Source organism: Sinohyriopsis cumingii, chromosome 14 (genome assembly GCF_028554795.1).
Source record: "Sinohyriopsis cumingii isolate HCF-2022 chromosome 14, ASM2855479v2, whole genome shotgun sequence".
NCBI classification, from domain to species: domain Eukaryota; kingdom Metazoa; phylum Mollusca; class Bivalvia; order Unionida; family Unionidae; genus Sinohyriopsis; species Sinohyriopsis cumingii.
Genome location: NC_142974.1, coordinates 26,070,660 through 26,142,748, shown reverse-complemented (window position 1 = coordinate 26,142,748; position 72,089 = coordinate 26,070,660). Strand labels below are relative to the sequence as shown.

At 35.1% G+C, this 72,089-nt stretch overlaps 2 protein-coding genes across 2 annotated transcripts; both read right to left on the bottom strand.

Annotated features, from left to right (window-relative positions):
• Positions 1-33,736: 33,736 nt before the first annotated feature.
• LOC149783457 (uncharacterized) lies at positions 33,737-47,325 on the bottom strand. The gene is made up of 2 exons (XM_089933121.1): positions 46,731-47,325; positions 33,737-36,229 (listed from the first exon to the last, which is right to left on the bottom strand). Exons 1-2 carry the CDS (start codon positions 47,284-47,286, stop codon positions 35,814-35,816), a joined length of 972 nt encoding a protein of 323 aa, XP_089789247.1. The 5' UTR covers positions 47,287-47,325; the 3' UTR covers positions 33,737-35,813.
• A 7,910-nt stretch (positions 47,326-55,235) lies between these two features.
• LOC149783456 (uncharacterized) lies at positions 55,236-57,612 on the bottom strand. The gene is made up of 2 exons (XM_089933120.1): positions 57,259-57,612; positions 55,236-56,852 (listed from the first exon to the last, which is right to left on the bottom strand). The coding sequence occupies exons 1-2, from the start codon at positions 57,331-57,333 to the stop codon at positions 56,604-56,606; spliced, it is 324 nt and encodes a 107-aa protein (XP_089789246.1). The 5' UTR covers positions 57,334-57,612; the 3' UTR covers positions 55,236-56,603.
• Positions 57,613-72,089: the final 14,477 nt, after the last annotated feature.

Sequence of the window (72,089 nt, the reverse complement as noted above, 5' to 3'; positions counted from 1 at the left end):
TCCGTCTCTCTCTCTCTCTCTCTCTCTCTCTTTAATACTATATTTAAGCTCCACAGGATTTTCACATTGTCCTGCTGGGCAGCTAAAACGTTTTGTGATCATCAACCAGCCCCCAACGTGCTAGAAAAGCCATCCTTCCTCTTTAGCAAACTAACATTCCCTATCTTTAACCTTCTTTATCAAACACAAATATATTTGCTTCATTCCATGGAATTGGTGATCTAAATATTATCCTTATGATTTATGTGTACAATTGCGATTATTAAAGTCTGCTAACATGTAAACTATTTTGATTTTGTTGTTGATGTTGTTTTGGGGTTTGCTACCATTTCTCAGGGCAAAGTAAGGCTATTTATGGCGGCCGGTTAACATGTGGTAAAGGAACATGGGAAAGCCCCGGTAAAATCTACCGACTCACAGGAAACTACCGATACCTTTCTTTTATACACACACTGGCCATGCACAAGTCTCAAACCCACATGGATAGAGGTGAGATGTCAGTGATCACTGAAATAGTGAAGAGTGGAAATAGTTTATAGCTGCAAGCAACCTACTTATGATTATACTGCATATGAGTTGCCGCATGGTAAATCCATCAATAAAGTAAGAATCATTCTAGCAGGTACACTAATATACTTTCAAAAGACAAACACATAACTGCAGACTTTAAAAATAATTCTCAGTTACGTTTTCAACTCTGATAAAATATCATATTGGATACTATATTTGATATACATGTAAATGTAATCAAATCAGATGTATATAACTCCAAGATGGATACATACATTATTAATATTTAGCTGTCTTATTTATATACATGCAGTACATGCAGGAAATATATTTGAGAACTCTCTCTGTATCTATCTATCTATCGATCTATCTATCTATCTATCATTCTCTCCCTATATATATATATATATATATATATATATATATATATATATATATATATATATATATATATATATCTGTGTGTGTGTGTGTGTGAGTGTGTGTTTGTTTGTGTGTGTGGTTATCATATTGGCATCTTTCCAATTTTAAGGACTATGACATCTGAAGAAGTCTTGTGTTGAAAAAAGTGAGATAACAAGTCCTTCAAATTGGTTAATGTTCTGACCAGATAAAAAGTCAGATTGGCACCATCTTCATTCTACAACCAACCAGAATTCATAGTCTTTCAGTGACAACCCTATGCTGATGTGATAATGCATTCAGTAGAGGTGATAGGATTTTCGTGATTGCCACTGTAGTCAACTAGAATTAACTAAACTTTGTAAGAAGTCTTCTGGTAAAACCACAATGGCAATATGTGCTTCCATTCAGAAGGAGTAACCATAACGAGATGTATGGGATGCTGCTGTGGCAGACATACTGAAATTAAGATCAGGGATATTATCTTTGGAACCAACTGGACATCATAAGATCACTTATAGTGGAAAATTCATTCTGTTAGGATTATCCATTCAGGAGAAATTCCTACTAGACCATGGAGTGCTTGTATTTGTAAACTTTTATATCAGTAGTCTAAATAGTTTAAGACAAGTAGTAATAAAAGACTAGAGTTAACAGATGACAAGGCAATATAAACCTTTACTCCCACGTAACAAATTACTGTTGATGGACGGATAGGGACATTTATCCAGGTACCCGGCAAGGTCAAGTTTCTCCATTCACATGTTGTTCTGTTTCCCCCCCCCCCCCATATTTCTGTCTCTCCCCTATGTTCGTCAATCATAAAATTATTTTATTATTTATTTTTTAAAATATTTTATTGCAGCAGGAGTATAAGGGAGTGACCCAGTAACATATTTTTTTGTCTTAAAAATCAGCCGGGCATGTCCTTGTGCATAGTTCAAAACCTGGTCCGTACCTGACCATTGTTCCAATTACCATATAGCTGTTACAGATTACTTCAATGAAATTGTTTATAATAGGCGTACACTCTTTATATCTTATATTTAGACAACTAATATACTTTGTTCCTTTCCAAGGATTTACATTTCCCAATCCAATCCCTATGATCTAGGCCGGAAACATTAATTATTATTTAATTGTTCGGACAGTAATTGCAACAAAAGACTGTAATATGATACAATCACAACTAACAGACGAAAAGAGAGCTTAGAAATGTTTACGAACTTGCTGCTGGAATACTTATTATGTTTCACAGTGATGAAATTAATAATAATAATAATAATAATAATAATAATAATAATTTCTATTTTAGCTAGTTTTGTCGTACATATTTAATGCCAACAAAGAGATCATATATTTAAGAATAAAAAAATTATGTGACCATGTTTAACAACAAAAAGTGCTTCTGCCAGTTGTGTTAACATGGATTTCATCCAAAAAGTCCCAAGTCCCAAAGATAAACAACCAAGTCCAAAAAGTTTAAACTGCTATGAAAAGAACCCTTAATCCGTTTATTTCTTTATAACCATGATTGCATGTCCAAAGTTATATGGTTGTAGTTTATTTAGCAAGCGTCTGTGCCATTTCGATAAAACGAATTTAAGATGGACATAAAACAAACACACATAATGACAAAGACACATACTGATGGACATAGGCAACTGTCCATGTATAGATGTAACAGTAAATAAAAACAAACGTGAAATTGGAATAATCACGAAATCCTAACCCTTGTTTCTAATCATGTGGATAACTAGTTAGTTATGACAGTATGCAAAGCAATAATATAGTGATGTCTAGTATTGTTACCTTCATATAAGAAAACATTATTTTATTCCTTTCTTGCTCTTTCTTTCTCTCTTTCTCTCTCTCTCTCTCTCTCTCTCTCTCTCACACACACACTTCTGTTTAAATGGATTGATCAGATATTAAATAATTCATAAAGGCCACATCGATTGCTAGCCAATTGCTGTGCACCTGTGTTTACCACCATCACCAACTTACTCAGCAAGCCAAATATGGACTTGGAACCCCCAAATCATAATTTGGGGATGGAGGTAAACATGTAGTGGTAATCTATATGTTTAACAGATGGAGGTCAAGTCAGATCTGGAAGTGAAATCGATGGGGGAAAGTGCTCCTCCTTTCTTTTATGTACGGGCGCCCATAGTATGGTCTCAAAATTACCAAATGACTCAGTAGGGACTGTAAGAACTGCGGCCAGACGATTCCAGTAACAGTAACAGTATGGCGCGTACTCTTCAACTTCAATCTATAATCGACTAATACATTTGCTCCGTCCTACAAATTTATGGTTTAATTATTTTAGTACATTGGAACAGATTATCATTGCCTACAACGATGGCTTAGAAGTGCCTATTTTGTTACTACTGGAAAACACTTTGCTGCAAATAGATGAAATAAAATGAAACTGTTAGGAAATGTCAGGAGGGACTCGCTAATAGAGGTACGACTATTAGCAATCAAAAGTGTAACGTTAACAAAATAGGCATACAAGCAGGTTAATGACGGTTGTTTTATCTGGTAATCTAAAGAGTATATTTACCTATAAATAAAGTGCATATCATCGTATGATTCGTAATTGAATAGTTTTGTTTTGTCATTGTGCTAAAATAAATTTGGAATGGGTATACATATGTGCAGATATAAGGACAGAGAAATGTTAAGAGAGATACCAGCAAAACAAAAAGGCCCTTTCTGCTATCGCAGTGGTGGCATAAAAAAAATAATATAAAACAATTGTATATTTCAACATTAATAATATTCATGCTTTCCCACAGTGTCCTGTTTGAATTCTTGGAAAATTCGCATAAATCAACTTTCACTAAAAAAAAAAAAACCCCATTTGACATTTTCTAATTTTGGATAATACACATATTGAGATCCTCATATTATGACAATATTTATTATTCAATATTAGTTATTTGATATAAATTAGATATTATATGATCAGTAAAGTGTAATTCCAACTGTTAACTGCCATATATTTGGTTGCATGATTTCATGCAGATAAAGTTATTTATACATGGGGCAGATATATATTTGTCTGTACTAGCAATGATTTTAATATCATTTTAATGTCTTGTTTATTAGTATTGTAAACCCATCTGGAAATATGTTATAATCATTGTGCTACTATTTTCTTTAAAGTACAGTGGTGTCATTAAGTAAAATTGATTTGATACACTAAATGAACCTAGTTGGTAGAGTGTAGGACTCCAAATAATCATAATTTTTTTCCGGTTTGATATCCGCCTGTGCTAGTCTAGGTCATTTATCTGCTCGTGTCACAGGACAACGCACTCAGCCCCAATTTTGTCAGCATGATATAGCAAATAATGTGTTGGAAGTTATAAAATATGATACTGAGAAATGTGAAAAAGTCTATTGGAATAATGTGTGCTGGGACATCTCTCTCTCTCTCTCTCTCTCTCTCACTCTCTCTCTCTCTCTCTCTCTCTCTTTCTCTCTCTCTCTCTCTCTCTGGGACATGGTCATATACATATATATATATACATATATATACATATATATACATATACATATGCATATATATACATATATAGACATATATATACATACATATATAGACATATATATATATATATACATATATATATACATATATATATATATATATAGATATATATACACATATATATATACATATATATATATATATAGATATATATACACATATATACATACATATATATACACATATATATATATATATATATATATATATATATATATATATATATATATATATATATATATATATATACATATATATACACATATATATATATATACATATATATATACATATATGTATATATATATATATATATATATATATATATATATATATATATATATATATATATATATATATATATATATATATATATATATATATATATATATATATTCATTCTTATCATAAGTATAATGCTGTCACAACTTCCTTTCTCCATCACCACTTGTTGGGAGAAAGAAGGTCTGAGTTATGAGGCATTAGCTTAAAAGGATATGTTTTGGAAAATCACACATGTCGAGAATACAGATCTTTCTGTTAGATATCACAGAAACATTTCCAAACGTCCATTATATAATGAAATCGAGGGAGGCACTGTAGCTCGTATCACTTTATGTGTCACTGAGAACGGCGTATAGCTCCCATTCTAGCAGGATTATGTTACATTGTTATTTTTGGGAAATCAGCCGCTTTAAATCTCTGTGTTATGGTGCAAGATGGATTATCTCTAATTTAAACTTCAAACAAGTTTATAATACACCTAGATTAACTGCGGATGGAGCTCTTAAGTTAAAATTATTTTACAACTTTTATAGAAAATGTGGTTTAAACGTTACAATGCTGTTATAGTCATAATTAATAGTTACATTTGCTGGACTATGGATTAGCTCACTTACCTGAACGAACAAACAATATGTCGGATCTATACAGATTAAGTCTCATAAGATCATATTTTTCATCTTCTCTGTTCTCGTAGGGTATGTAATTTTACTGACCTGTATTATCCGTGATGGAACAACTATCCATTTGATAAGGATATTGACAAGGTTAAATGAGTTACTCCCCTTAATCTAACTAAATTCTTATCGTGGTGGGGGATATTAAATATGATTTATAAATCATCACACACAAATTAGAAAGGGAACGAACAGAAATCAAATAATAATTGAAAAACAATATAAAACACTAATGCAAAGTTTTAACTTCTAAAACGAAAACAAGTATAGAATGGTAATACGTTTATAACAATAATCGACATATGCTTAGTTTACTATCTAAAATACACTGTAGTATTTTATATATTTGTTCATTTTAGCAGGAACCAAGAAACGAAAATAAAATTTAAAGAACATGTTCGCTGTCAGAACGAAGCAAATGTATATAGTTGAACCAAAAACCGATTTGGGAAACAATTTATCAACTGAGGACTTGGAGGAAACTTGCCTGTCGATTTGTTAAAGAGGAGCAATTATGTCAATAGTGCTTACAAACCGAGGTCTGAGGTGCAAAACAATCAGCTCTTCAGAAATAAATTCCGCTGACAAATACAATGCCATATCATACGTTATAGCATCTTTTAATGAGTTTTTGACAAAGGAGTTATATTTTGGAGTCTTTAGAAACAGTTACATCAGACGTCACTTGTAATTTGATTGGTACTTCTTAGGACGACCACGTTTCGACTCTACATTAGTGATAAAGTTAGGACTTTAAAATTTAGACAGTGGATCGGAAAGTTCATATGGATATCTTGAGCACGAAAAAATGGGATTATCCTCAGCATTACTGTCTGATTTTCCATGAATATAAAATGTTATGCAATCATGAAATTTTACCGAAACTGCTCGAATGATGACGTATTAACCGTTAGCTACTTTGATTGTTCACCACTATCAAAGCAATTAAACCTGCAAGTCTGCTTTCTAAATTGATAAACTCGGTACTTGCCATTGTCCGATTTTGACTACTTCATAGCCTAATATGTGATTCATTATTTCATGAAAAAAGATTTTGAATTTTAAAATACACATCTTCATTCATTTTTGTAAGCTTATGAGACTTTCGCATCATCTTTATGGATATTTTTCAACACAAAATGTATGTAAATAAAAACTTTGACGTTAATGTAATATTACTTACGTCTTTGGTTTTATGGCGAGATATTAACAAAGTACATACATACATACATACATACATACATACATACATACATACATACTACTAACACACAGACGTACATAAAAAACTCGGAAGAAATAGCAATATTAAGTTCTTTATCCCGTTTGCAGTTACAAGTTTAATTTGTCCGATCTCCATGTACAAGCTTAACATGTTTGTCAGATTTCTGCATTATCCGAATGAAAAAGATATGATTATATTGCTGCAATTTGCAGCTAAAGCTTCTTTACCTAAAATTAAATTAGTTCGTTAAGGAAGACAAACAGCCACCTTAAAATACCTCAGATGTTATGAATTTAAATAAAGTAGAATACTTTGCTTCGGATACATCCTTTTTTCTTGTTATGTTATCTAAGCTATGTTTTTTGCATCACAGGGTTGATGATTTAATAGTGCGTTACTTATTATGTCGGTATTCAAATTTCACGTAATCAACCGTTAGAGGCCATATCAGCCAATCTTTAGAGAAAGAACACAGCTGACAAAATCCCAAACTGATAGATCTCCTTTCCATTGCGTATACAACATCATGGTCGTCAGACGATATATATTGCAACCGGTAAAACTCGATTCTAAGTTAAATTATAAACGTTCTGACATGAACATTTGTTTGTTTTTAGTTTCTGTTATTGGTGTACTTGCTCTCGTTATTACACATCCTGCATCCCCAAGGCCATAACAGTGAAACTGACAAGTATGGAGAACGTCTAAATGAAAGACTTTCTCGAATAGAGGACGACGAAAAAAGTAATTCAGTTCTCGTTGAAATGTAAACCTGGCCCCGAAAAAAAAAACCGCAAGACACGAGAAAACTGGCAGATAATGAAAAACAATGGAGGAATGATTTAGGGTAAATGCGATGGCTTTTCATCGACGAACCACGATACAAAACCCATACATCATTTAGGGAGCAATGGTTTTATAAAGTAACCTCATGTTAATCAAGATTCCCTACTGAATACCATTTTATGATGAAAAAGTGGAACATGAAAACAAACACTTATGCAACATTACTTTATTCATTTATCAAGGTTGTGCATAAAATATCTGTATATCTCTAAAACTGTAATGCTAAAATTTAAATGAAGAAAATACAACCGATGATATAAAATTACTTTATGAATTCAGCAGAAACAGAAAAATATAGCAAGGTTTAGCAGAAAATATTTAAAGTATAATACTTATTGTTTGACACATATTTTCAAATAACCAAATGAAAATGCTGCTTTGTATACATTTTCATGTCAGGTAATGTCATTTCTTGACCAGTTATTTTAGGATCACTGGCATATATTTCACACTTAATAAATATATACTTGCTGTATGTTTCACATCCATTCAGATATTGTAGATTTACTGGAAATAAACGCGCATTACAACAGACAACATGTTTACTGGTGATAACTATATATTATCTGATTTTAATTTAATTGCCTTAGCGCTGATCAGCATTAGCGTAATGTAACTCAATAACGAAGAAATATATAGATAACTTTAGATAATCGACTAATTTTACTTATATATGGATAACTATTTCAAGGTAATAGATGGATAAACCCCATAGTATTGACGATAACTAAATTTAATCTGAATTAACTTGAATTCTGCCCATGCCTTAACTAGCATTATATAATTTATATCAGTCACTTCATAGACACCCGCACATGTTTCCTAACTGAACCTGATTCAACACAACCACGAACGTACTATGTCACATAAATTGTAGGTTTATCTAGAGTACTTATTATTTAAATTGGTAAAGTATTCTACATCTTTGATTTAGTAAGGCTTTCTTTGAATACATCAGAGTAACAACGTTTTATAAGCTATTTTGGAGCCGGATATTTTTCAAGATACAAACAGCATTCTTTTTCTTTTAAGGACATACAAGGAGAGACGGGCATGCCATATCCTGATATATGACAAAATATTCAGCATTAACATAACTCCAGGAGTTTTTCAATGAATGAAAAACAACTGGAACAAGATATAATTTGTCTCAATATGTTTAATTCTGCAATGTAAACAACAAATAAAAGCCATAATTGTATAACTTGTAAAATGGGTCCGATAATCCAAATCTCGGTAACACTTTATGTCTCAATTTCTTTTAAAAGAGAGTAATGTTGTGTTATCCATACAATGCTTGTGGAGAGTTTAGCTGAAGCAAACTTTCGTATAGCAAGAGTTAATATCTTACATTTTATATAAATCAACAAATCATGTGACATTAATTTTGAAGTTTATGATTTCATGAAGAGGAGGCATCCAGAGAAACAAAATATAACTGTTGGCATTGATTTCTCCCTATCCTACATCCATATGTATCCATACCTCCTTTCCCTGGTTGAGCTCTAAAACCTCGCTGTCAGATGTAAAAACCTCGCAACATCCAAGGTCGGGATAAACAGATTGTATCAAAGAGCCGTCTTTTACAAGTTCGAGGTATTCCGATTTTCTTTCACATGACATGGCTCCAAGGTTAAACACATACGGGAGTGAGGAATACCCCAATGTTATTATGATAAGCCACATCAATGTTAGTTACAACACGATCAAAGACAAGTGGATGATGTATGCCAAGATTCTTATTGTCCCTCAGCTACACTGTGCTGTAAAAACCATCTTTTGTTTCTTATATAGTGCTGCACTAATGATTTATATTGTGTGATATTCCATGTAAAGTTCAAACGTTAATTAAAAGGCTCTGCGTAATTCTAGATTAGGTGCTATCTAGCTACTCTTCAAAAACATCAAACACTTTATTAAAGTAAAATGTTGTAAAATATGACGCCAATCCAATGTTATGTATATTGACAAGTTGGCCGGTGTTGCAAGCAGACGTCGCCTCAAAGCGATATATAAATAGGGGGGGACCTTTGCTTTTAAATGACGTAGAAAATGTTTGTTGCAACGATACAATTATGTATATAAATTTCACGATGGCAATCAACACTGTTTGGAATGTGATCTGAACACAACATTACAGTAACGATTACATAGTAATATAGTTGCATTTATACTGCTGCAAGTTATATTAATAAATGACTTGTTGAAATATTACATGGAACTTATACCTGGAGTTAGATAAGCGATCTGGGTATATCCTTTGTCCTAATTATTACATATCACGGATACTCAGAGTTATATATTGGCTAAGAAGTATTTCAAAACACGGGATATTACTTTAGAAGAGCAAGGACAGTGTCAGTATACATATAATTATGAATGCATGTATTTTATGTGAAATAAGATAGAAAGTAAATATGGTGTGTAACCTTTTAAAATTAACAATTATTATACTTTTGCCTAAATAAGTGGTGTTCAGTATTTGCTTAGCCAAGACGATAGAGAAGCAATATTCACTCAAGTATAGGTATTTAGTGAATGAATTAATCTTGATTCACTATAACCAATTAATTAATAAAGCTAAAAAGGACATCATAAATTATCTTTGGCATCCAGCACGGAATCGCATAGAAAATGTTTAGACCTATATAGGTTTCAACATAATATTATATTTAATCACGCTGCCATTCGTACACTAAATTGTAACAGCTACTGTGACAGTTTAATTAATGGAATGTTGTTTATAGCTTAGGGCAAAATGAAGTTACAATTATGTTTCAAACGATGTGAAACAAACATTACACTATTTAGCGACGGAGGATGTAGGTTAACACTCATACTTCAGCGCAATTATCTGGCTTTTGTTGCTAATTAAAATATGAAAATATCAATAAATTCACTCCGAAATGTATATATTTAATATTAATGCTTCACTGCATTAAGTGTAAAAATCAATTATTACAACCATGCACAAATTGTAGTTTAGTGTACATATATTAGCGGACATTATTGCATCTTCTTATATTGTAAAGTCCTTTGATCTACTTTTAGTCCAATTCCAAGCTCACAGTAAATTGTGGGAGCACATTTTTCATTCGATTGAATATCTGACAGCGATCGCTTAGGGTTCATATTCAGAAAACATATGTTTATACCACACTTCATAATTTTATAAGCCAGTCAGGTGTGCTCTATATCTTGACATATGGGAGACTGAGCAATATGGCTGAAGAGCATTAATGTGCACCCATCGATTTGATTCACTTTCAAATATCTGAAGGCAGCATTTTCATTGGCTAATGCAAGAGTCACCAGAACATGACCTCTAAGAGGTCGCTGTCAGGTCTTCGCGTAGAACACTAGAGAACTGATTTTATTCAGATTGACGCGACTTACATAAAGTTTCCAAAGGTTTAGTACTCCTTCTCCTTCTTGTTTATACGAGTGTACACTCACAAATGTAGGGAGGACTTTGATGAATGCATCCGTTAAATGGAGGTAATAGTTGTATCGAGTTGCCTGCATGCATACGACTGTACTATAGATGCGGCATTTCCATTGACTAATTAAAAAGTCACCAAATATGACTCCTAAGAGGTCGCTGTCAGGAGAGTACAGATGTGACTTTTTTCAGATTGACATGTCTTACAAAGCCGTTTCCCAAGTTTTCGACCTCCTCCCTCTTGTATGTACGGGTGTACAATCACGCATGAATACGTCATTAATATCAAATGCGTTTTAAATTTACTTTTGCAGTATATTTATTGGGTTAATAAATTCGTTTAATGCAGTTTATGTATTATTGAATGTATACAGTAATTTATTATCAGCATTTGAATGTTAACCATTTTATCATAATAATTATATTAGATATAAATACCTAATAATTTTAGGTTGTCTGGTGGAATCATCGTTCCATAAATGATTGCTGTTTTTTGTATCTTGGTTCGGCGATGAAAATTTCCGGTATTTGTCTCCAATCCGCCCTCCATTGTTTTTCTACATCTGCCCGTTATACTGATTAGTCCGGTTTGTTTTGAAATGCTTTTGAACGAAATATTCTATTGGGTTTTCATCCTTTACAGTAGACATACTATTATCTAATGGTCCCTTACAAAATCGCTCTAGTGCAACATTATCACGTCGTAGATTTTTGATTTCGAATGTTAATTGTTTGATGGTAGAGGCTTGGCTCTCTACTACATCTCATAATTCTTTGTCTTTTTTCCTTCATATGCTTAATATGCTTAATATCTTGCACAATAGTATCAAGCCTTTCAAATATCATCGGCAAGCATAATGGCTTCTATTCGAGAAAGTCGCTTGTGTAGACTTCAGCGGTGCTTGTCACTTTTGCCGTCATAGCCTTTGTGCTTGTGTGTAGCATCTGCAAGAGTAATGCCAAGTGCACACAATATAGAAACTATAACTAACAACCGAATCATATCCTAATAACTCCACAAGGCGTACACATTTGATTCGAGAAATACCGGCGGTAATATATTTCGTCTGCATTCGATACAAATGTTATCGTTCAAACTTGACTTTTGACAGCTTGGTTATTACTATAAGACAATTAAGGATAGGCTGATGTGAGCTATGACTAATGATTAAATACCGATATGCTACGTGAAATTCCCCAAATGTATGATCAGAAGATCTTACGACTTTGTGAGAACAGAGAAAAGAAAATGCTTTTATCCGTTTATTGATATATGTCATTTGTTTGTTACTTACTGATTCATGTTTTACTCTCTGCTTTATTTTGAGGTGGCGCTCTGTCATACTTTATAGATCAATTATCTTTTAATGGACGCGGCGATAACTGCACATTTAGCTAACATAATTAGAATGCATGCAATCGAATCAGTGAGTTTCTGATGAAATATTACACATTTGTATAGTATATATAAAAAAGGTTAATGCTTTAGAAGAAAGATTCAACTAAAATGTTTAAGAAATATTTATAAGCTAGTAAAATATATTCCTTTGCAGTGCATTCATTTCTGAGGATACCTATTTCTTTTAATAAAACACGTATTCAGGTACCAATCTGCGACAGGTACATCTGAAAAACATGTAATTTTTGGAGACAGAAAGAAAATAAAATTTAGCAACAAAACTGCGAACGAAATAAGTACAAGGTGAAGTGATAAAATGGATCGCTGGAGTGCTATACAATTGGAGACTGGAAAAGTTGAGACATCATTTGCTCGACTTGTTAATATTTAACATGATTGCAAAAACACGTGCTTTTGTTTAGGCGTCTATGGTTTTCAGCAGTGTAAATAGTCCTTTTTTATAAACTTGCTTTGTTTCTACCAGCTTTAAAAAAAAATGTTAGATTGAATATAAATACCGAAATCAACTACGCCACAAAGAATTTAATAATATATTTACTTGAAGAATGTAGACTGTTTTCAGATAAAGTGCCTTCCGTATCTTATTATGTTGTGTTTAAATCACCTTTGGATGTTATTTTACTACAATCCTTCTTGAACTTTTCGTTGTTTCCATATAGTGTTCGCAATCGTTTGTTTAAATTGAAAATAAACACGACTGGTTAGATCAACATAATAATTTTGATATATATTGGTTCTGATGCGATATCACTGTGATGCAAAATTTAATTTATGTCACTGTGATGCAAAATTTAATTTTTACTTCTCTTTTATTCGTTGATGTCGGGTGTAGTAATGTTAATGTCGCTTTTCTATAAATCCTTATCTTTGTTTAGCAAGTTGTTCTATCGGCTAAACATTGATATAATGGCGGGCGCGATTTTTATCATGCATCAAAATACCCATTTTACAAGGAAAGTACGATAAAGAATTAATAATACCGCATCGTAATATCCTTTACTTTTTAATAATGTACAAAATTAAGAAATCGAAACTGCTCAACCAATTCGGCGAACTAAGCAGACAAATGCAAAGAATTAAACGGGGTGTAAACATACATGAAACAAAATTTGAATGAATCAAGTTAAAACTTCAGGAACGAACGTTAATTCCAAGAACCAGATAAAAATTAAAAAGATACCTGTGTACAGCAGTATAGACAGGATATGTATTAAGAATGCATGAAAGAAAATATACTGGTATAACTCAATGTGTTAAATTTATGTCGTTTTATCAGAGAAATAGAAATGCAAACAATTATGACAAATGAACAATGAAATCGGAAAATAAGTGAAGGGAACACTTCTAATGATTAATGAAAAGTAATTCAAAGTGAAGAATTTCCATCTAAAAAACAAAACAAAAGAAAATAATGTAAATAATGCAATAGTTATAAAATATACAATATTGTCTATCAACGATGGTTTTGAGGGAGCAAACGAAAAAGCCACCAGCAAAACACAATGCTATATGTCACGAGCGTTCGGAAAATATTTAAAGTAAACGATCATAATTAGCATTTTTACACATCTGCCGTGTACATCTGTAGAAAATATTTAATCAGTTTAAGGAAGTAGAATAATTACCATTATATGAAAGATTGTAGAGATTTATAGAAGAAATTTATAGAGATTAAGAGATGATAGTTTTAGCAATTATTGCATATATCGTGACAATATTTATGCCACAGCACTTGATCTACATGTAACAGGTGTGGTAAATTGTGTTATTCCCCAGCTAGTATCAACCTGGTCCTACTCAACTTCCCTTCTCGCTTCGTTTGCCTGTTCTATTTCATGTGAATCATTTTTACATGAGCAGATTTAACGGGTTCTTGTTTCATTTAGCCAATGATTTAGTACCACAATTTCCTGGTCATATAATAGACTTGATTATTACTTCAATTGTAAATGTTGGCTCTTAATTTGCTGATAAAATAGTTGTGCCTGTTTTTACCTTTGCAGTTGGTTTTGATAACAGGTGTGGAAACGTTAAATAAAAAAATAGAAATTTATTACATTAAAGACTTTTTACAAGCTCTTAAAATTATTCATTTAAATTCTTCTGTGCTTCCTTCATGACTGTTCTCTTTAAAATTGTATGCACTAATATAAATAATGTGACCCTTATCTATATAGGTGTTAATAATGTTTCTTACTTTTTTGTTTCTGGAAGACTTACTACATGTCGCTTATGAACTGAATGATTCATCTGTGTTACTGCTTCCTTATCTATATTAGTGCTCAACTCTAGCATAAGACTAACAAATTTTGTTTCTATTATAATGATTGCAAATGCATGCATATCAATATGTAAATAAAGTACACCTTTTTAATAATCGCATTAGGTAATTTAAGTTTTGATTCTGAAACATTACTGAAATATTGTTGTAATGATTCCATCTCAGACAATATCACAAACTGTGCAATAAATAGTTTGTTTTGATGTTACCACCTAAAGACTAAACACGAACAATCGGATGCTTTTATTTAACCTTGTATTTATTTCTTAAAAATGTTCTATCTTCCAGAAACTAAACAAACAATGGTTCCTATTTTTCATCACATATCATCATTGGTTTCATTCGTAACATAATACATTTATTCCATTATTCACGACTACCCGATAGGTTATTATAACAAGTTTTCTGAAGGATTTATGAATCCTTTATCCTTATATAAGAATGTCGAACATTAGGTTAGTAGTTTTTGTCATTTGAACTTAGATGTCAAACCTATATATAAATTTTGCTAACTGTAGTATACGTTCATCTGGATCATATCAATGGGAAATTGTACATGAAGTTATTCCTATCCATGCACCCTAGTTAATTTGATTCTGCCAAACCTTCATGTTCTACAGTGATTATCTGATAACATAAATTTCAATAGAAAATATTAATCATCGGTTATCAAACAGATATATTGATTTCTATGCGACATAATTTATCCGATGTTGTATATTTGTATCTCTAAAAATAATTTTTCAATATCTTTGTGAACTGTAGAGTTAAACTGAGTTGTAAGTGAAAGGCTAGGTGTTGTACTGATTCATTTGATACATCTGAAATCTATTATTCAATTGCCACAATTGTGTTTTATTCAATTATTCCCAATTAATTAATCCAATTCATCTGATTTATTCGATGTTTAAAATATAGTTACTAAATATAAGCTCATGGTTTATTTGGAAACAAAAACAAAATCAATCGCTGTATGCGAAACGTCAGATACAGTACTGTTTATTACCTCAAACATATATCAACCCGAATAAGGCACACCTTATGCCCTAGACATTTGATTCATCGTTGAGGTTTGATATCAGTCTGTGTTCATTTCAATGTTTATGCTTTCAGCTGACAAACACTCTGCTACTAATATACAGTGGAACGCGCCGGTATTTGTGACGGCTACACTTTGCAGTTGGTCTAGTTTGCAATTGCTTTTGCAACTGTTGGGGTCACATGTTTCAGATTCTGCATTTGTAAATAATAGTCCCACCTTTGGCGGCGGCTGGCTTTCAATACAGTTCTCTTGAACAATGTCGTGCCCCAACCATTATACTGTTGATATGAAATAAGAGAATGAAGCCAGTGTGAGCACCAGAAAGCCATGTCCCGAATCACCCGGTCTGGCTGAACTATCAAACATATGTTTCTTTCGGAATGCAGTTATATTACTCGTATATGGTTTTTGGTTATGCTACGCTCGGTGATTGACAATATTAGCAAAGACATATTTGTAGGATGATGACAATGGCAAACTTACACTGAAACCATATTCACCTGTTGCCCCTAATTGGCGTCGATGTTTCTGTGGAACAAGGACTACAGAGAACCACCTGTGCTAATTCAAGAATGACGGTATTATGGCTGCCTTACAAAGGAGTTCTCTATTTCTCACGGACATGATACCTGTCACTGTTAGATTCCATATTCTTGGTAACATAAATCCTGCATCAAGTGTTAATTTCGCAGTAACGACGTTTGACTTAGGTTTGCGTTTATATTTTATTTCGTTTTCTTTGGATCATAATTTTTTGTTCCTTTATTTGAAACTCCCTTATTCTAAATGTAAAGTAGACTCCTTGTTGTTAAATGAGAACTAGTTGCGTCATTCAGTTTTAGTTCTAGTGATTGTCTTTGTCAAAACCAATATTGGGCTAATCAATGCAAGCATTTTAAGAAACTCCAAACCGGAAAAACAGACATTTGGTATTATTCTGCATGTTTTAAGCATTTGGAAGCGGGATAAACAAACATTACATTATATGTCAACCAGAGTAACTGTTGGCTTGACCAATCAGTGGAATATTCATAAAATGCATAGTCCACTCGCTTAAAAGGTAGAGTGTTTGTTTAATGAATGCATAGTACTAGAGAAGAATCATTATCACCCCAGTTTATATAGTTATTTATTTTTCTTTTAAAATACCTGAAGATTTGAAGTCTGCTAGATAGAGATCTGAAAGTCATTTGTGTCATCTTCAAAATCAGCTGAAGAACATATGCATTGAACTTATGCTTCCACTTTCTGGTCTAGCACACGCATGGTCCACTGGGTCATACTTTTGTAAAATGCTGAGGCACTCATCTATTAATAATCTATATTGGTTTGAAAGACATGACACAAAATTAGACATACTGGTATATCTGATACATACCATGGGTCATGACCCTTATGCTATGGATTTGCCCCTGTGTCTTATCGTTGATTCAAAGACACAATAATAAATCATACACAATTAGTTGTTTTTCTTTTGGGTCATCATTTGGAAATTTGTCAGATCCCCATGCTATCGATATAGCGTTGATAGTGTTGATGGGCATGTATATACAAAACCAGATGCATGTATACAGCATAGACCCTGAGTTTTGGCCCAACACATGGCAACTGGACTATGGCTCATAACTTGGAAACAGTACAGATTATATTCAGAGATGTCTATCTATCTATCTATCTATCTATCTATCTATCTATCTATATATATATATATATATATATATATATATATATATATATATATATATATATATATATATATATATATATATATATATATATATATATATAATTTTTGGGAACAAGAGCTTATATACTAGAGCTTATATACATCTGCACATCCAGCTTATATACTGGGTTATATCCCCAGAGTAGGAAACTTGCCCTTGTCTCAATACCCGGAAACTGTCGATTCCCAGCAAATGAACTACATACGGGCATACACTGATAGATATCGAAAGAGAAACATTTAAGGTAATTGAACTATGCCTAGTCATAAGGATTGAAGTCTACATGGTATGCGATATCGTGTCATTTACCTACAATAGGTGTTTTGCTGCAAATAACATTCGATTACTCTGAATTTTACGCCCAATTCCTGTGTAAACATTTGATTAGTATCCCAGCCCACATACGTCTTGTAGTAAATGGTGAATGACTGTATTTGTATACTCGTATAATGTTTTACCAAATCTTCTTCTGCTTGGAATATTTACTGAAGCTAACCTATTTGTTTTAAGATGTTTTGAATATTATATCAAAATATGAGAGTGTAGTGTTTGTTCTTCAAGATAAAGGTTACATAGTAGGTTTACAAGTAATTCAAGCTTGCTGTTTGTAACTCTAGAGTTTATGGAATTAATGATATGAAAACATGTACATTTGTCACTTGAATTGTTCTAGTTTGGGCCATAATGGTGGACATTACTATATCTGATTTCTCATGTAACTTTGAAAGGTTTGAATGCAGTAATTGACATACTACTTGGTATAGCAGTATTCTGACGTATTAAAATCTGCATTAGGACACTTTTGCCATCTGGCGAAATACATTTGTAATTGGCCAGTTTCATCCAAGAGGCATCTTAGGAAAATATCATTGAAGGGTCCTATATTAGCATGAACATATATTACAAAAGTGATTTCGTTGTTTTGTTTTGTTGTGTGTTTCTAAATTTCTCTATATCCGCGATGCTAATCCATCAGAATTTGAAAGAAATGTAATCCATCGAGTATATATATATATATATATATATATATATATATATATATATATATATATATATATATATATATATATATATATATTCTATGAACCGAATCGAACTCGAAAGCCAGGGTCGTGGGTCCGAACCCCGGCCAAGTCTTACCAAGACTTTAAAAAAATTGTACTAACAGCTGTCTCGTTAGGCGCCCAGCATTAACGTGTTAGTGTTAGATTGGTCGGCCTGGTGTCAGGATAATGTGTCTGGGTGGGACATCATGATACATGTCTGCGGCATGATGCTCCAGTCCTAGACATCACTACTACAGACTGCCACACTGTAGACATCGTAGCGAAATGACAGAAATATTGTTAAGCTACGTTAAATGTCCTAATCACTAATCACACTGAGAGAAAGGTAGAGAGTTAACACTTACATAATATTTATTATCTATATGTTCTACATAGATTTGAATAAATTAGCTATAAAAACAATATATTGAACCTAATAGTTAACGTATGGTATTACTGGAAATTTATTTTTCTTTTTCCCTGAGTTTTACTTTCGGACAGGTATATATTAGCAATATATTTGTAATTTACTCTTTACAGTGCACAGGAAGTGTATGGAACTTTCACGTACACAAAACGTTTTCTAACTGTATTCATCTCACGAGGAGAAATGTTTTATTTAGAATAAATAATTAAATTCATGCGTTTTTGTTTTTGTTTTGAAGCATTCGGATGGGAGACGGATGTTTTACTTTTCCTCCGGCGCTGTCAGTGAAGACTTTTACATGAAGGGTTTGCAGTTAGGTCCATTTCTCAGAAACTGTAGAATATGGGGTAATTAAAATTTAGGCTCCAATATGCTACTTTTCGAAATAGGGGCAAGAGGAAACGTGTAGTGACAGCTATGGGAAGACGCTCTTTCACGTAATGCTGAAATACTGCTATAGTATTCGCACACGCTCCCGTTTGATTGAGCCGCCAACACCACACACTGAATTATAAAACGATAAGCTTCAATGATATACAACACTTAGTCATTTCTTTCATTAATTCATACTTTCTAACCAAACAGACTACAATGGGTCCCTTCACTGTCGAATTTGTGGAGTTTGAAAGCAAACAGAAGCTCCCGTTATCAACAAACCAACAGACTGCAAACTATCCATTTCTGGGTTCTAGAATCATATCTAAGTAAAAATGCTGTCGTTAGAGTCCAATATTTGCAATGTCTAGTAATAATGCTTATAAAAAGAATTGATCAAATAAATAGGAACTTCTTTATTTACAACTGTTCAAGGAGTTGTAACTTCAAGACTTACGACGTTATCTTTGATCGGCAAAGCAGGTGAACTACATCACTTATGTTAAACATAGTTTGGCCCAAGCAAATATAGCGACCGTGTTGCTAAACACACGCTCCTTCGATTTCAAATGCCAACAGGATGACAGAGCAAAGTAGAGTCTGTATAGGTTACTGCACTTTTATGCGAAAACATGACCGAGTTTTTCGAAATGGAAATACTGCTATATCCATCCGAAAAAAAAACAGGTTCATATTTTCCCATACAAATGCAGTAACCATTTTATTATATGCTTATTTTTTTAATTCTACCTAATGCTTAATTATATTAACAAAATACACCATAAGAAACAAAGTAACTGATTGTATGCTGTATTCCAAACTAAATACACAAGCGCACATTCATCATTAGACAGCAACAACATTATTACTGCACACAAAACTCCGCCGAGATAAATTTGAATTTAGTCGCGCTCGACGTAACTTTCGAATTAAAATGACGTGTCTAGATAACATTTAAATTTGGAGTCATATTGTGAATGAATGCGCATTGCAACAACTTTTGCATTTGATCTGGAATCAATATCTTTTGGTATTGTGTTCAATTATACGAATATTCGTGATTATGGACTGGATTTATATGTGACAATTCCACATAAAATACATCGGATTGAAGAAGCGAGGGAGAGGGTCTTGACATCTGCAAATGTGTTTCTGTTTCTGTCATTGAATGTTTGAAATCATAATGTGGGGAAAATATGACGTCTTTCAATTGCACGTATCAAATAGACGCTATGGAATTTAATGCTTATTTCATTCTGAGTGCAGTAGCGATGATGTAATTGCACTTATATTCGAAATTACAGAACAATTTCGAAATGTGTACTCAAGACTGAGAAACTATGTCATGGCTATGTAATTCGGATTTGTAGAACTAAGAAAGTGAATTTTGAGGAACTTCAGGATGTAAAATTCTAAGTCTATTTTGTTGCCATTCGTAGCACCAGCTAAAGAAGACAGTTTATGCCTTGTTACTGGTATGTTCTTGGTAAGCACCTTTCGTGCGTCTGTTGTATAACTAGCCCTAATCCGAAGCATTGTATCAAAAACGTTAACGCGTAATGTGCCAAAGCAGCTGATATGTGTCAGTCCACGAAACAACTGCTTTACTTCCTTCAGAAACAAATTTAAACAACCACAATGTATAGCGCCTACTACGCGAGTGTACATGATTTGTTTACAAATCAAAAGTGTTAGCGTCTGCAGCATTTGTTCGTTTACAATATAAAGTAGTTCTTTTATGCACGTGAATGCAATATGTGTATCTACACGCGAATTCAGTATCGGATAATATTGCACGATCCTGACAATGTAAAGTTAACGGAGACAAAATGAGCATATAATAAATATAGGTTACTGCATTTATATGGGAAAATATGAAGTAGCTTTTTCGGATGGAAATACTGCACGACATTGGGAGTGCAGTATATCCATACGACAAAACGATTTCATATTTTCCAATACAAATGCATTAAACGTTTTATTATATGCTCATTTTCTTATTATACCTAAGGTTTGATTATGTAAACAAAAATACACTGCACGAAACAAAGTAACTGAATGTTTGCCGTATTCCAAACTAAAGATACTATCGCAGATTCATCATTACACAACATCATTATTAATGCGCACATAACTCCGACCAGATAAATTTGAACTTAGTCGCGCTCTAAACATAACTTTCGAAAACATATGGAGTCGTTTTCTACTTAAAGTTGAAATTTGGAGTCATATTGTCAATGAATGCGCTTTGCAACTTTTCCATTTGATCTAGAATGAATAGAGGTTGGTATTTTTGTAGATTCAACGAAATCTTCTGATTTTGGGCTGGATTTATCTGTGCCAATTTTACATGAAATATATCGAATTGCAGTAGCGATGGAGAAGCGTGTTGACATCTACAAGTATGTTCATGTTATGTTATTTAATATTTGAAATCCTAATGTGGGGAAAATATGAAGTCTTTCAATTGCAATTATCAAAAAGACGCTATGGTATTTAAAATTTATTTCGTTATCAGTGCAACAAGGAGGTTGTAATTGCACTTGGAATATAGTTGAAATTACATTAGAGTTTCAAAATATGTAATCAAGCTTGTGAACCATAACATGGCTCAGGTAATTCGGATTTGCAGAACTAAGAATGTACATTTTTAATAAATTCAGCATGTAAAACGTTCAATATAGTTTTGCCACTCTTATTACCAACTACAGAAAACATTTTAAGCCTTGTCACTTGCATGCTACTTGTAAGCACCCTGTCTGGCGTCTATAGCTAGCCTAAATCCACAACATAATATCAAAAACGTTAACGCAGAATGTGACAAAGCAACTGGTATGTGGCAGTCAAAGAAACAGCTCGTTTAGTTCATTCAAAAACAAATGTAATCAACCAAATGGTAAAGCGTCCACTACGAGCGTGTACATGATTTGTTTACAAACTAGTTCCTAATATAACATTGGCACACGTGAGTTCAGTGGGAAGTTGCGCGCGAGTGCAATTTCGTAAAATACTGAAAGATTCTCACAATGTAAAGCTAATGGGAACAAATGAGCATATATTAGGCTTGATATTGTCACTTGGACCTTCTATGGACTTATCTGTATGAACAGGTCTTGAGGCGCAGGTCAGTATAACATTTTTTGAGTAGATTATGGGATTACATGTTTCCCCTCTCTGACATCATACATTGACTGAGTTTTGAATTTGAAGTTTGTTTTATTTTACTTAGGACCGTAATTCAATTGACATTGAAACTCGATTAAATAAATGTATGCCCTACTCATAACATCGAATATGTCATTTGCTTCTCTTGACAATTTAATAAATGATATATTCCTGTGTGAATGCGCTTTTTCCCATATTTTCAAAAATAGCGAAGTGAAACTGTTTTCATTCATGCACCATGTTATAAAGTCGAGTCACTTAACACATTTGTATGATCCAGTTTTACCGATCAACGTCATTTGTCATGGTTGCCATATAGCTCAGAAGATGTTCACCTAATGAAAACTAAATATGATTGATGTTGTGTCTTCTACAATTATCACGATATATTATCTCTAAACGTTAAGCACACCATCGTCTCAAGGCTGAATACTAAAGATGTCATCGCTGATATTGTAACCTATTACAAGTAGAAATATGAAACATTGTACACATTTGCACCTTGACGTTTTGAGAACAGTTTTAGCCAGAACGATATCTGTCATAAGCTACCATGAATATATTTCAAGGCAAGTCTTGAATGAAAAACCCATATTAAGGTCGACGAAACTAATTGCTGCTCATATACTACTCTCATGGTTCCATATAAATATTACGGTACCCATTCTTGTGTCCCTGTTGTAGCTCTTAACAGTTTAAGCTATTAAGAACAATGATTATATAGTGTTATAGAAAGTTTCTTGCCTGCCTTATTTAATGTCATTTCCCAAGGATAATGTCTAGGAAGAGCATTTGTACTGTCACATTAAATTATGACGATTGATGCATTGATAAATTGGGACAACTTATGTTGACACTTTATGTCCTTCTATCAATAAAACTGTGCTTATCCAAGCCATAATTAAGTGGCATGAGGAAATATTTCATGACATGTTGCGTATGTAGAAATCGTGACTAAATGGTATGTAGCATGGCATATGCCAGCCCTTACGATCATGTGAAGTTTACAGCAAGGTATATGAAAATTTAGCGTTTTATTGTTTACATTTTCTAGGAGATAACGTTTTAACTAATGAAGATATGTTATAGAGACGTGATCCAGTTATATATCATAATAAGTAGATACCATAATAATGATTTCCTTCTCAAGGTTAGGGACACAGCCAAGGGATATGTAAATTAATATATATCCATGTGCATGTATAACTTATGAACCCATGAAGGTATTTTCATGCAAGTTTAGCCTGCTGTATATCTGAACTTGGTAGTGCATAGATTATTCATAGTCAAGCCACTGCTCCAAAGGCTAAGACATAAAAAAGAAGTCTTTAGAATGTTTCTTTATCTACGCTAACTGTTACGTTTTAACTACGTAATATATTTTGATGAAACTGTATTTGGCTCCAAACCTTGTTGTGTAGCTGGCAGGTTTTTAGCTCTAAGGTCAATACAGTTGGTAGGTACGGGACATTTAATGTGTTTGTAGTATTCTTGTTCTTTAACATCCTGGATATTGCCTAACATATCACTCCCCAAACTCAAAATCAAGACATTATACACAGTTATAATGATATTTTGCATACTGTTTCAATAACCCATGTATCACTGACGTGAAACCTGTCCATTGTATCAACCTATATAGTGGAGTGTTCGATTGTTTTCTGTACATACAGCTATTTTGGTATGGTATTAGTAATGAATAAACTGGAAGAGCATGCAGACGTGCTGATTCTCTGACGACTTAGTTTTGAACGTAATTTTCCATAGTTTCAGTCTGACACAAAATATAGTTCTAAAGAATTCTTCATAACTAAATATTTTGAATAGTATAAAAGTGTTCATCTTGCTGGGAGCTTCATAGGTATCAATATATAAGACGCACAATGTCAAAGGTTATTCATGTATTTTATGTCCTGCATGAACTTTTGAAGTAAGAGAAACTTGACAAGAGTATTACAAGTTCTGCAATAGCTTTATGTGGATACGAATAAATTTCAAAGAGTCAAAATGACATTTTTAGCAAAGGGGGTTGGTGTATCTTCGCTTTTCTATCACACCAGAACTATTTTTGTACTACAATCATTTTTCAAGCTATTTGAACGTTAGCACGTTGAACACTTTGGGGTCATAACCATTGCTCTTTATCTTCATTCTGAAAATTAAATTAAGTCACTGAAATTAATGAAACAAACGTAAACATACCTTAATGCAATTTAACACTGAACTTACTATTATTTTTCTTTATTTTTATTTTTATTTTAATATTATGCTTGTAAGCCATGTTTGATTGTTTAAAATTACGTTTCATTAAGCTCAGCCAAATTCATGTCTTGAAAACTAAACAATAATTGCAACCTATCTCAGTATTGTCCATCAATGTTTATTTGTCCACCTGTGTTCCATGTCTATTCTGAAACTTTTATTCAGCTTCAGTAGTTTTTTCACAGTTTCACTATGAGTGAGATTGGGGTAAGTATATGTGCTGCGTGCATATATACGGATCATTAACTTAGTTTGCGTGAGAGAAAGATATGAGATGGACCCAATGCTTCTTTCCATAATAAATTATTTGCATTATGGACTGCGTTAAAACTGTGTATACGACCTGCTGATTTCAGAAATGACACATTGTTATGTATTAAAACTCTCTCATTACATGGGCGACACCAATAAATAGTCTTGTATTATCATATTAGTTAATGTGAAAACATAAATAACCTGTCATGCAGATTTGTTACGTGGTCATACACAATCTCAATGTTTAGATTAGGAAAGCGTTCCTTTGAGAGTCCTGAATGTGCATAGATCTAGCGAACAATAACGCACTAGATATAAACTGAACATTACTAAATGTATGCGCGTCAAGACTTTTATCATCTCCTTGTGTTTCGTTTAAGAGAAGCAGATACGATTATTTTGGCAAATTTCAATTAACTTATTCCCATCATAATTGAATTTTTTGTCTTGCCGAGCTTCTCTTTATGCCAACAAGTATTTTTCTAGATGCAGATATAGTATTAAAAAAGACATGCAGTTACTCATCATAATGAATATGACGAGAGGGAAAATCATCAATTTCTACATAGTTGTGATTTTGGTGTGTTCTAGATTTAAAATCGCCTATTAAGAAATAGGCTCTATACGGGTGTCGTATACAGTCATTTTGTATAGTATTCAGAACAAAATAATGACTAAATATTTTACTAAAGAATTCGGTGTTGAAAGCTAAGCTTGTTCAATGACTTTATGCGTTTGCTTGAGAAATTGGAAGAAGGTAACCTAAACCTGATTCAATTAAATCATGTATTTAACAGCTTTTGCACAGATCTGGCTAAATAGTCATTTAATTTCGTGTGTAAGGTATATTACAATTTACCAAAACCCGACTAATTTCGTTTTGAAAAGTTTCAAATTACTTTAACTTTGTTATTTGTAAGACAACCCCTGAATTTATGACTATATTTATAATGTTACTGTTTTAGATCTTCTTTAATAATTGTCATACCCATTGCATCATTGTTTAACTCCAATTGTCTGTTATATATATATATATATATATATATATATATATATATATATATATATATATATATATATATATATCGTTTCATCTTGATTACAAACTTTAATTTGAGTAAGTTGTATACAATACTGGAACTGTCTGTCTCACGGTGTAGGTGGAAACCTTCGTTCTCAGTGTTAAGGAAGCGTATCATGATAAGTTTAGGAGACAAACGAACGTTTGGGGACTGAGTCAGGACTCTCTTGTTTTTGTGACAATATTGGAGGACATTGATTCAGGTTCGCTGATGTAGTCATCAAAAGAGATTGCATGGACTTGAGCTAACACTGTCCCTCGTATGTGTGTGCTAGTGAGTGATGCGATACGGCACGATTTTGCCGCTAACTTTAAAATAGTTTCTAACGGGAACTGTTTCATCTTGACTGCAAAACAAATCGTTTGACTATATTCATCATACAGCAGGTCCCCCAATCAGGGAGAACATCTTAGAGTCAGAGTCAGAGTATTCATTCAATTTTCAGACGATCAAGACGACGGAATAAGTCAACTCAGGTCGACCTGCTTCTCACTGATTTGTTAAGAGCCAAATGCTAAAGTGTCAACAAAACTTACTCCTCTAGTCGATGATTTGCTGAGATTCATACGAGAGTTTATAAATGCGGATGAAGTTTGCAATATCTGCAATGTTAATAAACATCTGTCTTCGACATTCCCACTTAGTCAAAGTGTCACGGAATTAAACTCTTTTATTTATTGAATACATGTACCCGGGTTTCGTTTGTTTGTGTACAACGATACCCGAGAATGATTTTTGCATATTGTGTCGTATTTCCAAACACTGAGTTAGGTTCATCCCATGCCGCACGTGCGAAGTGCTCTCGATGGGACGAACCGAATGCCTACATTGCACAGACTGTCTGTATATAAATACCTCGCCGTATGTACATTTCTTTACAATACGAGATAGTATTGTCAGTGAGCAGTCTGCATCAAGGACTTGCACATCTTCAGCTGTAGTGGTATGTAAGTTTATTAATTTCTAGTCTATAAGTTATAACTACCACGTTAAGTTTTGAAAGTTTGCTACGTAGCTTTGGTTTACGCGGTATAATGCACATATTTCTATTCTCGTTTTCGACTTAGCAAGGGATTTATATTTGTAATGTAACATACATTTTTAAGAACTGTTTAATATAGTAGGATTCTTTTCGAGCAAGATTAGGTTTATTTTTGAGCCTGTCATTTTGTAATTATTGTGTTGATAATGTAATCTATATAACTTACCTTGTATAATGTAATTACGTTATTATGTCCGTGTCATGTATAGTACACGGCATTGGATATATTTTCAGCTGTGCCCGGAGGGTCTACTGTCTGTGATTGGAGGATCTAATGCCTGTGACCAGCTGTAGATCTGTCTGTGACAGGAGGGTCTAATGTCTGTGACCAGAGTGTCTGTGTCTGGAATGACCAGAGTGTCTAATGTCCAGTGTTCGGGGTGCCTGAATGTCTAGCCTTGAATGTCCGGAGTGTCCGGATGGTCTAATGCCGGGGTGTCCGGATTGTCTACTGTCTAATATCCGGAGTGTCCGGAGGGTCTAATGTTCGGAGTGTTCCGAGTGTTTCGAAGTGTTCCGTCTGTAGTGACCAGAAGGGCTTGATGTCCGGGCTGTCCGGAGGGTCTAATGTTCGAAGCGTTTCGAGTGTTCGAAGTATTCCGAGTGTCCGGAGTCTGTAGCTGCCGTGGAGCTGAAACAGTGTACTGATGACAGAGAGCATATCCGTACATGTAATTTGTTAGCCGTGGGCTAATTTTGGGGTTCCTAAAACCCAGTGTATCTTTCGGGACTGTAAAGATAAGTTGTATACCTGTCCCTCTCTTTTATCACCTTAATTTCGCTACCTTAGTGAGCTCATGTTAATACACGAGTAAACTTTAACATCGTTTACTACCCGAGTAAACTATATCCATCTTTGCATTGTCAAATCATTGTGAACCATTCACCCATTGTCTTTATTTTTACTAAATTTATTTGTATTTTTCATCAATAAGTCTGTGCGTTCTTATGTTAATCAAATCTAATATTTGGATTATATATACACGCACATTTTCCTAATTAGTTGCTCATTCAAGTCATCCATAATTAAACATTGTATTTATATCATCGTCAAAAGTGTTCTATTGTGAATCCGAAAATCCCACCCGGTTATCTTCTTACACCAAGAAACAGACAAAACTCAAAATATCGTTGTCAGGAGAAAGGGCACTAGGCTTTAGAGTACATTATGAAAAAAGAGAAAAAGCACAAACAAGAGGAGAAAGGAGACAGGGGTTCAGACGAGGAAGAATGTCTGCTACTGAAGAGATGGGAATATAATAATCGACAGTTTGAGTCGATGAATCGGTTCTGGTGTGATGTCAAATTTTATTGTAGCGTCTACAAGTGAATATTCCAGAAAGAAAGCGTAAGTGCCTCTTGGTCTTGAATTTTTAAAATAAGGATGGCGTGTTTTGTTCATATTGCCACTGTGTGAATAAGTGCTCTTCACCTCTCTTTATCGTTCTGAGTCATGTCTTGTTTACATTGTTTCCTTCACGTACGTGCTTTAGGCATGCAAGCGGGGAAAATATGCATGTCTGTTCATCCATCATGTGTTTTGTCTTATAGATTATAAAAATACAATGGATAGATACTTTTTGAATAGTGCGTGTGAAAGGGGTGTATGATGGTACTGGGATGTGGGTTTGTATAGTGGAGTGATAGACAGTATTTTTGTGGTGTAAGGGATACTATATTTTGTTTGCATTCTCATCCTTCTCTTGCACTCTAAGCTAACACAATGGATAATGTATGGGGTTACGGATGGAATAGCTGGTTAGATGGTTAGTATTTTATGGTGTTAAGTATAGTATATTTTGTGAGATTTCATCTGCTTATCTTACACTCTAAGCTAACACGGGACGCTTGTATGATAGTGTGTTTAAGGGGTATTGAATGGTATAGTATTGTTCTGGTGTAAGGGATAGTATATTTTGTGTAATATTATCTGCTACTCTTACATTATAAGCTAAGATCGGACGATTTTTGGGTACTGTGTGGGGTGGTAGATCGTATAGATGGTGTAATGGATAGCATTTTATATGATGATAGTATGTTTTGTTTGCTTGCATCTCCTTATCTTCCACACTAAGCGAGCACACGAGGATTTGGGGATAGTTTATGTGGATGTAATTGATGGTGCAAAGGATACTGTTTTTATGGCGTGATGGATGGTCTATAAGATATCGCCGAAAATACATTGTTTGATGTCATCCCGGTCTCTTTCACGGTACGTTAACACAAGGTGTTGTGTGTACGGGGTGTGGGCTGCTATAGATGTTGTGATAAATAGCATGTTCGTAAGAGTTTGACTCCTTCTTCTGCACAATACCCACTCTTCCGATATTTGGTTTGGGAGTTTAGACAATACAAAAAGTATGCTTGAATTAGATGTCTGGGTTGTTGGATAATATATTTATATTTGTTACTATATTTGTTACATTTCATCTTCTTTGTTTACATTATAGCATAACATAGGAATTTTGGAGTGTGTGTGTTTTTGTGCGTCTATGGTTTGTGTTTTGGTTGATCGTTTTTTTTTTTTTTGTGTGTATGTCAAGATTGTATTTGTCCCTACGAAACTCTCTTTGTCCCTATCAATCCATTTCTCGTACTTACCTTCCTATACAGTAGCACTTATTCAAATCAACTCGAAGACTTTTACTAAGTGTTCCGCTTGACTGAGTTCAGACACTTGCAACACTGTTAAGAATTGCCCGCCTGATTAAGATTAGCCACTTACAACATTGTTGCTAATTTTTCCCCTTTTTAATTTCCCATTGATTGTAGATGGTGTTACTGTTAATTTCTCGTTTGGGTCTCAATCGGCCCGCCATGTTAATTTCTCGCTTGACGCTAGAAATGTTTCCGCAAACCAATTCGACTCTCAATCGTCTCCTGATACTTATGAGGTACACAAAGGTCGTGAATGAGAAATGGTAAGCAAATAGCAGCATATGCACATATCTGATGATAATAATAATAATAATAATAATAATAATAGTTATTGCTATTGCTATTATTAGTATTATTTTCCTGTAACGCGAATAGCATGTACTGCAGTTATGTACTCGGGTCAAAATGATGAGATTATATATTTAAACTTCATTCCCTGCGTCAATTGTTAGTAATGTTAACGTAATCTGTTCCTCTACCATTAATCATCAGTATCATTGTTGGCTTACTATGCAAGTCCAGATTTTGACAGGTACGTTATAGGTCAGAGAGTTAAATTTTCGCAAGGAAAAAACTTGATTTTTCTGAAATTTTATTTTTCTGCATATTATGCAGTAGAGCTCTTTGAAAGACAAACCGGGTTTTAGTGGTATTTATTTTCTGATAGTGATGAAATATCAGTAGCTGTTGAGTACCAGTGACAGTTCCTATTACAAATGATATATCCAATATGCATTACAAATAGTATTCGAGCTAACATATTACCAGGATGACATGACTGTACAATTTAAGAATAACATTTTAATACAAAATGTGCTGAAGCGCTGCTTTTATTTTTCATTGACAAGGTTGATAAAATCACAAGCATACATTCATGACGAAATAAGTTTGAAATTTGCTCAGCTTCATTATCATTCATCGCTGACCATTTGGGAAACATTTGTAATCCTTTTTAACATTGGACCGTCCCCGTTATAGTTAATCATTTTGACTGATAACATGTGCAGTCAAGTCTTGAATCAATGTTATACATTTATTAATGATATTGTAGATAGTTATATAAATATTATGAGATGGATGTACTTGCATTTCAAGAATCTGCATGGATTATCAATTTACAAGTGCCTAACAGACTGATTAAACCCAGAGTTATACCTTATGTTATATGTTGCAATTTTAATTTCTTTGGGAATATGTATATATTTAACATGCATACCATTAGGTAAATGATATCGGTTTGGCTGAAATAAAAATATACTGCAAACAGAACAAAAGGATATATAGATTTTATGATTTTTATGCGCTTGGTGCTGTTCGTTGCAGAATAAAAAAAGAGCTCTCTCAGCTTGATTTTCTAGAGAATGTGGACATTGATAGTGAGTCTCAAAATTATTTTGATGTTGATAAACATATATTCAATAATGAAGTTGATGGCAATATAAATTTAAGAACTGATGCCGATGATGAGATATTCGATTAGCAGACATCTCAGGCAGAATGAGACGTACATGTAGTATAAGTCAATGAAGACATGTATGCACATATCAGAGCCTCGTTTGGGACAATTAATAAAATGACTTCAAATGAAAAATTAAATCAACACTTGATGTTAGTGATCTTCACGATACTAGGCACGCTCTTTCTGATTTGGCGATAATGAAAATATGATTTCCCTGATGGTTGATTTGTGGATCACTTACCTCGATATGATAGTACTCGTGTGACAGTTGTCGGAACATATTGATATTATATTTGATATTATATACCATATCATTATAGGAGAGAACAATTACACTGGTATGTAAGCGTGCATAACTAAATGGGCACTGAAGCATAATTATCAACCTTGGCCATCACAGCATTTGACTACTCTTCACAATGACTTCATACCCCTTATTCCACAATGATGTCAATGTTGACACAGGTGAAAATATTGATAGAATGGGCAAACTTTTTGTGAAAAGAACAATGATGAATGAAATGTTTGAAGGAAAAATATCATGCCTGGAAAGGTCGCTCGGTGTCACGCCTGGAAAAGTAGCTCGGAGACATCGCTGGAGAGAAAAAATGTCATGCAGAGATTAACAACACATGTACTTGAAAAAATTAAGACACTTCAAGAAGCTAACTCTCAGATAGAGCAAATTAAACTAAAAGAGGAAAACCAAGGAACTATAACAGGGGAATGTATATTCAGATGTAGACTATGGCAATTCGAAAACTTGCTAAAAGGAATCCTTATACACGTGCATCAACATCTGGTTGTGATCCTGAAAAGTATAAAACATGTGGGAAAAGGTAGACATAATTTGTACAATACACAACCTTTCCCACAATAAGACTAATCGGAAGAAACATAGACTTGCACCTGAAAGGAATGGATGAATTATAATTGTGAAAGGAGAGCAGCTTTGATAGATCTCCTGCTATTGAAAATGAACTATATGTTTAGACAGAGATACAAAACATACCTTCTGTAGTTCTTGCAGGAACTCAGTATACTTACATCGCAGGATAAAGTCACTGAATGATCTGATTAACAAGACAGCAAATGTGAGTCAAAAGCAGCAAACTTAAGACGCATCTAAAAATGCAACAGAGAGTAAAGCAAGTGAAAATCATCCAAACATGTTATTTTTAAAGGAAAAACTACAATAAACGTAGTGGAGACAGACGAAATGTATGAGAAATATAATCAGCAGTTCCAGTGAACACAGGGCTTGTAATTGCGTCCTGGTTATAACAATGATAAGCATTTCAACATGGAATGTACGTGTTGTAATGCAAACCCCACACAAAGTATTTCAAGTCTTACCATACACTTGGTTGGTCTCTTATTACTGACCATTGGCTTAGTATAGAAAATCTTACATAATTAGACGAACTACATAATTTTAAATTATTATCTCCTTCTACTGAATACATAGCACAACGCTATAGAGGTAGTGGTGTGGTTGCCTTATTTATAGGTCATCACTATACACAGTAAACACAATTTCAACTGATTTGTCTAATAGTATGACGGTGAAATTCATAATGAGATAAACTTCATTTTGATTACATCTTCCTTTCATTCGACAACCAGAACTGAACATGCATGCAACATATGTTGTGATAATAGGTTTGATATGTATGATAAATATTCTATTGATAATACTTGCAAAATTAATATGATATATAAATACAGATTTTGTTTGCAAAAATCCATCTATAAGAGATCTGGTTCTCCGAAACAGAATTGAACCGTGAAACATGCTTGTTAAATGAGCCGCAAATTCGATTGTTTACTTGACGGTCTTGTTTTCTTCGGCCCTCAGTGTGAATGTGGTTGGGACATGTAATGTTACTTATGTCATTCGATGCACATGTCAAATTAAATTTTGGGGTCCCAAATAATCTTTCGCAGGTTTGGGTCTATCGTATGCCATAAACACATTATTTATTCGGAATAGTTTATACTCTTGCTGGATAGCGTATAATAACTTCCATGGATAGTACTTTCCAAAGATTAAATATAGGTCAATGGCAGTTTTACATTTCATATTTATCAAGATATAGTGAACAATACTGTATTATTCCTATCAAATCGAAGATGTTTGTGATATACAAAAAAAGGTTTTAATCAGTTAAACTGGATCAATATAAATACAACAATATAACTAGGAACGTGATACAACTTGGCTATCATTGGTCAGATATCGGTTGACATAAGAAAGAAAACGATATATTGAAGTGAGTCCCGGAAGCACACGTATGGAATTATAAGTGAGGTTTTCCAAAGGTTAATAAAAATGCATCAGAGAACAGTATATGAAAACTGTTGGAGATCGTCCATTACTTGTTTATTATGAAAAACCGTGCTAACATTCCTGTTTCCAGCCAAGACTTAATAAAATTATTTTTATTTTTAAACAATTACATCTAATATAAATATTAAATTGTGATATACTACTAAATATGTTATGTTATCGTTTTGAACAAATATATCAAATGACAACCGATACTAAATCAATTCCAGTGTGCAATACATATGTTTCAAAATAAAAGAATAAAGATGAGTAAACCCTTAAAAATTTATGTCGATCTGACATCCAATATGGCCTAAATAGCATCACGTAAACTTTGTTTTCGCTACTTTTTATTTACAGAAAAATATTTGCATAATTATTTCACCGGTCAACATTGTATGGTATCTAGTTGATATTAACTTAAAACGGTGCCGATCTGACATCTAATATGGTCGACACTGTTGTCATCTGAAACATCTTTTTATCGCTATTTCTCCTAAATGGAAATTAATATTGACATTGTGATTTCACCAGAAGACTTCAAATGAAGTCTGACTGGTTTATAAATCTAAATAATGCCGGAACAGTCAATATGGTATACATATTAAAATCTTTATACTGCTGATCCTATTTGAATAGATCGCCATATCGACAAGATAAACGACTTGTACATCTTGTCATCACGAATAATCAAACTGACATCGGACGTTTACCAAATGAGTTTTATTGATGTCAAGCTGGACCTAATGAAAATCATGCCGATGTGCAAGGCAGTATTGACAACACTGCGGCCAGTTTGAAAATCTTCTTGCCGCTTAAGAACGTGAAAAATAGTTTCCTCATTTAAGCTGCAAAATGATGAAACCGTCTTATGCATACCGGAAGTTTGTTCAAATACTAGAAGTTCAGTCCCTTCACTGAACTCTTGCTCATTTGTCAACCAAATATAAATATTTTTTGTTTTGCACATGTTGCCATGTCTGTGTGCGCGTGTAGGTATCGTTTTAATATGAACGAAATAGTTGAGTGTTTCTTAATATGCTGATTATTAGTTAGGAATACCTTATTGTATCTAGCAATTTGATTAAGGCAGACAGAAATAGATGCAAACATGTGCGATATCCGATTTAAACTGTCATAGCTCTTCTTCCTAATCCAACTCCTCTCATTATCTGTATTATTTTAGGAATGTCAACTGTTGTGCTTAAAGAGGTATGGAAACGAACCCTTTCTTATTATCTGGATAAAATGCATCATACACAAAATGTATTTTAGGGACTCAAGTTCTGAACTAACTCTCATAATCAATAACAAAATTGCGGATTTGTGATCTGATTACCTTTAGTTGTAAACAGAATTCTTTACCAGGTATTTTAGGTATAACTGGCAGCTATGTCACACGTTATTAATATCAACACGCCGCATGTTTGACATACATTCAGATAAATGTATACCTACCTGGAATTAATCATGCATTAGTGTCAGGTAATGTATAGATACTTGCAACATACACAATGTTTATTTCAGAAATATGTATTATCTTGTTTTCATTCTAATTTCCCTAGCACTGATGAGCATTAGCATCATATCATTCAATATCGAAGCAATATAAGGATAACTTTAGATTCTCTGCTAATTTTACATACATGTAGATAACTATTTCCTGGTAACAGGCGGATAAGCCCCAGATTACCAACGGTATCTAAATTACACCTGAATTTGCTGGAATTTTCTCTTGTGTCTTAATTAGCATTAAATAATTTATCCAAGATACTACAATGAAACCTGCACATGGCTTTCAACTTAACCTGATCAACACGATCACCAACGTAAGGATTCAAATAAATAGTATGTTTATCCAGGTTATATATTATGTAAACTGGTAACGTATTCCGCATACTGGATTTAGAACTGTTTTCGTTTGTGAATCAGAGTAACAACTGTTTTATTAAGCTAATGGAGAGATAAATGTTAATTTTAAGATAGATTTCCGAATTCTAACTCGATGTTGACGAAATTCATATTACATAGGGCATAGATGGACATGGACATGGTTGGATAGAAATAATGACGGGCATGACATATCACGGTATATGAGAAAATATTCAGAATTATTATAACTCCAGTGGTTTTTCAGTGGATGAAGAACAACTGGAACAATAAATAATTTAAATCAAAATGCTTAATTTTGCAATCTAAATAACGGATAAATGTCATAATGTTCACAGGACCATAACTGCATAATGTGTCCGAGAAATCCAAATCAACAAATCATTTGACTTTAAATTTGAAGCTTATTATTTCATGAACAGGAGCCATCCAGAGAAAAAAGTGAAGCTGTTGCCATGGATTTCGCCCACTCCTCCAGCCGAACGTACCCATACTTCATTTCCTTGGTTGAGCTCTAAAACCGCTACAAGACTGTCCGATGTACAAATATCATAAACTCCGGAGTCCGGATAAACGCTTTGAATCCAAGAACCGTCTTTTACAAGTTCGAGGTATTCGGATTTCCTTCCACATGACATGGCTCCAAGGTTAAACACGTACACTCCACTTACAGGAGTGATGAATATCCCTATGCTGGCATGATATGCCCCACCAATGTTAGTTATCACACGATCGAAGACAATTGTCTGATGTATACCAAGATTCGTAATGTCCGACACAGATACTGTGCTGTAAAAAGCAACTTGTTCCACCGAAGATTGTTCTGCAAATGAAGAGGGAACAAATATTTTCCAATATGGATAAACTCAGTTATTGAGATATCTCATGCAAAATACGTTACATTTTTATTTTCATATATAAAGTGCTGCTGACTTTTAAAAGACAAAGAAACAAAGCGCCACCTATTGTTAACGTCCAGTTGAAGAGACCTTTACCATATTCTTACTTAATATAGGTATCTCAGAGTGACATTAATCGTACTGAATGAAGCTATTATTTAGGGTTGATAATTCCAGTCTGTGAGGAATGTAAAGCTAAGACATGAATTATGTAATGCGTCAGATGAATTGTCAGCATCTCTCTCTCTCTCTCTCTCTCTCTCTCTCTCTGCCGTAATGATTTATTTTGTGGGATTTCCAACTAAATTACGAAAGTTATTTGAATAAAGATTCTTAATTCAAGATCATGTGATATCTGGTTACTCTACAAGCAAATCAAAACCAATATCAGAATTATTTGGTTGCGAAATATGACGTCAATGCAATGTAATGCATTATATTAACATGTCAGTTGGTGTTGCAAGCAGACTGTCTCAAAGTGAAATATAAATAGGAGAATCCCTTGCTTTTATGTGAGGTAGGCAATGTTTGTGGCAAACATACAAATATACTGTATTGACAATATCTGTGAAAATTGATGATAAGCCCATGAAGACAGGATTGTAAATGTATTAGTTTGAATTAGTTTTATAAAATTCAGTATAATAATATGCCATAAAGCCCAGCATACCTGATTGTTTCATTTATAGGTTAAAGTAGATTTCGTTCTTACGACTGGAGATACGAGATAGACCATAAACTGGTTCAAGTGGCAAATTATCTGAATACATCACTGGTTAGATTATTACACAGAATACTTACTTTGAGTTACACAAGCGATTTGGAATATCCTTTTCCTTATAATTACATATCACAGATACTGAGAGTGATATAGTAGATAAGAAGAATTTCACACAACAAGAGGATACCATTAGAAGAACAAAGACAGTGACAGCGTACATATAATTATAAATGCATGTCAATAGTAACGTAGGGAACTAAAGGGACAATGATACTTTAATGTTAAAACAGGGATTTGCACTATAGCGACAATGGAGATGTAACTTGGTAGGCCTGTCTACAAGGGATTTGAACAGGGGTGACGTTACGGTACTGTACAATGGGGAAAAAAAGCAACAATGTTGAAAGTAGCCGACCTCAGTCGTGCAGTAAATTCGTAACAGTGTTGCAAGTGACTGACATGAAGGCTACTTTGGTTTGTAGGGACAAACAAAACATAGACATGTACATACACATACATATACACAAACAAACATAATCATTGACATGCATAAATGAACTAAATATTGCATCAGAGTAAAATCTTTTCGAGATATATGAGTGGCCCTGAAAAGGGTCGTTGGTTTTTGTCTACATAATTGAGTTAACATACGGAGCATATCACTGTTCTTATTCTTTTCCTCAAAATCTCTCTGCCATAAGGACCGTATATGAAGACTCTCTTCACACAGGCTTCACTCTCAAAATAAATCCTTCGTTTCCAAATAGCCGTATATGTAATCTTGGTGATAGCCCGTAATCATTTCACCTACATATTATAGTCCGGCTGAACAGCATCGCCGATATGAGGGTAGACGAATCTGTTAGTCAACATCTTCTCATGAGACCAGTTGAACTCAATGCGGTAAATTATGCCTATTTATAGTTTAAGAGCGTATAAAAACGGATTAATGTGCATTATAACATTTCAGCACAGCGTAAAATCTCTCTTCCAACCTGTTTAGAGCTGTGTGACGTCACATTCCCCATATAGGTGCGCCAGCGTCTGTGTGTAGTGAATCGATGCGAAAGAGTTTTAAAATGACTGAAACTAAGAAGGCAATGTATTGGGTTTCGCCTGCGGTGGGATGCCGGAGTGATGGTATGACAGCTACCAAAGTAACCACAGTCATACCCCAAAAGGTGAATGATGATAATTTGGATTTAGTCGATTTTCTCAGCTTTTCTCAAGAATATTTACCATTACCAGCACCTTCACCGTCTTCTCCTTCCTTACCTCCAGTAGAAGATTGTAGGCCAATGTAGAAGAAGAAAAATTAGATAAATATTTGCAATATCAGAAATAAGCAAAACAAGTTTTTATCATTCAGCATCAACAACGACAACAAGAAGAAAGAAGCGAACGAGATGAAGAAGATGCAGAGAAGAAAAACATGCCAAAGAGAGAAGAAGGACCGTGAAAGTCAAACGATAACGGTAATATTAGACATTTGGTCAGAGTTCGGGAGTTTGAGACAAATGCATCAGACTTCTTTAACTCAACCCAAAAGAAAAGGACCTTCGTGAGCAAACCATTACATCCCAGTCACAACTCCTTCTACGCTGACTACTCCTTAGATATCGGCATCAGTATCCATCACTACAAAATTGACAACGGTATTAGGTGAAGAAATATGACTTGGCCGTGGCAAAGGTATAAGGCAGTTGAAGCCCATTGCCTCCAGATCGTGAGTTTGTTTTAACAAAACAAAACAAAAAAACAACCAAAGACCCTTTTCAGGGCTACCCACCTCTCTAGAAAAGAGTGACTACTACAAGTTTGCCAGATCAAGTAAAACGTAAATGTCTTCTGTCACATGATTAGTGAAACAATGTTGTACGTGTGTGACTGTGTGAGTATTAGGTTCAGGTGAAAGTGAAGATGAAATGTCCCAAATTATACTATCCCTTACAACACAAAATATACTCTTCATCACACCACTATACCATCCAACATCACAATGCCATTACACCCCCTTACACATGCAACGCATTGTGTTAGTTTAGACTGTAAGATAAGGATATGAAAGCAAACACAAAATACTCTCACACACCTTATATACCATCCAACACCCCATACAAACACCAACCATCACCTCCACACACGCTATCCAGAAACCTTCCTGTGTTAGCTAAGAGTCTAAGAGAAGCAGATGAAATCTCATGTAATAAACTTTCCCTTTCACCACAACAATAATTTCCTTCACACTAGCTGTACAATCCAGCATCCATTACTATCCATTACACCATTATACTATATAACATCTCAATAGCATCCAACGCGCTAACACTTACAATCCATGACGCCATCTATACTGGCCATCACCTAATACACTATCCCAAACCATGACATGTGTCAGCTTAAGGTGTAAGAGAAGGAGCTGAAAGCAACAAAAAAAAAAAAAAAACATACCCTCACTCACCTTATATACCATCAAGAACCACATAAAATATTTTCCATTACATCATCTATACCATCCATTACTCCACACACTCTCCGAAAAATGTCTAATGTTAGCTTAGATTGAAAAAGAAGGAGATAAACGCAAACAAAACATACTCTCACATGCCTCATATAGCATCCAGAACCACATAAAATATTATCCATTGCAACATCTATACCATCCATTACCCTGCACAATCTGCATAATCGTTCTGTGTTTGCTTAGAGTGTAAGGGAAGGAGAAGACAGCAAACAAAACATACTCTCACATACCTTATATAGCATTCAACACCCAATAAACATACCATCCACTACACCCACAAACTATTCACAGAACGCTATGTGTTAGCCTAGAGTTAAAGATAAGGAGATGAAAGGGAACAAACCATAGCATGACACACCTTATATACCATCCAACATCCCGTTAAATAATATCCCTTACCCCATCTACACCATCTATCACCCCACAAATTATTAAAACAAGTCCTGCGCTAGTTTGGAGTGTAATATAAGCAGATTCAATCTCACAAAATATAATACCCCTTGCACCATAAAAATTGCCATCCATCACACTACCTATATCATAATACAGCCCAATACCATCGAACGCTGCATATACACACTGTAACAAGCATCCTGTGTTAGCTTATATGTAAGAAAAGCAGATGAAATCTCACAAAATATACTATCTTTCAAACCACAAGCTGTACCATCCAACATATCAGAATCAATATAGAAAATTCATTGATTTAGCTTGAAATTGAAGACAAGGAGACGCAATCTCACAAAATATACTCTCCCTTACACCACAAAAATACTATCCATAAAACTGCTTACACTATGAAACATACCAATACCATCCAACGTTAAATATACACAAGCGTCCTGTATTAGCTTACATGTAAGAGGATCAGATGAAATCTCACAAATGTACCATTCAACACCCTTTAAGCTTTACAGTAAAATGTTTGCAACATCGGAAAGAAGCAGAACAAGCGTTTATCATTCAACATCAACAGCGAGAACAAGAGAAAAGAAGCAAACTAGATACATAATAGGCAGAGAAGAGAAAATGACAGAGAGAGAGAAGGACGGTGAAAGTCAAACGATAACGGTAATATTAGACATTTTGTCAGACTTCAGGAGTTTGAGACAAATCTTCGTGAGCCAAACATTCCATTTCAGTCACTACTCCCTCTACGCTGATTATTCCTTGGATACCAGCATCAGCAGCAGTATATATCGCTACCAAACCATCAACGTTATCAGGTGAAGAAGTAAGCCATGGCAAAGGTATAAGGGAGTAGATTTTATAATTTCCCGTTATTCTAATAGGACGTACACAGCCCAGTTGGACTCATAGAGTGAGCTTGGTTCTCGCATCACTCACTCCAACATAACACAGTGCATTTGTTTTTTGTTTTTCTATTTCATCTATTTCTTGAGGACCTCTATGCCTGGTACATTTTCATATTCTGATATTATTTATATTCTGTAAAAAAAAATTTTTTTTAGGAAACTATTTTCTTGAAGTTCATTCTGGTAACTGTAAATAGAACATTCAACATTACTTCCCTACTCAACTAGAGGAGGCACGTTCGGGTAGAGTCATATATGCTTTCAAGACAACTGGGCGCTAAGTACTGCATTTCTCGGGAATCTCAGAAAAAATAACGATCTAGGCCAGAGGAGGTGCGCCAACATTTAGGAGCACAAGGAACGAATGTCGCCGACATTATAGGACTCCAAAATAGGGGAAAGGAACTATACCTGCCTTTTGGAAAAGGGTACATTGTCCTTTATAAAAATGGCACCTATATGGATGTCAAGCGGCACAAAGTATAAGTATATGCCCCTGATCCTTTATCGAATGCTCTATATACCTCTGAACTTCCGCACAGGTGAATATTGAAGAGTTGAAAATTAAAATAGAGATGAAATTTGGAGTCATGATTCAACGGAGCCAGATGGCTACATACTGGGGCTATCCTTCTGTCTACATTGAAGTTAAAATCCTTATAATGAGAGAAGAGGACGCCAAGAAAATACCGCCTTTCACATATGTGTTAGGTTTCAAAGTAAATTCGTGGAATCAGTGTTGCCAATACCAACTAGAACATGCAACCTGTGTGGCCAGGTGGAGTATTTGCCAGGAGAATGCGGGGGCTCTATTCCCCAGAAGACATTCGCTGCCGCCATAAACAAAATGAGCGAGGCAATCACGGCTGCCTCTATGAGGTCCTGGAACCGGGAGAGAGTATATAGGATTACCTCAAACCCAAATCAATATGGAACCTACAGACACCCAGTCTACAGTAGCATTAGAAACTCTGGTAATTCCAGACGCTCAGTTTGAGATAGTAGTAGAGGCTGACAAGACATCCCAGAACGACTCGCTATAGAGGGGAGTTCAACAACAAAAACAATTTCTGTGGAAAATGGGCAAGAAATGGGAAACATAATCAAAAAAAGAGATTCAAAAAGCAACAAATGAAACTAGTAAAGAAAATAACTGCTCCCTTCTTTGTGTTTGTTGAGCGTCGTTTAGGAGAAGAAATACAATTAGCAAAGAAACTAGAAAGTGAAAGTGAGGTAGAAAATCCCCAAAACAAGAAAGGGGAACCGATCAGCGGGGATGAGTCGGCCCAACTTCAGAACATATAAACTCCGTCATCAAGCCTCGTGAAATTGAAGAGCTGTTGAACCAAGAAGTAAACGCTAGCTCATAAACACAAACATATACACCAAAAATACCCGTAAAGAGGAAGCGTAATACACCGATACTTTCTACCTCGACCGATCAAGAAACGATAACATATATTAATACTCAAGCATAGCACCAAAAAAATCTAATTAGAACTATTTAACTACATATAGATTAACAAACACAATAAATGAAGTACTACCATTTTGTATAGATAAGAAAGAGGTATTAAACTTAAAATCTGACTGAATAATAATGATATAACTTCAAAAAAGTAAATGAATTAATCAAAATAGCAATAAGAAAGGATGTAATATTATACAGAAAACTCATGGTTTACCATAATGGTTATTACAAAAAATTAGAAGAAGAGCTAGATGGCTTAGCTTTATAAGTAATCACTCCGGTGAAATTAATTATGGCGTAGCAATAATATTGAACACTTCTGCTAATCGAGGTGAAAAAACCTCCCATATAAATGCAGAAGAGATTTCCATACATAGTCCTAAAAACAATGGGAAGAGATATAAAGTTTATGTACCATCTGGAGGGTTTTGTATCAAGAAAACTAACGTTTTCTCCAATTAATACAATATCTACAGGAATTTTTTCTAGAACCATGCGTCAAAGGGGGGATTTTATATGGATTGTAAATGAATTTGATAGAAGTGTGGGATGTTTAGAATGTGATAAAAGTATAAGCCACCTTGTGCCGACATTTCTAGACACGAATAACATGATTGATACTTTTAGATGTATACATGGAAACAATACACATGATACCTATAAATAAGCGAACAATAAAGAAGACAGACCAGACAAATTTTATTTATTGAAGCCTATGCAAGGAATATAAAAAATTGCAGTATATTACATGAACCAATCTCAGATCATAGACCGGTCAAAATTGAAATTGCAATCATTAACATAACAAGGTGGGACAAGACACACGGGATTTGAATAAATCTTTCCTGAGCGAGCATGATTAAGTTAACAATATCAGTCTCAGATGAGACGAATTGAATGACAAACCTGATAATGCCCTGATGTAAATGTGGGAGTGTATGAAGCACGAAATCAAGAAGGTAACTAAGCACTATAGTATAGTTAAAAGATTAAAAAAGTATGGGTTACAACGAAATATAAGGAAATTCAAAATAAATAGGGAAACAAAACAGAAGAGAATAAGGAAATATAAAAACTACTTAAACATTTAGAGAACTATATAACTCAAGGGGTTAAGATAAGGGCGGGACAAGTGTTTGTCCTAAATTCGAAGATATACAAGATATTATAAATTAAACGGGGAAAGACAAGCATACAGTTAGATTTATGATCAACAATACTTTATTTACAGAAAGGAAAGGAATACTAAAAGATACAAGGAAATACTCTAGAGATATGTATGCCTCACAAAATATTGATCCAGACGCAATCAGTAGTTACATGTCTAAGACTAACTATAACAAGATATAAGATCATATAAGAGAACAATGTCATAAATTTATTACAGTAGATGAAATCATGAAAGCAATCAACATATTAAAAATGTAAATCCTCGGGGATCGGATGGATTAACCACCGACTTCTATATAAATTACAAACTAATCTAGTAGATGTCTCAGAACTATTATACAATACTATTTTATTATAAACTGAAATGATTAAATCTATGTGAGGGGGCATTTTTACGTTAATATATAAATAAAAATGGGATAGGAAGGATATATTAAAAACTGGTGCACAATAACTTTATTATCCTGGTTATAACATACTTAGTAAAATAATTACCAATAGGATTAGAACACGTATTGACGCTATACTTGCATGACGTATGGCTAACAAAGGAAATTGCTTTTAAAAAGCATAGCATGCCTTTAATCCCACCATGCCATTCATGTGGGAATTTCATCGACTCAAAAAACCATATTGTATTAGGTTGCCCTAAAACTGCATAGGATTATAAATCACATAAGGGGATAGTGCATGTGATTGTTTACTAGTGAATTACAGATAGTGAAATATATAATGAGTTAATAGATTTCATAATCTCAATTATGATCTATTTTAAGGCATAGAGGTCACTTTAGAATTAGATATATTGGACAGCCTCACTTACCTGGGGGACAAGGGAGCTCTGAGGACTTGTGTGGACATACCTTACAAAGTTGACAAGGAACGGGATAGAGGGCTCAAAGGCAGTAGTAGAATCTATCTTATAACGTATTAACTAACTATCTCGTAGTAACTAATAACAATACCAGTTGTACAACGAACATACATATGGGACATGAATTTTAGCGAAGTGATTATGGAGCGAATGATGGTGTGATGCCTATGCTACGCGTGGTAGTACGAGTTATACCTGAACTCCCCAAAGGGCGGTCATCATATAAAGATCAGTGCGAAAACACGGGGGTATTTAAATACAATCTAGCAACTACGAGATACTGTAAATAAACACAGTACACGCATACATGAAACAGAAATACTTCAAGCTGAGATTTTTATTTTTATTAGATAGAATCTCAAAAGATTAAAGACAAAATGGAAATATGATCTGACCTAAAATCTAGAACACACACAAAAACATTGATAATAAATAGTACAATTTAGCCATACACATATAGCACACATTGGCAAATATAGATCCCTGGCAAGGATCACTTATCAAAGTAAATACTCGCAAGCAGCCAGGGTTCACGGGCTTATTATACAGTAGGTTAGAGTGGTGTACAAAACTCTACCTCAAGACTATGTAATAAAAATTCAAACTTCTTTATGGAGATTTTACAAAACACACAATAATAGACTATCAGATAATATAAAACACATAAAGCCTCTTAATCTTTCGGAACTAGGGGTTCCAACCTATTTTGTGTCTGAGAAGGACCACACTAATAAACGAATGATGTACAGCCTGGACTAGCCAATGTATGTGAAATCATCATGGACTATCAACAAAAGTACATATACGGCTATTCGGAAACGAGCCATTTTTGTGGATAGGCAAGACTATCTGAATAGAGTCTTCCATTTTTCCCCAGTGTCCAGGACCGTGACGTCAGCCCTTTTCAATTCCCCTTTTCTCAAGACAGGCATACAATTTTAAATTCCCACTGTCGCTATATCGTAACCCCACAGTTTTAACATTAACGTCCCGTCGTCCCTCTAGTGCCCTGCATTACTACTCCAATCTTTGATGCAAAGTAATAGATAAAGAGAAAATATTCAACCTCTTCAAACGAATATTATTGTAATTTAACCTACAGATTTGATGTACAATGACTGCTTAGCCAGTAAGGTGGATAATAATTACTCACTCAATCAAATATATGAAGTCATTGAAGCACTCTTCGTTTACTTTAATCAATTAATTACTAAAACGAAGATGTGATGTCATACATTATAAATGACATCAAACACGGAGTTGCATAGGAATTGTATATACCTATTTATGTTTCAAAATAATATTCAATTTAATCACGCTTGAATCATTACACCGTATTGTAAAAGTGCATCTGGCCTGCCGCTTTTGTTAAATTTGAGCTTATGATAGTGTAGTTGGTAGAATATGGAATGTTAAATTTGAGGAAAAATCAAGTTATAATTATGCAACAAATGGTATGAAACAAACATTTAAACAAATAACTACGAAGGATAAAGGTTATTGCATACTGCAGCGCATTGATCCGGTTTTTGCTGATCAAAATATAAATTTGTTTATACATTCACTCCGAAGTGTATACAATAAATATTAATTTATCATTTCATTCATTGTAAACTTCAGTTAATACTAACATGCACAATTTGTGCTTTATATCTTTTAGTGTATGTATATTAGCTCACATCATTGTATCTTCTTATATCGTGAGTTCCATTGAACTACCTCTAGTCCATTGCCAATATCAAAGTAAGTAATGTCTCCATATATTTCATTCGATTGAATATCTGACAGCGACCGCTTCAGGCTTATGTTGTTAACACAAGTCCTAATCTTATGAGGCAATTATATGAACTTTATATCTTGACGTTTGCGAGACTGAATAGAATGGTTGAAGAGCATCAATATGCACCGATCGATTTGATTCACTTTCAAATTTCTGAAAGCTGCATTTCTATTCGGTAATTCAAAATTCACCTGAACATGACCTTACGCTTTCGCTGTCCGATCTTCGCGTAGGACAGTAGAGATCCGATTTTATTCAGATGGAGATGTCTTACAAGTCAATCCATACGGTTTATATATCATTTTCTTGTTTGAGCTGGTGTACGCTCGCATATGGAGAGAGGGTTTTGATACACGTAAATGGAGGGAATAGTTATATCGAGTTGCACTCATAAATAAGTAATATCACAAGCGTTTTTCATTATACTTTTGCAGTATATTTATTGAGTTAATAAATGCTTTTTGCGCAAAATCGTTTATATGTTATGCTGAATTTATACAGTAATTTGGTAGCAGTATTTGAATATTCACCATTTTATCATAATAATCATACTAGAAGGAAATACTTACTAATGTAAGGATGTCGGATGACATCATGGTCCCATAAATGATTGCTGTTTTTTGTATCTTGGTTCGGCGATAAAAACTTTTTGAATTTTCCTAAATTCTTCCCTGCATTATTTTTCATCATCTGGCCGTTATACTGAGTCGTCTGGTTTGTTTCCAGATGCTTTAGAATGAAATCTTGTTTTGGACTTTCATCGTTCACTGTTGATAAAATATGAGCTGGTGTTCCGTTACAAAATCGATTTAGTGCGATATTATCACTTCGAAGCTTTTTTATCTGGAATTTTAATTGTTTGAGGATAGATGCTTGACGTTCCACTATTTCTCGAAGTAATTTGTTTTCTTCCCCCACATGCTTAATTTCTTTCTCAAGGGCACCGAGCCTATTACTCAAGCTATCATCGGCAAACACGATGTCTTCTATTCGAGAAAGTCGTTCATGTAGACTTCCACGGTACATATCAGTTTCGCTGTCAACACCTTTTGGCTTGAGTGCAGAATCTGCAAGAGTAATTCCAAGTGCATAGAAAAGAGAAAATATAGCCAACAACATTTTCATCTGAATTTAAATCCACGAGGCGTCTAAGTTGGATTCGTTAAATTGTTGCTGTAATATATTTATTCTGCAATCGATGCAAAGGTTATCATTCGTCTGGAATTGTGTCAGCTGGGTTCTTATTCTAGGTAAATTAAGGATAGGCTGATATGAGGTATGATTGGTTTATAACCTACAATTTGAATGCCGAAATAATAGGTGACGCCATACAAATTCAACAAATGTGTGATGTTAAGATCTCGCGGCTTTGTGAGGACAATGCAACGAAAATGTTTTTATCCGTTTAATGATATTTTATATCACATACTGATTCTCTTTGACCCTCCGATTTATTTTGATGTGGCTTCTTGTCTTACTTTATAGATTAATTCTCTTTTACTTAATGAGGCATCACTTGCACGTTTCAGCAATATAATTATAATGCTTGAAATCGAATCAATAAGGATTTGATGAAATATTTCAAATGTATAAAAAAGGAAGGTTAATGATTTACAAGAAAGATTCAATTTAAAATTTTAAGAGCCATTTGTACTGTAAAATGTAATTATTTGCACTGTCTTCATTTCCGACAATAAGTATAATGCACGTAGTCGGGTATGAGTGAGCGCCAAATGAGAAACATTTCAATGTCTGGAGATAGAAATCTGGCAACTAGACGGAGAACGAAATAATTACAAGGTGGGCTGATAACATGGATCGATGGTTATGCTCTAGAATTAAAGTCTGGAAGAGTTTAAACATCATAATTCGACTTGCGAATATTTATTTGTTTGCTAATACAAGTACTTTTTTAAGACGTGGTTTTCCTTCAGTTGCTATGTAGAATTACCTCCTTTCTACCTACTCTATTTTTCTCCAACTTTCAAAACAGAAACAACTTTAATTAGATATCGAATAAAAAGATGCCCAAATCAACTACACCGCAAAGTATTTAACAATATAGTTGCTCTAGTTATGTAATTTATTCCAGATAACATGCCTTCCGCATCAAATGACGTTATCCTTATATTGTCTTTAGAAATTATATTTTTAGAGAACTTCATAAACCTGTCGCCATTTTCGTTTATCGTTCGCGATGGTTTGTATAAATTGGAGATAAACTCAAAATGTTAGATCAACATAATGGTACATTGTCTTTAAGCGATTTCAAGTTGATGTAAAGTTTGTTTTCACTTCTTGTCTTATTCTTTAATGTCAGGTAGAGTAAGGGTACCACTAACGTTGTTTTTCTATCTAGTATTTTCATACCTTTGCGCATTCTTCCGTAAGTTAAATCTATTTACTATAGCAGTTGATGGAGGACACGATTTTGGTTATGCATCTGAAAACCCTGTGTACTATGATGTATGATACATACAACAATAATAATATCGCAACTTAAGATCCTTTACCTTCTATTAATGTACGAAACGAAGAAATAAAAACTGCTTAACAAATTCTGGGATCTGCAGACTTAGCAATAAATAATGAGGAATGTATTAAGCAGGGTAAAAAGATGCATGACACAAAATTAAAAAGAATCAAAGTTTAACTTAAGGAACGAACATTTTATTCCAGGATCCAGGTAATAATCAAAAATCAGAAGGATATCTTTTTAATGCAGCACAGACAAAATATATCTTTAGGCTGGATGAAGGAAAATCAATCGTCGTAACTATATAAGCTAACTTTATATCGTTTTATGTGATTAAACCCGAAATAAAATACAAACAATGGAGGAACTACAAATGTAGACACTTATGACTAATGAACCATCAGAGCTGAAAGTAAGTGAACCAGAAACCTTTAGTAACGATTGATGCAAAATAATCCGAAACTAAGAACTTCCAACTCAAGAACAAGACGAAAGAAAATAAAAGATGTATGTAAATGCTACTAAAATATTTGTAAAATATAAAATATTATTCATAAATTATGAAGAATTTGAGAGAGGATATATAAAAACACCAGCAAGAAAAGTAATGCAACTAAACATTGGAGCATTTGAAAATTATTCAAAACAAATGAACACAGTATGTTATAAATATGATGTGTACATGCATAGAAAATATTGTAAATCAATTTACGGACAGGGAGAAGCTGCCTTTGTATGGAAGATTGAACAGGTTTCAAAAGATTGTGGCATGAAAGTTGCAGCATTTATTGCAAATATCTCTTTTGCTATTTATGCAACAACGCTTGATCTACCTGTAACAGGTGTGGTAAAATGCCATTCCGCCACTCCATTAAACCTGATCAAACGCAAGTTCTTCTTCTAGCTGCTTCCTTTCTCTTCTATTTGAAGTGACACATTTTTTACATGAACGCATTTGACACGTTCCTCTTTTATTTAGCGAAACAGTTAGTAATAAAATTTCCTGGAACTATTGGTAATAGGATACGCTTAATTCTTACTCCAACTGGAAATGTTGCCTCTGTATTTGTTGATAATGAAGTTTAGCTTGTTCGTAAAATAGTTGGTTGTACGCTTGCAGTTTGCTTTGATAGTAGATTTGGAAACATAAAACAAACAGATTAAGAATTCATAATATAACTTTACAGCGTTTTATAAACTGAGAGCTATACATGCAAAATCATCCGTGCTTCCTTCATGACTGTTCTGTTTTAAATTGTGTGCACTTAAATAAATAATGATTCTTATCTATATAATTGTGACTAAAGTTTTCTTCAAGTTTTGTGTCTTTGGAACAATTAGTACGGGTTGCTAATCAACTGCAAGAATACATTTTGTTGCTACTTACTTATTTATATCAATTCCCAACCTAGTTCATACCTTATTTATATATTAATGATCTCAAATGCATAACTGTATCAGCTTGTATATATAGTATGTATTTGTACCAAAAGCATTAGCTCGATTAAGTCTGATTTTAAAACATTCATGAAATATTATTATAAAGTTTCGGTCATAGATAATGCCACAGACGGTGCAATATATGTTTTGTTTTGATGTTAACCACTTAATACACTAAACACGCACGATGGGATGCTTTGACGTAACCTTGCAATGTATTTATTTGTTAAACATGTTCTGTCGTTCACAAACAAAGCAAATAAGGACTCCGGTTTTTCATCACATATTGTCATTGCGTTCATTTGTATCATATGACATGTATTTCAGTATTCACCACTATGTGATAGATTATAATAATGAATTTTAAGTGATTTAGGAATGCTTCTTCATTAAATAATATTAGTGTACATTAAGTAACCAGCTTTTGTCAAACATATACACATTTTTTGCTAACTGTAGTACACCTTTATATAGATCATGACAAGGAGGGATTGAACATGCAGTTATTTCCATCCACGCAAACGATTTAATTTGATTCTGCCAAACGTTCATATTCAACTGTTAAGTCTCTGTTGAAATAAATATCAGTAACAAATCTTAAGCGTCGGTTATCAAACATATTTAATGATTTCTATGCGACATAATTGATTCGGTGCTGTACATTTGTATCTCTATACATATTTGTATCACTTTGTGAACTGTAGAGTTAAAATGAGTTGTAAGAGAAAGACAGGGTGGTATTCTATTTAATTTGATAAATCTGAAGTTCACTATGTAATTGCCATAATTGTGTTGTTTTCAGCTATTCCAATTCACTTAAGTATTGTATTCAGATATTATTTGAAACGAAAAAGCAGTTGTTCAGTAGAAACAGAACGGGTACGTTAGTTATTATTGCTAAAGAATAAAGACGGGTATTGAAAGTGTTCATTTGCTGGGTCTAAATAACCCCAGTCAGATTTTTTGGGGATGTATAAGCCATTTATGTCAAAAGTTTATATTTGACCTATTGGTGATTCGGCCAATCCTATCCCTATAAAAATATTAAGGGAAACGGGAGCTTCTCGGAATATTTTAGTATCAGGTACTTTGCCCTTGTCTGAGAAATCTTCTGATGAAAGCGTTCTTGTTTAGGGTGTAGAGTGCGTTTGTCTTCAAATTAGACTCTGTAATGTTAATTTGTCATCACACCTAGTTTCAGGACAAATGACTATCATTACTCAGTTCCTTGCCCATTGAGGCTGTTCATTTATTGCTAGGCATCGACTTACCTGGAGAAAAGGTTGTGGTTAATCCACTTGTACTGACAAGTCTTGTTTGGGTAAACAAGTTGATCACGTTGAAAATGAATTCACTGCTTGTGCAGTTACCAAAGCTATGGCAAAAAAGCGATCTTGACAAAGATCTTTTGGGAGGAAAGTATTCCTTTGGTTGGCACTTGCATTGGTCAGACTTTTGATGAGGTCTGATTCTACAGATGTAACAAAATCATTGTTTTTACAAAGTTGGGTCCTTGACATAAAACAGTAACCACCTGAGGTACCTGCTATTTAAGAGTTGTCAGTGAGCTAACAAATTAATGATCCTGTGTCACAGAGACAGGAAATTTCTAGTTTAGCTCATGAAACTACCTTGGCAGGTAATTTAGGAGTCTATGAAACCTATACGAAGTTCTTGCATCATTTTTACATCATCATGCATAACGTTTCCTAATACTGTAGATGTGGTTTAGTTTGTCAATGGCCAGTTTCAGTTCTTTTTAACTAGCTTTTGGACATATTATTCATGGACCATTGGAATTATGAGAAGAAACATTTAATTTAACAGAGGAATCCAACACTAATCTTTAAAATTATATCTCTGATTGTGAAGTACCAAGGTAAAAATTCTATCCATTCCCATACTATCAGTTACTTTATGCGTGTATGTGCGCGGAACTACAGTGTTGACACGGCTCCAAATTTTACATAAAAACACCTATGAGCCTCCCAATCTGATTAAACTCAGATATCCACTGTTGTAAAGGAAGCTCTGAACATCGATGTGTACCGAGCCATTTGATTCCCTTTAAAGGCACAATAGTGCAGCTGAGGGTGAATTTGCTTACAAAAATGTTAGGACATTTATGTATATCAACTGATTAAATACTTCTTAAAAGGCAATTCCAGGGTAATATCAAGTACGTGGAGGTTCTTTTTTATGAAATACGAGCTCTCTGAAATCTTTGTACGTAGCGTAACGATTATATCGTCTCCCTATTGAAATCGCGCTCGGCAATGATCGGCAGATCCCGAACGAATAACACACATCATTCCTGAGACCCAAATTTGCATAACTATATGCAAAATCCTGCACACTTATGTTGATGACGTGAAACACAACCACGCTACCAGAAGCCGCAAAATGTCAACAACAGTGAGTACGATCTTCTTTAGATCTCGTTCTTTTCTCCTTATCATTTCCTTTCTACTTTTAGTTTTGAGAGGAAACGTTGAAATTTATTTAGAACTACTCTTATGGTTATATTTAAATAGTTTTTTGTGGTACGAGAATAATTTAAATCGACTTGCTTTGTACAGTATTGCAAAAGTACTCGATTTAGCACTCCCTCACGTACCCCCCCCCCCATACCTCAATTTTATAAGCGAAAAGCATCTAAGAAATTAAAAAATGCTAAAAACTTAGTAATTTCATTATTCAATTTATAAATTCTAACCAGATTCTCACCAGTGGACCCTAACACTCATCTTTCTGGCGTTTCAAACAAAGCGGAAATGAATTCGTGGTATGCTTCTCCAAGTTAGTACCTTACATAAATAAGGTTATAAATAAGTTTTATTAAAATTTGCTACTGGAGTATGGAATCCGGGACAGATCATAAAAAAGTATTCACGCACAAACGTACAGTCACTTTGTCACTTAAAGTTTGACCACCGTCTTCAGTGTTTCCTTTTACCTTCATTAGCGCCTCAGTGGCCCTTACATTTTTTATTTTATCTCCCGTTTTGATACCAAAGTTCTTTTTTTTAAACCCCGTTTCGACACCAAGGAGACTTTTGACTCTCAGACTTGTACCCCTAGGAGATAGACTGGTTTTATCCTTGCACATGTTTATAGGGTATTATGCACCCTGAGTAAATATACAGAGATTTAGCTTTGGTGCCCATCTAGGAATTTTGCCCCCCCCCCCCCCCACGACCTGATCCAGCACAGAAAATATCCATCAAATCACAAACTCTCAAGTATTAATTTCTGATTCTCAAATAGCACTATATTCCTATAAGTTTGATAAGTAAGGATGAATATATTAGTTGTATAATTATGAAATAATTTTACATATCAGAATTCATTACGGAGACAACTGGACTACGGTAGTAATTATAATATGTAATACAGAAGATACCCACCAAATGATAAACTCAAATGTAGAAATTTTGTCATTACCTAGACTGAAATCAGCTCACTTTCAAGCTCTAGTCCGGAGCGACCTTTAAGAAGGAGAGGAAGGATGAGGCGTGGAGCAAGAAGCAGAGGGTGAAGAGGATGAAGACATGCAGTGCAGCCTGAAAACAGAGCTGACCAAGCTCTTCACAAAGTTCAGACAAGGCAGACAAGAATGAAGGTAATTGTTTATTTATACCTTGCAAAACAAGTATTGATACACATTGAAAAATGTTTGGTACTTGGCAAAGACTGTAATATAATAATAATAATAATGAGGACATTGTATAGCGCCTAATCTTTAGAAGCTCTAAGCGCTTTACAACATTAGACAACACCTATGATATATACAAGTGAGAAGTGTTTTGCACAACTTAGAAAATGCATACATCTATTGAAGGATTATTTTACCAAACAATGTATGTTTAAACTGCTTTATGTTTTGTTGCTACTCACCAACCCACCCCAATATCATTTGATATGGAAAACAATGCACATATACCATTGAAAATACAGAGGCCACCTCATTTATATGGCCGCCTTATATAATACATGTCATCTATTTTGTATATGGCAGTCACTATACTTACTGATATAGGGCTATTTGTTTAGGAGTTCAAGTAACCATATGTAGTAAAATACATAGAGCGAAGTAAATAAATGCTTGTGGTACAATTTTAAATTCCTGTGATAATCAAAATATAAACTAGCTAAATTCATTTCATATATAGGTAGAAGTGATCTATACTAGTGGCATACACAACAAATAGTTGATACAGTTAAGGTCAACCTGCCCCTTTTCCAATTTAAGTAATAAATTTATAATTTTTATTTTCAAAAAATTCAAAATAATGACAAAGTCTGTGAGATCTTCAGCGATTAGACCTGACTATGTTGCAGTTTTCTAAAAATATTAGACCTGTGAAAATTCATATATCTATTTAAGCCTTGTAAAATAATGATTACGCTTTAATTCTTCTGTTTTAAATATAATGCATGTCAAAATACATCAAAATAATATTATGTATGCACTATCATTATAAGCATAAAAACTTAAGAATGCAAGAATGTTCTATTTGCCCAGATTTTAGAATGACATGAAGGCTTGCAAGAAACAGAATTTCAATTTCATAATTGATATAACCTTTTAGGTACGAATTTTAATTGCCCTGTCTGATTTGCATTCAGTTTTGGGTGAATACTGTAAATAATTTCTAAAATAACACATTTTCTTGATGTAATGACAGTTTTAAAACTGTTTAAATTCTTTCAATACATTTTATGTATTTCTTGAGCATGTTATTGTATGTACAAAATATATATCACAAAAGGTGTGAATAACTTGACAGGTGTGTGGGCTACATTACAGAAAACCTCTTTCACTATACATGATATGTGTAACAACTGGCTACGAATATGTAACTTGCACTTTGTACTGATAAAATCAAATACTGCATCCCTTTATACACATAATAAAAACTTTGGTTGTTACTCTTACAATACAACATTTACAGTCACTTCTATTTCCAAGGTGGACTTGCAAAGATTGATACCTTATGTAAATACATGATTGTTGTAAATGTTGAAATTTCCATGGTATCGTGATTTTAGCTTTCAAGCTTGTTGTACCACATGCATATGGGGATTCAGTATGCTTAATCTTGGAAACCGATTCCAGGAGATCATAACAAATGTGGTGTCAGACCGGCTGAGGGAACTTTTCATACAGATGTTCCACCCAAGCCTGGTCTTTAATGTTTTGGAGCCAGGATCAAGGCAGTGTGGTGGTTATCACCCATCCCCCGACACAGGATTGCCGGATTGGTGTGTGTGTGGAAAATGTAGGGAGATGCCCACAGACCCGGAATAGATGTGGTGTGAGAGATAACAGTGTATATCACTTTTGCCGGTAATGAATATATAAACTTTTATATAATGCGCATTGTTGCATAATGCATTATTCTTGATATGCTTAAGAATTTATTTAAAGTAGAATGTTTTATGAATTTTAGAGAGACTTCTTACAAAATGAGACATGATTGGATTATTTCTTTGCAATCACTGTGAATGAATTTTAAAATTGTAAGCCATCCAAAAACAAAAATGCATACATACGCAAGAGATAAGGAGTTTTATTTTTTACAATTGATACTCATCAAGTAGATTTTATTCATTACCTGCTTTCATTGCGGGTAACTCACTATACTAAACAAATCTAAGCTTGTGATGATAGAAAGATAAGATTCTATCTTCATCTTCAATCAGCCATTCCTATTTGAGCCAAATGCAGGTGTCTCCGACTTCTAGAAATGCTCCCCAAACACTTAATATCAGTTCTGGTTGCGATGGAATACTCGGCGCTCATGTCAAAATAAAAACTCTGCAGTTTTTTTTATTCATATTTATTTTACATTGGAATTTTCTGATAAAAGATGAATAAACTTCGAATAAGTGCATGTTCCTATTATTTTTTTAAATATGTTTTTTACATTTTCAAAATAGTATATTACAAATTGGAATAATTTTTCAGGATTTTCAAGTTCTAATCCTTGATGAGGCTGTACTTGCCTTGGCCAGGATGTACGGACAGGATGTTCTTGTACTTGATGATGAAGTTGACTTGACGAGCGCGAACAGGCATGCTGCCTATAGGCAGTTCATACTATGGAAGACTGGGGTCTGGACAGAGAAGTGTCATTCCCTCTTGCTGTGTCTGGCAGATACGTGACAAATATCCAGATGTTTTTGGACAATACACTGGTTTCAACCCCTCCAGGCTTGCCTGAACTTTTTTTAAACACTTCTTACGGGCACAGATTTATATATAAATGAATACATTTGACTTCATTCTTTGTTTTATTGTAACTACACATAATATCCCATCAAACAATAATGCTTCCATTCAGATATTTTTACACACCAGTCTATTCTGCCTATAAACAATGTGGGTAAGGTCATATATAATCAATATAAAGGTTTTCAACACTAGCAGATACATTATTCATTGTTTTCAACTACTGATATTTACATTACTGTATATAAAGTGTAATATGCCTATATCAGGCACCTTTCATATATTACATAGCTAAAATCGAGAGATCTTCTCCTTCGCCAAAACTTGAGCTGATGGTGGTTCTTGAGGTGCCAGGTTTCTGCTAATTCTCCTGAGATCATCTTCCTTAAGTTCTCTTCTCCTCCTCCTACCCTTCTTGTCCTGAAGTCGACAGATGAGGGATTTCTGAATAAGCTCCCTGATGTGGGGATATGTTTTCTTTTCTTTGCAAGAGTAGATGGACCATCTGCAACTTTTTGTTTGTTGTAACAGCGATGATACCTGTTTTAAAGAAAATGTGAAAAGATGATGATTGGTATAAATGTTTTATATAGCAGTAACTAGAATTGTGTGGGTCCCTTTTTTAATAGTGCATGTTTTGCAGTATTAAGCGTGCATGCATACATCCTTAAATGGAGAAGATATAAAATGTGTTTGGAACAAAATTTGTTTAATTGTAATGGCTTACTTGTTCCTTGAGTCAGTGTTTAGATAACCTTTTGTTTTCATCAATGAATGTCAGTTTTCATTATTCAGAATAATCTAGACTCTAGCTCTTTTTATAAATGTTTTTGTTTATTTCCTGTTAAAAATGACAATAACAACTTGGCAAAAGGATACTAACCAATGCCATGAAGAAAGATTTCTTTTAATGAAACAGTCAAAATGTAGTCTATACTGCACATACCCATTTTAAATACAAAGCTGATCCAACAAACTCTTCCTCAATGGAGATATTCTGGTGTTCTGCATTTTTCAACATGTGTCAAAGTCAGGTTTTTGATCTGTTTAACAAATGTTTAACATACAGTTGTTTCTGACAATCGCTGATAGTCCTGCTCATTCCTGATTTGATCAACACCAGGTCCAATATCTTCATTTTCTGACTCTGACTCAGATTATTCCATCTCCCCTGTCTCTAGCTCCATACCAAATTCTACTTCTTCATAAGCCATCTCCTCAACTGCATCATTAACCTCATCTGGTCTGGAATATGCCAATTGACAAATGTAATTATCTTTGTCAAAACATGGACTTCAACATTCCACCACTATATTTTTTATATTAACCATATGTCCTTGGATGCCTGAATATGATTTAATATGTATGGAACTTTACAAACCAATTAACAAGTCAGGAAAACTACACACCTTTTTTCTTCTTTTTCTTTTCTCTTGTACTCTCACCAACAGAATCGCCATTATAGAAGGGCTCTATCAAAAGTTATGATGCATCATGTCTCTTTTTCATTGAACTGTAATTTTTACCCAGACAAAATTATAGTCTCTTTCAGAAACGTTGAAAAAAATATACTTTGATGATGCAAATCCAGCAGTTACTTTTACTTTCTAACCATTACTAGTATCAAATTTGAAATGGAGGTTGTTCCAGGTCTGAAAGTAAGAAGGTTGGAGTGAGTGTTAAAACAAAGTGGTTTATGATACCATTATTCAATAAATTGCATGGCTAAATTACAATAACTTTAATTACTCTGAATTAACTCTACAGCTTTTAATAAAGAGAATAATTGTATAACTTATAGTTTCTTACAGGACCGCTGTTATATTAAAACTGGGTTCATACCCTGGATCACTGTCATGACCATCTGCATCTGTTACCAGTCACATCAATTGTCAAGCTGTAATATATATATATATATATATATATATATATATATATATATATATATATATATATATATATATATATATATATATATTACAAATATTGGAAATGTACTATTGGAACTATGTGATAATCTTACAACTATCTCAGTAAAATCCATTCATCAGAGAATGTCTTCCAAGAACATACAAGACTATTTATGAAATAATTTACTGCATGTCAGACTTACTTGAGGGGGTCAACAAGAGTCAGATAGTTGCTTCTTTTCTACAGCTCTGATTGTTCAGGTGATTCTTCTCTGGGTAAGTTCGCATTTCCTGAAGCAAATAATCACAGGATTAGATTTAGCCACTTGTAGAGGCTAATCATTTTATTTTGCCACCACAAGGTACCCAATATTTTATTCCACTTAAAGCTAGTTTTGTACATAGGCATGAGTGTCACAATAATTATATAAAGTCACATGAAGCATGTTGTGTAGTGTATGACTTCACTTAGACAGGCATGTGGGTCCCAATAATTAGCTGAATTCACACCAAACATTTAGTTACTATACGGCAATGGTTCACTAACTTTTTTCCGGCCACCAGACCTTGGTTATCCTTAGTGTCCACCCCCCAATCTTACCCCGTAAAAAGCATTATTCAGCATTAGCACCCCCTCAGTAATCCCACTAATCTTACCCCCTACTTTGTGAACCACTGCTATATACGATAAAACATATTTGGAAAATACATTTAAAGTTAAATTTCACTGGTGAAATATGAGTCTTTCTCTCAAACACACACAAAAACATACAAATTATTTAGATGGAAAAACAATTGGCCACTGAAGTAAAAATGTATAGTCTGTGATGTCCAGCTTAAGTAATATTCAGCTGATGACTTATTCACTTTCAAGTATATTTGTTGAGGGCCAGGTATTGTTTTATTCTTTTTTGCCTTTAGTTTTTTGTCAAGGGTGTAATCTAGAACTGCAAGTGGGACATGGCTATAAATGGGAAACAGCATAAAGAAAGCATATGTGATATGTAATCACAATTTCAAAGTATACAATCACTGGTTCTCAAAGTATTCATTTACCTGTAGTGAGGAAAGTGGAAGGTGGAGGAAAAACAGCTGGGTTAGCCAGCAGAGTATACTGGAACTTTTTGCCTACCTAAAACAATTACAGTAAACGTTACCTTTTCCCATGCATCAGTTAATACAGTTGAGGCACCCTATCCCACTTCTGAGAAAGTTAAATTCATGGTATTGTTTTCCTTCTAGCTCAAACTAAGAAAAGTATGAAGTGGGGACTCAACCTGCTGCAACTGTTTTAAAAATTCCCTTTTATCACCATTGTATTTGTTACATTATTGTTTTCAGTAACATGACAAATGTACCAACCACTCCCCCAAAAAAGAAAATTCTGCAAGAAATTTGTACTTTTTACCTTCCTGACTCAATAGCAGATACTTCAGATACTGAAGGTGTCTTCATTCTCTCTGTATGTCGTAAAGCACTCGACCAGGTGTTGATGTGAAGCATGAAGATGTACTGGCCAGTGATTCTGCATGCTTTGGCTCATCCTTTGCTACATTCTTTGTAACTAAAAATAGGTAATAAATATTCATTTGTATTATAATTTATATTTTAAATCTGTTTCTTTGTGATTTGTGTCAAACACTTAAAACTGAAATACTTAATTTTAACATGGATACATAATAACAGATCTAACAAATTTTGACATAAATAAAACTTACTTGACTGCAGCTCAAAACTTTAACTGATAAGGTAACAACCTGTCAGCCATATATTCTGGTAGCATTATAATATCCTTTCCTATCATGACTAGAGATCCTTTTGTAATTGTAGTCAATACAATGCTTTATAATAAATTTACTAGTAAGTAGTTGAAAGATGTACAATAAATTCTTAGCATTCAGCCTATCATAGGCATGAGATCAACATTTTACTGAATCAGTTCAACATTCAGATATAGAAAACCCTTCTAACAGTTCAACAGTAAACATGTATTATTTGTTCTACATGTTTACATGAAAAGGTTATTAAACTTTTATGAAAGTAATGTGCATGTCTCATTAACCCAAGGTGTGTGTGTGTGTGTGTGTGAGGGAGAGTTGTTGTTGTTGTAGGGTTTAACGCCATTTTGCAGCACACGATAAGCTATACATGGCGGCCAGTATTAATGGTGGAGGAAGAACCCGGAAAAAACCCGGAAAGAACCACCGACCCACGAGAAGCTACTAGCAAGCTTTCTCACATACCAACATTAGCCGAATCCGAGACTCGAACCCACGCAGACAGAGGTGAGATGGCAGTGATCCGTAACGGAGAGCGCTTTAGACCACTCGGCCACTCAGGGCCCCTTTGAGGGAGAGAGATGATATAAATACTGATAACGCTTGTAAATGTATCCAAGTTCCCTCGCCGAATTTAAAAAACCTGTCTAACGAAGATAATTGACAGGTGTACAAAATGACCTTTATGAGCACGCTGTTATAAAAAATAAAAAATATATTCCACCCCAACATACAATACACACAATGCAGTCACCGAGTGAAATACTGATCACCCGATCGCATCTATTTTGGGAATATTATAAAGCAAATCAAGTCATTGTGCAAACATTGTATTAATAAAACTGTGTGCTTTCAAACATACAGTAGGAACAAGATATTGAAAAATGGAGAACACTTATACAGGCACTTGATTCCACAGGTGCTCGACGCGAGCTTATTGTTAAGAAAATAAAACAATAAACTAAAGGAAAAAATCACACAGAGTGACAAAAATACCTTAGATTATCCCTATGACCCATTCTGACATAAGACCCTCTCTATCATAATATATAAGAGAGAAGGTACGGAACTTCCAAATATTTAAATTAAAACCACGTGACTGATAACCCGCCCACTGGACGAAGATGACGTATACGTTTTTGAGGTCACGTGAGGCTTCCGTAACAGTTCGTGACCTACAAGTTTCAATTAAGATGGGACCCCACAAAAATTCATTTTCTCTCTTTTATTTATCAATTACCTAATTGAATCTTCACAAACTCTAGGTTTTTGTGAATTATTTCAGCTTATAAGTCGACACATTTCATTAGTTACATAATCTGTAACATTCACAAAATTACAGACACTCTGCACTTTAACATTTGTGAAAGATGCATTTTCATTTGATATATAATTCGATGGTCACCAGAACATAACCCCTAAACCGTCGTCGTCAGATCTTCAAGTAGTACAGCGGAGATCCGATTTTTATTAGATTGATGAGCCTCCATGAAAGTGTGCTTCACACTGCTTTAATCCATCATTTAAACTGTTGTTTTATCATTATAGGTTATGATTTACATCGTTAACAGAAGCTCTTTGTAGTTGAAGTTGCTGATATATATATATATATATATATATATATATATATATATATATAGTCAAGAATCTGCATTATCAAAAGTATCTTTGAAAACGTGAGAGCTGGGCAAGTGGGTCATGCGGAATAATCACTGTATCTGGGCGAGTCCAATAATTGTTAATATAATGTCAAGGTTGTCAAGAATATCTACAATTTCCTTTCAATCAATTGAATATTTTGCGTTGTTGAACAATGCCAGGATGCCATTGTTATTAAATCCAACTGTGGTATTGACGGGATAATGAATGCTGATTGTATTATCTTGTGTTAGTCATCCATGAAGAACAAAACAAGATGACTCATACAATTGTAATTTTATTTTTGGTACCTTGTGATTCCTGGCCAGGTACGAATAATAACTAATAGTCTGTATTACGACAATTAAGTTCACCCAAGTATTTTTTATATTCCCCACTGGTCTCCGTTGCCACTAACATGACTCAACTTGGACATGATCGCCCATTCAAAACAGACCGGCACAATTGTGCAAATGATCAAATGTCTGATTCAAATGCACATGGAAGACATTAGATGCTTTGACTCCCGAAGTGCCTGTCTGACGTAACAGCCATACCAATTTTAGACGTATTACACCAGGTCTTCATCTGGCACGAATTCAATTTGAATAATTGCATAACAGTTTTTAAGTCACCATAACGGTAAAACGTATACATGTACTCGGGTACTTGTAACTGATGTGCTATTGAAGCAGCCTCAGTAACAATGGTATGTGCAATACAGCGATGGCGGTCTTGTTCACGAGGATATGATGCAGCTTCGACTGTAATACAGCAATGGTTTTATTCATCCACAACCAAGCTTGTAGTTTGAGCTCTTGGTTGAATTTTGGATATTTAATCGTGCGTCAGTTTCTCAGTTCAACGCTGTTGGCTATAATGCGTGATATTGAAAATGTCAGCTTTTCTTGTGCCATTTGGTATATGCATGTTATGCTTATACGTGACATATGGACTGCTATTCAAATCTACTGGCAAGCATTCTCATATACCCACATTTGCCGAGCATTTGACTTGAACCCATGCAAAAGTGAGATGCAGTGATCATTAAAGGTGAGCCCTTTAGACCAGTTGGTTACCCGGGGCCCCTCATTTTTGGGGGAATGATTGTGTACGTATTATTAGGCGCATATGCTTTAGGCATATGCAAACGGTCTTAAATATATTCGCAGTTGATAGCAATTGATGTATGATCATTTACTGTAAAATACGCCGACTGTGAAAGTAATTTGCTAGCCTGGGTGGTTCATTTTAAAAATTTTTTTACACAAGTCTTCATCAACCGGGGATCAAAGTCAAATAGAATTTTGTATCTGAACGTAAGTTTCTTTAATTTCGTATCTGATCAAATTACTGCATGCTGATTATTAAAAATCAAAATTTATTATACCAATATGTAAATGACCACCGCTTGTACAATTACATTTATGTTCTTAAATGTCAATCACTGCTTGTATATTGACGCTATAGCTCTTCCATTTGCATGTGAATCTCATTTCAAAAAACTTGTAACACTGCATCATTTGCTTAGATTCTTCACTGTCAAAAAGTCTCATATTCATGTAAAGGATGTGTTCGTAATTCGATATATATTCAATAAAGACATCTCACTAATTAGATCATTCTTGATGATGATCAGTCTTAGGCTGCTATATTCACTTAATGTTTTCAATGTCATCACTATCATCACCATTGCCGTATTTATTCATTTTTGGTTGTCTATATGTGAGCTACTTCAGTGTTTTCATGTACAATATCTAAAAAAAACTTTCCAGGATATTTTTCTTCCAAGTCATGTTTACCGGTTCATTATTGCTGCTCCAAGACATTTTCTAAGTTAATAAATTATCAATATGTCCAGGTTATGTCTTTAACAAGTCTCTGACAAATCTTTTTGATACATTTAAGCGAAACAGCAGTTTAATCTTTTGCTGTAACATTGTGCACAATTCCCTTATCTGGTAAAATGTTGCCAATTGCAAAACTTGTACAAACGATGCATCGAACGGTATATCATGCTAAATGATGACAAGAAAGAAGTAGGAAAAACTGAAATTATGTTTCATGGCCACAAAATCACTAGTGTTGGAGTCAAGGGCAGATAATACATATGTCAAGGCAATACTCGAAATGCCCATACAAACGGATATTTATGACGTGAATAGCCTATGTGGCATGGGGCAGTATATCGCGAAATTTCTTCCAGACCTTGAAAGTGGAACCGATTTGTCAACTCACACATAAAGATTATGTCTGGAATTAGTCTGAAGAATCTGATGATGCTTTCCAGAAAATTGACAATTTTCCAGATTTGGAATTCCCACCACGATTATAAATGATAATGGACCCCACTTTACGAAAAGGAGTTCGCACAGGCCATTAGAAAATAAGGCATTAACCGCAGAACGTCAGCACCAAATCATCAGCAAGCAAACAGAAAGGCTGAATCTGATGTTAAGGGCATTAAGAACATGTTGAAGAAGACACTCATAGATGGCAGAGATCACTATGAAGCATTGTTAGAACTTCGAAACACTCCCCGTCAAGATACAGGACTTAGTCCGACTCAAATGTTTTTCGGAAGAAACACCCGATCAATTATCCCATCAACAAGTGATCTGAATAAACAACCAAGAATTAACTACTGATCAGGGCGAAAACGCTCGATAAAGAAGTGGTACGATAAGAGAGCTTGAACCTTACCACCACTGAGCATCATAGGGTCTGTATACTGTGCTGGACCTGGTAGACTTACAACTGTATTGGATCTACTTTCTAGAAGTTGCCACCTAGTATTATCCTTTGTTGTTTGTACTGAGGGTATTTTTTCAGAAGAGAAAATGATAGTGAAAAAGAATATACGATACTTGGATGAGAGATGTACTATATTTGTTATGATGATGATGATAATGATATAGAGAGCAATAAAACAGCAGGAAAGATGAAAGTTGATACTTTATACCACTGATTAACCATTGATGATGATGTTGATGTGAGTGAGAGATAGAAAGAGACAGACAGACATACAGACAGACAGATGAGGCAGATAACACATAATATACTAAAATTATCAGGATTAATGTATGTATGTATGTATGCATGTATGCATGTATTTGTGTGTGTCTGTGTATGCATGTATGCATGTGCAGAGTGAGAGCATTATTTTTTCACAACTTTTGAAATTAGTAGTAATATAATACTGTAAATAACATTTTCATGACGCAGTCATTATTCTGAGCAAATTCAACTAATCGATTGACTCCGCATTATTACATTTCCGTAGTATTAAAAGATAAAACAAATTTTGCGCCTGTTTCTTACAATTAGACCCTATCGCATATTTACTGCATGTAGAAACTGGTAGAATGGGTTATTTCCGTCCGATGAATTCTGCTAGAAAGTGTTTATTACATTAATGGTGACAATAATTTTAATTCGCCGTATTTGATTCATACGATGGTTATCGGAGAGTTGTGTTGGTACGTTAATGTCTTTTTAATGGATATGTGTAGTTTTTTCAGTCTTCTTATGATTTTGAATTGGTAAAAGACGTGAGAGAAAATTCGAATCGAGCTGATGGGTGGGTCACGCTTGAACTCATTGAGTCCATTTATAGCACCGATAAGGTGATTTCGTGTTGTCAGAGATTTCATCAAACTTTATTGATAAAACGTCAGACTATGTGACCACACAAAGCTTCAGAATCAAATAGTACATGGCGACATAGAAACGTATATTTCTGTTGATTTAAAACATTTTAAAAGGGAATCAACTTATGGGGGAGGGAATTTTATCCTATCTATTATGTTTAGGGGGTGGGAGATGAGTGTTGTGGTGGTGTAATTTATCTGTACCCCACATTATTTATATGTAAATTGCCCTAAGCAACGATACGAGACCCACCCCCACCCTCATAATGGTGTATCAGTTTGCATGTAGATTAAATCAAACAACCAATCCTTAATATACATTATGCACTCTATCTAAGAATGATGTTAGTCACTGTGAGCTATTTTAGCCAAGTTTGCAACAGGAGTTATTGACGGAATATTTCAGCAAAAGCAAAAGTCAGACAGTCAAATTGCATGATCAACCAACGTCTTCCATACTTTGGAATATTAATCCTACTGTTTACACTGATAGATACCTGTTACGTCTACAAATCCCTGCACTACATTCACTGTAATTACAGTGCGATTTCCGTAACGTAACTTCAAACCGCAATTATTGTTTAGAAGACAGCTTGTACGGAAGCTGACTAGGCCGATATAGAAGCATGCGCATCATGCTCGAAGGTATCACTTCGGAGGTTAAACCTATAATTGGGCAAAATATCTAGCAAGTATGTGGGGCTATGGTATTTCATTATCTTTGATAACGGTTCGAAACGTAAGAATGACGATGATAAAAATGACCTTAAAATCTATTTTCCTGATATAAATATACACAATATCTACAAAGATGTACGTAGTATACATGATGTCGCCGAAAGGTTGCACCTTGAATATATATATATATATATATATATATATATATATATATATATATATATATATAAAATGTAAAATATAAATATCTACGCATCGTTTATAATAAAGTTGACTTAAAAATAAGTTTTAACCTTATTAAAATCTCATTTATATGTATCAAGTGGCTAATACGCTTTTATTTTTACAAAAACAGTAGAAAATCTTGTTTGACTTTTGGGCGACACTAGATATATCCTTTAGGCGACCCCGGTCGCCTAAAGGTTGTTCATATGTTGACCAAAGGTCGCATTTTTGCTAATATCTATATATATCCATTTCAATCAACAAGACATGTTTACCGTTAACACACTTTTATCACTCTGACGTATATTCATCAGTTGATAAGGAGCATGATATAAACATCGGCATATAATAGCAATAATTTTCTTAACACATGTAACTGGCACACCTCCGGTTTAGGAAACATATTAATCTATATCACTTTACCATCTATCTGAAATTTAAGTTATCCATTACATATTGAATCATAATTGCTGAGAGATGATTAGTTTCAGTGCATACATCGTGGTTTAAATTATATTTATGAATTTACCACATGTGTGAGATAAACTCAGCAGATTCATTGGAAAGAAAACAAATATTTTAACGGAGACTAAATAAACATGATATTTTGCAACTTTATTCCTAGATGAAAGCAATGTATTTATAAATATATAGTTTTTCCTCTTCAAAACTCTGGTGACATATAGTCGGAGAAACTGAAAAACTACAAAAAAGGACCAGCCTTCATAGATCGAATTGGATGACAAAGAAGCTGTACAGAAGCTCAGTCGAAGAACGCTTCTCGTCCCGTGGCAATACCTTCAGTGATACAACACTTACTGCAGTCGCTCAAAACCCCAACTGGAGTTCCGAAACCAGGAAAGAGAAGGAATCTGTGATCTAGAGAGAGACATTATGCGTGTGGGGGAAAGAATACAATCTTCTCCTATATGTAGGAAAACCAAGAATTATATATATATATATATATATATATATATATATATATATATATATATATATATATATATATGTATATGTGTGTGTGTGTGTGTGTGTGTGTGTGTGTAATACAGCGTCCAATTCCGCACAAAACCAACACGTATATATTCCGAGTAATGGACATTTAGGAGACCTAAAACTGTCCTAGAAAGTATGACACTGATAAAGGGAAAATAGACTAAGCCTCAATTCTATGAGCAGCCAAGCACGTGTATTAGCGTGTATAACAAGCTTGATTTGGCCGTATTCTGAATGTAGTTGATATATTTGCCATTGTATTGATGGAATGGGGTGTGTGTGTTGTGTGCTGGCATCCGTTAGTCTCGAGAAACGATGGAACTGCGCCCATGAGAGATATCCCAGTTGGTGGTTGTGTAGCGTCTGCTGTGGCTAAGTAGTCCAATGCGGGAGTGGCAGTCCCTGCTGCACTTGCGTAACTTGAAGGTTGTGTCAGGTGTTGGTTGAAGCTGCTTCTTCTTCCTCTGCGATCGTCTTTCATCAGCTAGCAAGCATTGCTTGTCCTCTCCGGCTTTCAGACCAGTGATGAGAGCATGTCGCCAGCTTGATCTGTCTAGAGCGAGCTCTTCCCAGGTGTTGACATCAATATCAAGGGCTTTCATGTCGTGCTTACAAACATCCTTGAAGCGGAGATGTGGCCGTCCGATCGACCTTTTGCCAGAGGCAAGTTCCGAATAAAGAATGTCTTTGGGGATCCGTCCGTCATCCATCCGACGTACATGGCCCAGCCATCTGATGCGGCGTTGGCGGAGGAGTGTGATCATGCTGGGAATCTTGGCACGCTCGAGCACCTCGTTGTTTGTTACTCGATCACTTCAGGTGATCCCGAGTATGCGTCGGAGTCATCGCATGTGAAAGTCGCTGAGTCTTTCCTCTTATGAGGCGTACAGAGTCCAGGTTTCACTGGCATACATGAGAGTGCTTAGCACGCATGCACGGTACACGGTGATCTTAGTGTTCATGGTCAGCATGCTGTTGTTCCACACTCTCTGCTACAACCTGGAGAGAGTTGTTGATGCCTTTCCGATCCGCTTGTTGAGCTCAGCATCGAGCGAGAGGTTGTTGGTGATGGTAGAGCCGAGATATATGAACTGACTCACCACCTCAAGTTCGTAGTTGTTGATGATGATGCTTGGGGGGTCCTGGTCCTGAACCATCACGTTTGTTTTCTTTAGGCTTATGGTTAACCCAAACTCATCGCATGCTTTAGCAAAGCGGGCCATCAGGCGCTGAAGCTCAGCTTCTGTGTGGGTGGCTAGAGCAGCATCGTCTGCGAAGAGCATGTCCCTCATGGTTACTTCACGCACTTTGCTCTTTGCCTTCAGTCTTGCCAGGTTGAACAGTCTGTCGTCTGATCGTGTGTGCAGGTAAATCCCTTCTGTGGACGTCCCAAAGGCGTGCTTGAGCAGGACTGCGAAGAAGATGCCGAAGAGCGTGGGGGCAAGGACACAGCCCTGTTTAACTCTACTGCGGATGTCAAAGGGTTCGGATGTTGAGCCATCATACTGCACTGTGCCTTTCATGTCATCGTGGAAGGACTGGATCATGCTTAGCAGCTTTGGAGCGCAACCAATTTTCGCCAGGATTGTGAAGAGTCCGTCTCTGATGACCAGATCGAATGCCTTGGTGAGGTCTATAAAGGCCAGGAAGAGGGGTCTGTGTTATTCTCTTCATTTTTCCTGCAGTTGCCTGACATAGAAGATCATGTCGATTGTGGACCTCTCTGCGCGGAACCCGCACTGCGACTCTGGGTAAACTCTGTCAGCAAGCGTCTGCAGTCTGTTCAGGATGACACGTGCGAAAATTTTACCCACGATGCTGAGAAGTGATATGCCCCTGTAGTTGTTGCAGTCACTTCTGTCACCCTTGTTCTTGTACAGGGTTATGATGTTAGCATCTCTCATGTCCTAAGGCACAGCCCCCTCGTCCCAGCACTGGCAGAGGAGGTCGTGCAGGTGTGTGAGAAGCACGCTACATCCACACTTGATGAGTTCTGCTGTGATGCCATCCTTCCCTGGGGCTTTACCTAGGGACAGTTTCTCTAAGGCCTTCTTTAGTTCGTCTACAGTAGGTTTCTCGTCCAGTTCGGCCATTGGAGGGAGGTTTTCAATGGCGTTGAGGGCATCATTGTTCACGTGGTTCTCTTTGGAGTACAGTTCGGAGTAGTATTCCACCCAACGCTCCATCTGCTTGCCCTTGTTGTGGATGATATCGCCTGTGGCAGACTTCAGTGGTGCTGTCAGTTTCTTCGTGGGACCCATTGCTTTCTTTATGCCATCGTACATGCCTCTGATGTTTCCAATATCTGCTGCTAACTGGATACTCTGACAGAGCTGAAGCCAGTATTCATTGGCACACTGCCGTGCTAATCTCTGCACTTTGCTTCTGGTAGACTTGTATGCCTGTAGTGTCTTCTGACAGGGGGATCGCTTGTATTGCAGATGAGCACTGCGACGCTCTTCTATGGCTGGCATGAGTGTGGCAGAGTTAGCCTCAAACCAGTCATTGTTCTTTGATTGCTTCTTACCAAAGATCCGTGTGGCTGTGCTGTATACAGTCTCTCTGATGTAATCCCATCTTTCTTTGGCACTGCCGTTGGGGGGTTCTGAGTCAAACGTCTTAAAAAGGGCATATGTGAATTCCTCAGCCTTGTCTGGATATGATGTCTTGCTCACATCAATGCGTGGTTGACCCTCTTGCCTCGAGCGGTGGATCTTCTTTGGCTGAAGCTTTATTTTGCAGCACACCAGCGAGTGGTCGGTGTCGCAGTCAGCACTGTGGAAGGTACGGGTAAGAAGCACACCATTCATGGCTGACCGTCTTGTAATGATCAAGTCCAGCTGGTGCCAGTGTTTAGACCCGGGATGCCTCCAAGACACTTTGTGCTGTGGCTTTGTCTGAAAGAATGAATTGGTGATGCTGAGTTCGTGGTACGAGCACATCTCTAGAAGGTGCTGCCCATTCTCATTCATCTTCCCAACGCCAAACTTGCCAAGACAGGAGGGCCAAGAGTTATGATCGGCACCCACCCTAGCATTGAAGTCGCCCAGCAAAAACAAGTTTTCTTCCTTGGGAATTTTGTCGATGAGCGAGTTTAACTTATCATAAAACTCATCCTTGGTATATGTGGGAGTGTATACACTGATCAGGTTGACAGGCCAGTTTGTGGTGTGGAGGCGGAGGGATAGCAGTCTTTCATTTCCTTGTTGGCAGGGTTCTATCATTCCCAGCAGAGTGTTCCTGACAGCGAATCCAACACCAAACTCTCTCGCTTCATCTGCGCTCTTTCCTTGCCAGAAGAATGTGTAGTTCTTTTCTCTGAGGGACCCAGAATCTGGTAGTCTTGTTTCCTGTAGTGAGGCAATGTCGACCTGGAGCCTTGCAAGTTCGTCGTTGATGACTGAAGTCTTACGAACATCACTGCTTGTCTGGAGATCATCTGAAAGCCCAGTCAGCATGGTCCGGACATTCCAGGTACCTAGCTTGAGGATTGAAGTCTTCTTTTTTATTTTTATTTTGTTATTTCTTGGTGCAGTAGTTGCAGTCCGCTTGTCAGGTACTCGCGTACCTTAAGCCTTACGCACCCAGCAAGACAGGCGAACTGTGGCGGGACAGCACCTAATTGGCTGGGGGCTGCCCAGTTTGAGGCGGGCGGTAGCTGTCCAGTGAAACATGTTGGTCTCTCCCACCGTCAGAAGCATCCCCTGGAGTCTGGCTCTACGCCAATCGAGCGGTGACTTATAACCGGTAAACTGCTGCTTCCCGTGTTGTGTCGACGCTATGGAGCGAAGCTGGAGTGTCCTCTCCAGGGCGCAAGCCTGGGCAGGGTGATGTGGAGAATCAACTGTTGCCCATGCAGCTGATCCCCCCCCCTCCACGCAGCTGATGGATCCAAGGGAAAGGACAAGCCGATACGTCATGGTACCAGCCGCGACGCAGGAGTTGCCTAGATGACACTGAAATCAATGCCAAGTCGCCTTAGGGACTCCGACTCCGGATTTTCTGTTGGGGTTTACTCCCTTAGCCTTTCCCCTAAGAGGGTATAGTCGCAAGGCAGCGAAGGTTTGAAATCGGAGTTTACCTTCTCCTAGATGGGTGACCACCCAAGGTTAACGAGCCCCATCTGCCCGAAGCATCTGGTTTTGAGGCGCCAGAAGCTCGCCTGTCATCCCTTCTCCAGTCATTTTAAACAGGTTCCGCCACTCGTGAAGGCCTGGAGCTGGATTTGGTTGTCAGAGGCTCTATCAGACGCAAGCCATTGGGAGATTTCCAAGGGAAGTGGGTGCTTATCTCCCAAAACCGCCCCCGGCGATGACAACCCTTGAAACCCTGGAATGGGATAATCCATATATATTTTATCTAACAGTGGAACAAGTGGAAAAGAACAAAGTTTTTAGTAGCCAATTTGTGATTCATTTTCCTGTATACTTCTGTATAAAGCGATTACTTTGATGGCATCGGTATTTTTTATTAAATCGCTTTTCCATTTTCCATTCCACCTCCTCTGATTTAAAGGACCACTACTGCGTACTATAACAAAACATAAAATTCCAGACGAGGAAATGTGCTTTTGTGTTAAACTCTGTCTGTGCAGTTGGGTTTATTTTCAGCGAATAGAGGGAGGAAGATTAAGTAGCAGAAAATGCAATAGTTACAATGGAGCTATACGCCTCCAACCTATGGAGCATGACTTGAAGAAAGTTGATATGGGACGAAAAAGGTTTTCTCAAAACAGATAACTATACAAGGTCGATTATTAATGTTCCAATTGACTGCATGGTTATGAATCGATGCTTGCAGCAGTGATAGGGTACATAAATTAGTGATTGCAAAGTCGATATGCTTTCTATATAACACTGGTCAACAGTGAAATCATTACTGACTTGAAAAGGCCCTAATCTG

Excerpts from the sequence above, each read along its gene's own strand:
- LOC149783457 (XM_089933121.1), bottom strand. The coding sequence starts at position 47,286 with ATGAAAATGTTGTTGGCTATATTTTCTCTTTTCTATGCACTTGGAATT. Across the intron at positions 36,230-46,730 it reads CATCCGACATCCTTACATTA|AACAATCTTCGGTGGAACAA; the intron begins GTAAGTATTTCC and ends CTTCATTTGCAG.
- LOC149783456 (XM_089933120.1), bottom strand. The coding sequence starts at position 57,333 with ATGTTGAAAAATGCAGAACACCAGAATATCTCCATTGAGGAAGAGTTT. Across the intron at positions 56,853-57,258 it reads CAGCTTTGTATTTAAAATGG|GTATCATCGCTGTTACAACA; the intron begins GTATGTGCAGTA and ends TCTTTAAAACAG.